Raw genomic sequence first — 72,089 nt, forward strand, 5'->3', positions numbered from 1 at the left:
CAAATCTTGACTCAACAATCTCCCCCTAGATTGGAACACCTCAGCTGTCCCAAAACACTTCTACAGTTACTTACACATAGTCAAAAATACACATCAAATCAAAATCAAATTTTACATATTCAAAAAGTAAACAATTACATATTCAGAATTTTGTCCGAAGACATTACATAGAAAAACCTATTCAAAGATCTTTTATCTTCTCCTTGCATCATAGGCTGCTTGTCTTCGATTGACCATCACAGTTCCTGCCCTTTGTCTGAAGATAGAAAGGATCTGGTAATAGATGTGACTTTCAGGAATATCCATATCCATTATATCTCTAAGATCTTCATCATGTAGATAGTTCAGGTCTTCATCCCTTTTGATTATCCCCAAGATAAGCCCATCTGAATTGCGAAGAACATAGTGGCCATCATTTTCTTTATATTCAATTTCAGCAATGATGTCATTCTTCTGAACTGTGTAATTTGGGCATGTCACTCTTCTTCCAATGCTTATACATGTATTCATATTAGACGGGATTTTTATCTCTCGCTGAAAGCTGATAGTTCAATTCAGCACTTCTTATCTTCTTCATTCTTGTTGCTCTTCTTGTACTATCTTGTTCTGTCAACTTCCAACTTTTCTTTTCTTTCAAAAATGGAAATCCCTTGTCAGCTTCGTTTTGCAGATACTTGGAGAGTTCATTTTGCTGTCTCCCGGCCAACTTGTTTCTATTATGATAATCATATAAGTTCAGTGTGGCTATTTTCTCCAATTGTTCTCTTGAATACTCAGCAAAATCATCTCTAAACACAATATCTCTCAATTGTCTACTTTGCATAATCATCTTCAAAGACTCAGAGACTGAGTCAAAGTAGAGAGTTCTTGGAAGATCCGCATTAGATTGTAGTCTTGCTTCTCTTTAGGATCCTGCTCTACTTGACTCTCCTCTTCCTGCTGATATGTGCTGCCTTGAGACAGGGAGCCTAAATGGGATAGATTTCATTGGTTTGATAGGCCTTACATTGATAGTTTTTATGAACATTGATTCTATCATTTCAGCAGGGAGGTTGATGAGTTCTGCAAATTTTTCTCCTGCTTCTTTACAAAGTCTCAAAATCATTTTCACTACCCCAGGATTGTTTGACAACCCTGCAGGCACAAATCTCCTTTCTATAAAACTTCTGGGGTTATCACCCTCTAACAAGACTTTCTCCCACTCAGACTTTTGCAAATAAAACAGTTCTTTCAAATCATCTCTACTCAATGCATTAAACGTATCCACATCCATTCCCCTTTGATTCACCATTATACCCTAGTATTTTGATCATTTCTTCATTTTCCCATGGAATAATATGTTCATCAACTGGTTCAGGTTTCACTTCCACTTGGATTGGGGTTTCATAAACAGTTGGCTCTTTTGATTTTTCCTTTTCAATTTGGGCCTTTTGTTTCTCCCTTAATGTCATGATTTTTCTTTTCTTCACTGGAGGTTCATGTTGATCTCCCGTTGGCTGCACACTGGATGGTCCAGGTTGCACTCTCTTCAATTTATCTTTCTTTTTAAACTTGTTGTAGAGTGACTCAACAGCAGCCTTAGTTAGGCTATTTACTGCTTCTGGTGCCACCCCCTTCTCAATTAAGTAACCGCATTTTCCAGCATATTTCCTTTTAAGAGCTTCAAGTTTCTTAGCAAGCTCATTTTCTCTAACAAATTTTTCTTTCAGTTCTTCTCTGGTGTTATTATAAGATTCTCTCAACTGTTCATGCTTGAAATGAGATAAGTCTTTCTCAGAATACCCATATATTCTCAAATAATCTTTGTACTTTGTCCATCTATGTTCTTTTGTTGTATTAGTTTCTCAATAATGTCCATTTCTTTGTTTAATCTTCTTTGTAGTTCATCATCATTTAAAGAAGATAAGATTTCAAAGCTTATTCCAAGACCCATCAGCTTGACAACTAGAGGATTTTTTCTTTTGGCTTCAATCAAGCTCTGCTCAATGCTTCTCCTTTGATCTACAGTTATTGTAACTTCAGGAGCCACAACATTAGCATTTTCAACATTTTCCTGATTCCCTTCATTGTCATCATCATTATCATTATCAGATTCATTAGATTCATCCTCCTCCTCTGTGGTTTCATTTACTACATCAATTTTTGGTTCATCTGGAGTTGGATTCTCAGGGACTGGAACACTTGGCACTCCTTGAACAAATTCTTCAGGCCTCAATGTTTGTAGTGGAATCGGCCTTAGAGGACTTGTTTCATCATCAGGTGTTTCAACATAATAATTATTCTTTTCATCCCATTTTCCTTTCTTCACATATTCATCTCTTCCATCTTGTTCACCAGCTTTTCTTTTTCTTGTGTAAAAATTTTCAAATCTACTTGCATTCTCATGATGAATTTTTGCAGCTTTAGCCATCATCTCCTCAAATGTATCTTCACTTTGTTTCTCAAGTTCCTTTTCAAGTTCCTGTTGAGGTTGGCTTGAGGATTTTGCAAACATACTTACTACAATAGCTAAAGAGTTATCAACTTCCTCAGCTCTTTTCAAATTAATCAAAGATTCAATTACAACTTGATCATCAGCCTCCTCTTCATCAATCATTTTGGTAATATTGGCTTGATTAATTAGAACCTCTGCTCTGCCAATTCTAATGGATCCATGGTTCGGGCAATGTGTTCCCTTTCCCATGTTTCATTTATGTCTTGTTGCAATCTTCTGGCAGCAGCAGTAGCTTTATCTTCTTCCTCCTCTTCTCTAACAACATTTGCCTTAACAGGCTCTTCTACCTCATCATTCTCATTTATTTTGCTTTTCCCTTATCCATCCTTCTTTTCTTATCGCTTTCAGTTTCGGATTCAAAGTCATCAATCTCTTTATCCAAAGCATCCATTTCCTCATCATGCTCTACCCTCTTGGAGCTTTCAGGTTGTTCAGTTTTAGGTTCAGTAAACTCCTCAGTAGCAGCATCATCATCATTGATCACATCAGTTTGAGCATCAGTTAAAATGTCAGTCAATACATCAGTCTGCATGTCAGTGGCTTCCTCAATGGTAGCCATATTTTCATCAATATTCATCCTTTCACCTTCAACCTCAATCTCATCTTCTTTCTCCTTTTCACCTCCAACAACATCATCATCTCTGTTCACAACATTTAACACTTCATTATTTACATCATAGTTCTGCTCACCTCCTTCTGACTCATCAGCCTCATATTCATCATCCGTTACCCTTCTCTCACTACTTTCCTCATCATCATATGCATTTATCAAACATGTCAAACCATCATAGATTGACATCACACCTGCATCATCATTACCAACAGCACCAGTTGGCTCGTTTACATTCTCCCCCTGTTTTGGGGCAGCTGAGGTCTTCTCAACCTCCTGCTCCAAAGTTTAAATTCTTGAAAGTGCATCAGCCAACTAAGCCTTCAGCTCCACATTCTCTTCCCTTAAATCTGCATTTTCATTTCTCAACTTCACAACTTCAATCATCAAGACAAAATTTCTTTGGTAAATATTAGAAATATGGGGAGGTGTAGTGGGTGGTGTTGTGGGAAATGGGTCAGATAAAGGATTTGAGGTTTGTGTCTGGTGTTGGGTTGAAGATTGGGGCAGGGTTTGAGATTGAGGTTGGATTTGAGGTTGTGAGGTTTGGCTGAAATCTGGTGATGGTGAGTGTGGTGGTGAGTCAAGGGGTGTGGTTTATGGTGTTGGAGTTATTTGAACCCCCCCTGATGTTGTTCTTAATCATCAAAATTGGCATCTTCTCCTTCTGCAAAACCAGCATCAACATCATCTCTCCTCACATTATTCCCATCATTACATCATCTCCATCATTATCTCCATCATTTCTATCATCATCATTACCATCATCATTCACATTCTCATCTCCTCCATCAGAGTCATCATCTTCATCATTCACATTCTATACAATTTGTTCCTCTTCAGCTAATAACTCATGTAGATGAGGAATTTGGATATTATCAACCATTAGCCATGATAGATCTTCATGTACAATATTTGGATCAAATCTGTTGGTACTACTTGACATGGAAAATCTCTTGAAAGTGTTTGGATTTTGTAATGAATGTGTGGTTCCTGTAACAGGTAGATCTTCCAACTCCTGGTTAAAAATGATCTGTAGAAATTTGGGATATTGCAGGAATCTATCATGTTCTACCTTCTTCAGGTTGCTCACAAGTCCTTCAAAATCATCTTTGAATAATTGAAAGGATATCTGAATAAGACAGCAACTGTGGCATTAGCCTAACCCCTACTCATGAATGTCTATGATCCCTTTCATGGGGCAAAACCCTGAATGATGTGATGAATCACAAATCGATATAACAAGGGGAACATTACTTTTTGGAATTGTCCTTCATGAACAGTCCCCTGATAACCCATCATTTGACTAAATATTCTGAAAAGTTGAGCAGTTGTCAAATGAATTGAATCTGGGTTATCATCATTTAACCGCAAGAATCTTCTAATAACTCCTTAATCAATCCGAATTTCTTGCTTTGAAACAGTGGCTTCAATTCGTTTACCATTGACGTCGTCATAAAACCTTGATGATCTCCAAAAATCAAGAGAATGATTTCGATAGATCATTGGATATTCAGTTAAAGCAAAGTTAATGTTGGATCGTTGCAACCATCTGATCATCACAGCGACCTCTTCATTATATGGAATCACTTGCAACAAGGCACACATGTTGTGCTTGTGTTCAAACTCATATCTTGGTTGGTTATCATCCGCCATATCTGAAAGACAAAATCAAACACATTCAAAGAAGAAATTAGTCCTAAAGTTCACGACTTTGACTAATTTCAGGTTATAATTTTGAAGAAGAAAGAAATAAATAAATATCATTAAGAACCTGTTCTTCGACAAGTTTATAACCTACACATAAAACAGAGATATTAGTAATCATGAATAATCAGAGCTCATTGTCACTTAATCGTGGTCAAAAAACACTTAATTAATGCTTACCGAGTCGGATTGTGTGGGCTGATAAATTAGGGTCAGGATTAATGATGAATGAGATAAGTCGGTTAGGTTTCTTTCAAGAGCAATCAGTGGAAGGAGAGAGAGAGAGAGAGAGAGAGAGAGAAAGAGGGAAAATAATGTTGAAAAACTTCTCTCACTTCATTCTCAGCATTATTATAACAACTTAGATAGGTCAACAACAGGTCTAGACTTAACATGAATTTCATTTCTTTGGTGATATGATTAAGTTTCAGTTAATATGTATAATTCTTAATGGATAACACACGTTATTTTCTGATGCTCCTTATCTATTCTCAAGGCTTATTTGGCTTTCTTCAGATCACCCCAATTTGACTTTGACCCCCTGGATTTGGTCAAAATTTTAATGACAGAACATATTTATAACAAAATTGTTGGATTTTTCTTTTCAAAATTTACAAACATATACGAGGTTGAACGTTGGACTTAAATGCCACGCGGGTCGGACTTACAGGCCTTTCATTCGGAATGTTTAAAGGACTTATATGATTGCCTCCACCCCTGTAGTTCTAGAATTAACCCTCATGTTTCATTTTCTTTGTAATTTGTGAACATTAATCAACTTTTGGTTGATAAAATATTTAAAAATTATGCTGTTCACAGTTGTTCTTAGTCATTCTTTAAATTAGACATTTCATTTTTGTGACCAAATACCAACAGGCTTGTGTATGACTGGATAATAACTTTTCTGCCTATCATTTCGAAATATTTATATAGGAACATGCATATGTAACTCCACATAAGAAATAGCAATGTCTTTATGTTTATATCACCTTAGATTTTACACATCATGAGAAAGCAACCATGCATGCTAATGACTGTATTAAGTGCCATTTTGGCCTAATAAATCCATATGATTGGCTAGTCAATTTACTATCATTTCCCATATTAAAACAGTTTTAAATTCAGACACCCCAATATCTCTTATTTGACATGTTAACGGCTATCCTGTCTGGCCACAAGTGGTCAACAGGACCAAACATATATGTGAGTATATGTCCTTTCAAAATCAGAGTTATTGACATAATTTTAAGTGAAAGAATAGAAAATAAGTTACCATTACCCCAAATGCTTTCAGTTTTCTAGGTTAATGGCTATCCTATCAATTCTGAGAACAGGTGACAGGACAAAACATATACAAGTATATGCCTTTCCAACTTGAGCTAATAACATAATTTTCAGCAAAAGTAACTTTTTGAGACTTTTCATTGAAAATTTTCCTTTTTAAGCTTCTTTAAAGCTTGAACTTAATAGTATTATCATATCTCTACACCATTAACAACTTGCTCTTGCATTTTCAAAATATGTTTTGATCAAACATGTTTCTTAAAAATTTCCAGTCATGCATATCATTTTAACTCAAAGACACATTCTGACACAATAACAAGCAGATCATATTCAAATCTTAACCATAAATGACATTATCAAAATAATCAGACTTCTCATAATGCATAGTCTAACAGATCCTAATAACATCATCAGATCAGATTATTCATATATTCAAACATTTAATCATGACATCAGATAAGCATATAATCAATTTTGACAGTTCAAACTACTTATCATGACATCTTATCTGTCAACTGATAAACAATTATAAGCATCAATGATACCTAATTTGCACAGATAATTAGTTAAGCACATATCAGTTAACATAAAAAATATCATATTCAAGCATATTCACACAACCATTCAATTTATGGGACATCTATCAATATAGTCAATTAGCACATAGAGGCAAACTTCAAGCACATATCCTCAATCAGACCTCATCAGAGTTGATCATCCCCAGGGCTTTCAAAAGAAAGTTAAACCTGGTTCTGTCAAGTGGTTTGGTAAATAAATCAGCCAAGTTATCACTTGTATAAACTCTTTTCATCTCAATAAAACCTTTTTCACTACAATCTCTTATAAAATTATGTCTGATTTCAATGTGCTTAGTCTTAGAATGCTGTACTGGATTCTTAACAGTGAAATATGCAGCAGTATTATCAATAAAATAGGGGTGTTTAGAAAATTCAAACCATAGTCCAGCATTTGGTTCTGAATCCAGAGAACTTGAGCACAGCAAGCAGATGCAGCAATGTATTCAACTTCTGCAGTTGATATTGATATAGTGATTTGCTTCTTGTAATGCCATGACACTAGCATGTCTCCTAAAAATTGACATCCACTTGAGGTTGACTTCCTGCTCAATTTGCAGCCATCATAATCACTATCTGTGTAGGCAATCAAATCAAAAGACTGGTTCTTTGGATACCAAATCCCCAAGTCTGGTCTTCCTTTCAAATACCTAAAGATTCTCTTTACTGCATTCATGTGAGAAACTTTTGGACTTGACTGGAATCTTGCACAGACACACATAGCATATATAATGTCAGGTCTTGTAGCAGTTAGGTACATCAGGGATCCAATTTTGGCTCTATATTCATGTTCATCTACAGGCTCCCCCTTTTCATCAGCTATCATCTTTTCTTTTGTGTCCATTGAAGTTGAAGCAGTTTTGAATTCATGACATTTGTACTTATTCAAGATGTCCTGCACATATTTAGTTTGGTAAATGAAAATCCCATCAGTTTTCTGTTGAACTTGCAATCCCAGAAAGAAGTTCATCTCTCCCATAGAGCTCATACTGTATTTGGATTTTATTACCCCTTCCAACTCCATACACATTTGTTCATTGGTTGACCCAAAGATTATATCATCAACATAGACTTGTAACAATAGCAAATCTGATCCCTTCCTTTTATAGAAGAGTGTCTTGTCAATGGCTCCCCTTTGGAAACCATTTTCAAGAAGATGATTTGACAACTCATCATACCATGCTCTAGAAGCCTGATATAATCCATATAGGGCTTTGTTTAGCTTATACACCCTGTTAGGATACACTGGATCCTCAAAACCTGGTGGTTGAGTAACATACACCTCTTCATCAATCTTTCCATTTAGGAATGCAGACTTGACATCAAGCTGGAATAACCTAATGTTCTTTGAGGCAGCATATGCAAGAAAAATCCTAATAGCTTCAAGTCTTGCAACTGGAGCAAAGACTTCCTCAAAGTCAATTTCTTCTTCTTGTAGGCATCCAAGTGCAACAAGTCTGGCTTTATTCTTAATCACAATACCCCTCTCATCCCTTTTATTTCTGAAAACCCATTTTGTTCCAATTGCAGGTCTGTTTCTTGTCCTATCCACAAGATCCCAAACATGTAGATCTCTTAACTGAGCCAACTCCACTTGCATTGTTTCTACCCAACTATTGTCCTTCAGTGCTTGAACAATGTTCTTCGGTTCTATCTGGGATAGAAAGCAAGAGTACAAACAGATGTTTGCAGATTCAGAATGGCTTCTTGTAACTCTTTCATATATATCTCCAATGATGTTTTCAGAAGGATGATTCTTTTCAACATAAGGGGTTTGAATTATCATATCAGCAGACACATTAGTGTCAAGATTTGATTCATTGAGATCTGGTTCCTCAATGATCAATTCAGTTTCAGCATCATGAAACTCTGGTGCTTCTTCATTATTCTGTCTTGAAGTGGATGCACCATTGTTTCCCATATTCAATCTTTCAAACAGATCTTGAAACCTTGTTGTTGATACAACTTCCTCTTCACATGCTTGGTTGCTTGGGTTTCCCTCATTCAGATTTTGATCATTTTGCATTTCTTGATTGTCTTGATTGATGTCTGCATGATCATGTTCTAGACTGTGATTGTTCTCATGATCATTGTCTTGAACTTGTTCAACAGTTTCACTTGAGGGATTCTTTATAAATGAATATTCCTTTTCTTTACTTGCAACCTTCTTCCATAACTTTTCAAAGTCCAATGTTTCCTTATTTTTCTCTTCAATCACACTAGTCTTGTAGAATGAATCATCAAAGTCTTCAGAATAAATCTTGAATGACTTGATTAATCTTTCATGATCAAACAGCCATGCTGCACCATCAACTGTGTTGAATTGATTTTCATTAAAGATAATTTCAGATGATTCAATTACACTCATATGATCTTTCACATACACCCTATAAGCTTTTGAGTGTGTAGAATAACCAAAAAAGAAGCAATCCAAGGATTTAGCTTGAAACTTGTTTAAATAGTCCTTGGTGTTCAGAAGTGAACATTTGCATCCAAAAGGCTTGAGAAACTTGATGTAAGGTTTTCTATTAAAGAAAATTTCATAAGGAGTTTTGTTGTGTCTTTTGTTGAGAAGTACCATGTTTTGAACATAGCAGGCAGTATTAATGGCTTCTGCCCAAAATGTAACTGGTAAGTTAGCATTTGCTAGCATGGTTCTTGCAACTTCAATGAGTGTTCTGTTTCTTCTTTCTGCAACACCATTTTGTTCAGGAGTTCTAGGAGCTGAGAATTGTTGTAGTATTCCTTTTTCTACACAAAAGTCTTCAATCACTCCATTTTTTAACTCAGTACCATTGTCACTTCTCATCACCTTAACCCTCTTATCAAGTTGATTCTCAATCCTTGTCACACAGCCCTTAATCAACTCTACAGTCTCATCTTTTGTACTTAGGAAATAAACCCAAGTATATCTTAAATAATCATCAATGATCACTAGACAATATCTTTTCTTTCCTATGCTTGGTACACTCACAGGACCAAAGAGATCCATGTGAAGTAATTCAAGCATTTGATCAATTGAATTGATGAGTTTTGTCTTATGAGATGACTTGTGTTGCTTGCCTTTTTGACATGATATGCAATTATCATCCAATTTGAACTCCCTTGTAGGCAAACCAATTACATGTTCACCCTTCACAAGTTTGTTCATGTTCTTCAAATTCACATGACATAATTTCCTATGCCACAATTTTGACTCATTCTCAGTGGCTTTGAAAACAAAACATGTACCACCTCTAAACAGCTTCTTTCGTGTTGAGCTCATACAATTTGCCATTTCTTGGGGCCATCATCATAATCATGTCTGGTGGGATTACAAACTCAGGTTTTAAAATGAAACAGTGTGAGTCATCAAACCAACTTTATAACCCTTATCACACATCTGTGATATGCTCAACAGGTTATATTGTAGTCCCTCAACATAAAACACATTGTTAAATGAAACTTTTCCATTTGTTAAAATTCCCTTTCCAACTATCTTTCCCCCATTCTCATCACTGCCAAATGCCACAGGACCTTCAAACTTCTCTTCATAATTAACAAGTGACCTTTTGTCACAAGTCATGTGCCTAGAACAGCCACTATCCATATACCACACTTCATTCAGTGGAGTGGACTGTTCCTGCACAAATCAAAGAAGTTGATTAGTTAAGTGATGAAGTGCAAGCTATTTCAACTTGAAAAACATCAGTTACAGTTTCAATAGCAACATTGGGTGTGAGTGTTATGGGTTCAGGATTTTCATGTGTCAACTCAAGATTGTCTGAATTGTCAGTTTCATAACCACACTCTCTTGGAGTTTTCGCAAATGAAGTTGGATTTTTGCAATCTCTTAGTGCACTTTCACAGTCTTGAACAACATAGTCTTTCTTTTCTGAGTAATCTCTTACATCATCAATCATTTTCACCTTAGTTTCAACCTTAGGTTTCCAAAGGAATCCTTGAGGTTCATAACCATGTTTTAATAGAAACTTTTCATCACCAATTAGTTCAGTTGGTTTCTTTCTAGGAAAGACAACCTTGTTTCTAGTCTTCTCACTGCTTGGTGATCCTTGAGAATCATCAGACTTAACTGATTTTGTGTCCTGTGTTGGGATAATTCTCAAAGGTTGAAAATTTTTCTTGCAACTTTCTCAGCCTTCTTAGGAGATGTGCTTCTTCTTACTGATTTAGTCACATGCGTCTTTGTCTTGACATCAGCTTTCTCCTTCTTCTTAGTTTCTTCTTCAGCTTTCAACACATCTTTACTCATGGTCTCTCTTCTACACACCTTTCCTTTTCCCAGGTAGGCATCATACTTTTGCTTGTACAAAACAAAGTCTTGTCCGTACTTTGTCTCATCTGGGACATGAAAAGGTTTGAAGTTGAATCTCTCATTACAGGAATCGGTGTGGTGGCCATATTCATCACATTTCTTGCACCAAACTTTTCCCTTGTATTTTTCATGATCACTTCCTTTCTTAAACCTTTCACTTGGTCTAGATGCTTTGACACCAAGTGTCTTTTAATTCTTCAGACCATCAAAATCAATTGAGAAAGGAACAGATTTCTCAATCTTGATGTCTTTTCTATCAACTTTACTCTTGACAAAGACAATTTTCTTCATAACCAAAGGTTCTTCATCTATGCTATCCTTATGTCTTGACTGCGTCTTCTCATATTCTTCCAAAGTTTCCACTTCCCCAATATCAAACACCTCATGACTAGAGAAAACTGGATAAACAGGAATAAAGTTTTCAACATCAACTGTATCAGTCACCTTTTTCTTGTTGTTGTTTTTTATCTTTTCCAATACAGCCTTGCTTGGTGGCCTTACTGCATTGTAGTTTATCCTTTTCTTCTCACATATGTCAAAAGACACATGCTCTCTCTTCATTCTTTCATTTTGTTTATTTATTCTTGGTGTGACAGGTGGATACAATGGAAGTTTGTCAACTGATTCTGGTTTCTTCAATTTTCTACCCTTATCAGCAGCCTTGATTTCTTAATCAGTGATCTGATCACTCAGATCACTTAAGTTATCAGCATTCAGATCATCAGAATCAAAATCTTCTTCAGAGACTTGTACTCCAGTTGACTTATCTTCTTTCAATTCTTCCTTAACCACAAATTCTCCTTCTTCACTCACCTCAACATTCTTGTAGAGATCAACAAATTCTTATTTGTCTTGAAAGGCATCTCTGAATTGTTGTAGATATGCATCTCTCTTCTCTTTGTCTACCTTGGGCATAAAATTGTTGTTAAATGGTGGTGGAACTGCTTTGTATTTGTCTTCCTCTTTCACTTGGTTCAGTATGCCACAAATGTTTCCTATGGAAACCAAGTTCTTGAGGAATTCATTATCAACTTGAAATTTTATATTCAACGCCTTCTCTTCTACAATCATCTTCTTCAACCCTTCAATCTCAGTGGTATATCTCTTTTGAGCTCTATAGCTGCTTATACAATCATCTTCTAGACATTTAATTTTCTCTTCATTGATCAACTCACTTGTCTCATACCCATTGATGATACTTTGTTTCCTAAAACACTCACCCTCCAGCTTGCCTACCTTTACAGTTAATTCATTGATAATTTCATTTAAATCAGCGGTAGGAGTAGAGTGTACCTGAGATGATGTTCCAGCATCTTTCTCAATCAAAGCCATAAGTGCAACATTTTCCCTCTTGATGTCATCTGCAATGTCTTCTTCACGATTGCTCCAGTCAAAATCACCCTCATGTTGTGCAGCCAAGGCTACATTTCCTTGATTTCTAGGTGTTGAGTTTTAACAAGATTATCAAAGTGATAAAATCCCTATTTTACCAAAAACGCAGCGGATATAAAAGTTTTAAATCTTGTTAATATGATATGTATAAAACCAATTTTAAACATGCAAAACCCAAACCCGGATCCAAATACGAATTACACGGTATCAAATACATGCATGTCACTATAAGTCCATGCATGTTACTACTACCTTTCAATATGACAAAACCGGGTGAAAGAGATGATGATTGAAAGGTAAGAACTTGAATATGGAAGCTCCTCAAGCTAGCATACCCCAAGCTTCAACAACACACCACTTCTAGCTAGGATTTGCACTTGAAAATTTTCTTCTTCTTTTCTTATGTTGGATGAAAATACCCAAGAGAGGAAGAGAGAAAAGTTTACTTGGAAATTATGTGTGTTATGAAAGAATGAAAGAGAAAGACTTGGTTTTATTTAAAGGCATCTTTCTCTCCACCAATAATAACCATTGCATGTCTCCACTCACCTTGCATGTCTCCACTCAAACATATAATAATATTACATTTGAAAGAGTTATTATCTTTTTCTTTTATAAAACTTTAAACATATATATATATATATATATCCATACATATATACTTTTATAAGTTTATAACTTATAACTTATAAAATCTATTATATGTTAAGAGACATGCTTGGTTATTATTATTCACATATTGTTATTTAACCAACTTAAATAACACTATGTAATGTTCTTTCATAAAACATAAATCATCCATATGATTTGTTTATTACACAAGTACATTTTATTTAGAAACCCCTTTCCAAATAACTCAAGTGTTAATATTCATTTGTTATGATCACATCATATATGAACAAATATTATCGGTGTTTGTCTAGCTTGTTATTGGGTATGACCCGACTTGGATCATAACGTACTAGCCACATCAATTTAATATGTCTCTTGGGCAGACCGAGTCCAACAATCTCCCACTTGCACAAGATACATAGAAGATTGATGCAAGTAGCAAATACCGCCTAACTACGGTTTACAACCCCTAATACGTATGACAAAGTGCCATTCATTAACGTCATCCCTTTCAAGTCCCATACTTGAAAATGATTTAGGTGAAACTATCATTTATCCTTTTGCCACAAATGTCATGTTAAATCCAGAGACACAGAGTGATCATTCTCTGTTGATTTAACTTGTCAGGCCTTAGACATTTAACTCTCAACGAATAAGAGGGACAAATCCCATATTGACTACATACGTCTCTCACTATCACCTTGTGCTATACTTGAGCTTAGCCTTATGTACTGACATATTTCAGAGCAGCGAAGAACTAAGTCAAAGCATAATAGTCGATGAATATCAAGACCCAATATGTATCTCAGGTCGGAGGATACTATGAAGTTCACCTTTACTCAAATTTACTTATGATCACAAATCCCAAGGATTCCATGCACTAAAATTGAGAGCGAGTCAGTCCAATATTTATCCCATAAATATCTATGAACCTTGGCAGCAACCCTTTGCTATATTCATACCTCATGAATATCTACCAATCCAAGTTCATAATAGTCTTACTTTCACATTTGTTCCCACAAATATGAACAACTACGGACGTTTAGAATAATTCAAATTATTCACGGATTTAAACATACTAAAATGGAACATAACTCAAGAACATGACCATAACCAAAACCATATGATTGAGTTAAAATAAAATTGTTCCAATATCCAAATACAAATTTTGATCAAATCCAATCACTAGAATATCGAAGTCCTAAGGCGCAAGTATGACTCTCATGCTTCGGCCTTTCAAGGAGTTTCGTGAGTGGGTTCGCAATGTTTTGATCAGTGTGAACTTTGCGAATACATATCTTTCACTTTTCAACTTCATCCCTTATGTAGTTGAATCTCCGCTCAATGTGCCTAGTCTTTTGATGTGCGCGGGGTTCCTTGATTTGAGCAATCGCACCCTCGTTGTCACAAAAGATCTCTAGAGGGTCCTGAATGGTACGAACCACTCCTAAATCGGCAATGAACTTTCTAATCCATGCAGCTTCTTGAGCTGCCAGGGAGGCGGCGATGTATTTAGATTCAGTGGTGGATAAAGCTACCACGTCTTGTTTTGCACTCTTCCATGAGACAGCACCACCATTGAGAACGAAAACGTATCCCGATTGTGATCGAGAATCATCTCGATCAGTTTGGAAACTCGCATGAGTGTAACCCTTTACAACGAGTTCCTCCTCACCAGAGCCATATATTAGAAACATATCCTTAGTCCTTCTAAGGTATTTCAATATGCTCTTAACAGCCATCCAATGGCTAGTTCCCGGATTTTGTTGGTATCGACTTGTCATGCTCAAGGCTCATGACACATCCGGTCTAGTGCAAATCATGGCATACATGATGGATCCTATAGCAGATGCATATGGGATACCACTCATTTTGTCTTGCTCATCCTTTGAGCTTGGACATTGAGAAGCACTCAACATCGTTCCTCTTTGAATAGGAACCAAACCTTTCTTAGAGTGTTCCATCTTGAACCTTTTCAAGATCTTGTCAATGTATGCACTTTGATTCAAACCTATCAACCGCCTTGATCTATCCCTATAGATTCTTATTCCCAGAATATAGGTGGCTTCACCAAGATCCTTTATGGAAAAACAGCTTCTAAGCCAGGCTTTTACACCTTCCAAGGTTGGAATGCCATTTCCAACAGTAATATGTCATCAACATATAATACCAGAAAGGTTATGATGCTCCCACTAGCTTTCTTATACACACAAGCTTCATCAGCGTTTTTGATGAATCCAAATTTCTTAACTTCATCGTCAAAACGGTGATTCCAACTTCTGGATGCTTGTTTCAATCCATAGATTGATTTCTTCAACTTGCATACTTTGTTAGGATGTTGTGGATCGACAAAACCTTCAGGCTGAACCATATAAACATCTTCATTAAGATGCCCATTTAGAAAAGCAGTTTTGACATCCATTTTCCATATCTCATAGTCATAATATGCGGCTATGGCAAACAATATCCTTATAGACTTTAGCATCGCCACGGGCGATAAAGTTTCATCATAATCTACCCCTTGAGTTTGAGTGAAACCCTTTTCTACAAGTCTAGCTTTATAAGTATCCAAGTTTCCATGCATATCGGTTTTCTTCTTGAAAACCCACTTACTTCCAACCAGCTTGGAATTTAGAGGTGGAGCAACCAAGTCCCATACTTGATTGTCATGCATGGATTGCATCTCAACATTCATGGCTTCTAGCCATTTTTCACAATCAGATTGCGACATTGCATCTCGGTATGTGGTGGGTTCATCCGAATCAACCACGTAGCATCCATCCATGAAAAATCCATATCTCTCAGGTGGGGTGCTAACTCTACCAGATTTGCTAATGTGTTTGTGTGTTTTGATCAACCATTTGATCATCCTCAACAACCTCTTGTTAATTGCTAGTGTCAACCAAACGTGTATCGGCTTGTAGTTCTCGATCCTCTTCGAGTTCTACAGTTCTATCAGTTCCTTCCATAAGGAACCTTCTTTCCAAGAACTTAGCCTTTCGAGCTATAAACACTTTATGCTCGCTTGGATTGTAGAAATAATATCCCATCGAATCCGTGGGATATCCTACAAATATACACTTAGTGGATCGACATTCAAGTTTTTCAGGGGTGTAGATCTTAACATAAGCCTCACAACCCCATACCTTTAAATATGAAAATTTTGGAGCATTTCCATGCCATATTTCAAAAGGTGTCTTATCCACTTTCTTGGTTGGTGCCATATTTAAAATACGGGCAGCAGAGATCACAGCGAAACCCCAAAATGATAAAGGTAATGAGCATCTAGCCATCATGGATCGAACCATGTCCAATAAAGTTTGATTCCTCCTTTCGGACACACCATTATGTTGTGGTGTTCCAGGTGGAGTAAGTTGTGAGACAATCCCACAACTCCTAAGATGTTCTAGAAACGCATCATTGAGGTATTCACCTCCTCTATCGGAACGTAGTACTTTGATTGTTTTGTTGAGTTGATTTTGTACTTCATTTTGGAAAACTTTGAACATTTCAAAGGCCTCATTTTTGTGTCTTAACAAGAACACATACCCATAGAGACTATAATCGTCGGTAAAGGTAATAAAGTATATTTCACCATTTCTTGTCATTGTCCTAAAAGGTCCACATACATCCGAATGTATGATACCTAATAAGTCTTTCGCCCTTTCATTTGTTCCATTAAAGGGTTCTTTGGTCATCTTTCCCAATAAACAAGATTCACATTCATCAAATGAATCAACATTTGATTTCAAAAGACCATTCTTTCGAAGTGTATGAATACGATTCTTGTTTATGTGACCAAGACGACAATGCCAAAGAAAAGTATTACTCAAATCCATTTTGAGTCTTTTGGTGTTAGCTTGGTACAACGAGTTACAATGTATGAGTCATCATGAATTAATTCATAAATGCCATAAAACGGCATCGCTTTAAAATAAAAGACATTATCCATGAAAACATAAATACCATTATCAACAAACTTAAAGTCATAACCAGATTGTCTTAATACAGAAACAGAGATAATATTCCTAGTTAAACTAGGGGGAATATAAAATGTTTTTCAAAACAATTTCCAAACCATTTGGAAGCTTTAAAACATAATCTCCTCTGGCTTGGACGTCAACCTTTGCTCGATTGCCCATGAAGAGACTTATATCTCCTTTCTTCACCTCATTTCTTCTTTTGAACCCCTGCAATGAATTGCATATGTGAGTTCCATATCCGGTATCCAATACCCATGTGTTAGAAGAAATAATATTAAGATCAATGTGAATCATGAAAGTTGTACCTGAGGTTTGCCCCGCATCCCTCTTAGCTTTCAACTCCTTGAGATAGGTCGGACAGTTTCTCATCCAATGACCTATCTCACCACAACCAAAGCACGGATCCTCAACGCTAACCTTTAGCTTCTTTGGCTTTGGCTCCGCCTTTGCCTTTCCCTTGAACCCCTTCTTGACTTGCCCCTTACCAACGGCAACCTTTGCTTTTGGTTCCGGGTGATGCCTTTTCTTTGAGCCACCCTCATTGATTGCAAGAACGGGTAAAACCTTTTTACCCATGCCGGCCTCGGCTGTCTTAAGCATTGCGTGAAGCTCACCAATGCTTTTGTCCCATCCATTCATGTTGTAGTTCATGACGAATGTCTCAAACCTTTTAGTTAAGCCATTTAGGATTAAATCCGTGGCTAACTCTTTTGAGACGGGACAGTTAAGCCGTTCAAGCCGATCAATGTGGCTCTTCATCTTAAGTACATAAGATGAAACAGATTGGGTTTCTTTCATATGACATGCATGAAGCGCTAGAACCGTTTCGAATCGCTCAACCCGAGCTTGAGTAAAGGAACATTTCCTTAAGTTGGGTTATCATGTCATACGCCCCATGATTCTCGAAATCCTTTTGGATCTCGGGAATCATTGTTCCCAACATGAGGCAAGAAACTTGCACCGAATCCTCGGTGTATTTTAACCAATCCGCATAGGCATCCAAGTTATTGACATCGGGTTCATCGGGAATAGGATCGTCTAAAATATAAGACTTCTTTTATTGCTTGAGAACAATTCTCAAGTTTCGATACCAATCCATGAAGTTGTTAAAGTTTAGACGATCCTTATCCAGAATGGATCTTAGTGATAGATTATGCACGTGTGGGATAATTGCGTTCGGTGCGTTGTTTGCGGCCATCTAAAAGAATTTTAACAAAGTTCAAATTAGTATTTTTGATATTAATAAAATTTTAATCTTTAATACCCTTTAAATGTCTCCAAGACAATTATTGATTAAAATCTAGAACCCAACGTTTCATTCAAATAGTAGCTAGGTGACCTTTATCCTAGTATTCGAATTAACAAGGTAGTCAACGTTTGACAATTGCAACCCTTTGCAACTTCTAGTTTTATGGGATCGGTTAAACATATATGTTTAGTTGGTATGTTAAATCCCATCAACACCTTTGAACGCCATGTTAAGGTGATCCTATAGTCATGGTTTCAAATCAAGTCGTCCTACTTATACACACGTGTGAGTTTACTCATACAAGTGGTTAGGTGATCCTAATGCCAAAAGTACTTGTAAAATCACCTTAAGATCGCAAGTTTTCTTAAAAGTGCTTAGGTGATCCTAACTCACTTTCAAGTCTACAAGTGACTTAAGTGTCGTATAAAAGGATGGTGTTTAACTTGTTTTTAAAAAGGGATTTTAGTTTTCTAAATTCTAGATTGGAAAACTATTTATTGTACCTTTCATTTGCATGCATTCAAATGTATGGTACTTAGTTGAAAAACCCATTTTCAAAGTTCCAATTAATAAAACCCATTTTTATTATGAAATCATTAGTTATTAATAAAACCAATTTTTATTACCTAACGATTTCTAAGGAACCAATTTTATGCTAGTTGATTTTAAGTTGTTAAGCAAACCATATTGCAAATAATAAGTAAATCAACCATGCAAGCATAAAATATACACAACCATAAGTTCATAACCATAGTCTCCTAATATTGACCACACTTGTTGACCGAAGACAAGTGTGTCAAAAAGTCTCTCCTAAGGGACCCAAAAGAACATGCACTTGTGTCGGTGAACTCCCACTTGATTCCGCATCCATATGCTCCAAGTGTTTACTCCCGGTGTTGTGGTCTTCATCATTTTATTTGGGCTTCCATCCATGCATCTTCTTTTACAAAATATATCCTAATACATTTTTCTAGTAAAAGAAATACATCTAATCTACTTATTATTACAAGCCATATGAATGAATAAATATATTACAAACCCAAATAAATATTACAACCAAATCGAATAACAAACAACCAACACAATCATTCAACCAAACACAAGGCCATGGCTAGGTTATGAACATCTATTACACATCCAAATATGCAATAATACAAAACCAAAATGGTTCCCCTTTTTGCCTCAAAACTTTCGGCCAAAGCTTAAGCAAACCGAAAGTTTCGGGTTTTGTCCAAACAAACTGAACAATCATCCAAATGACTTGGTTTTTCAAGATTACCACATGCATGTAAAGTATAACCTTGAAAAACCATGGGGTAACCAAAACCCCAAAAAGTTTCGGCCAAATGGTGAAACCCACCATAAACCCGAAAAATTTTGGGTCTAATGAAGCATGCATTCGTATAAGTGGCTCTTGATGCCATTGTTGAGTTTTAACAAGATTATCAAAGTGATAAAATCCCTATTTTACCAAAAACGCAACGGATATAAAAGTTTTAAATCTTGTTAATATGATATGTATAAAACCAATTTTAAACATGCAAAACCCAAACCCGGATCCAAATACGACTTACACAGTATCAAATACATGCATGTCACTATAAGTCCATGCATGTTACTACTACCTTTCAATATGACAAAACCGGGTGAAAGAAATGATGATTGAAAGGTAAGAACTTGAATATGGAAGCTCCTCAAGCTAGCATACCCCAAGCTTCAACAACACACCACTTCTAGCTAGGATTTGCACTTGAAAATTTTCTTCTTCTTTTCTTATGTTGGATGAAAATACCCAAGAGAGGAAGAGAGAAAAGTTTACTTGGAAATTATGTGTGTTATGAAAGAATGAAAGAGAAAGACTTGGTTTTATTTAAAGGCATCTTTCTCTCCACCAATAATAACCATTGCATGTCTTCACTCACCTTGCATGTCTCCACTCAAACATATAATAATATTACATTTGAAAGAGTTATTATCTTTTTCTTTTATAAAACTTTAAACATATATATATATATATATATATATATATATATCTCCATACATATATACTTTTATAAGTTTATAACTTATAACTTATAAAACCTATTATATGTTAAGAGACATGCTTGGTTATTATTATTCACATATTGTTATTTAACCAACTTAAATAACACTATGTAATGTTCTTTCATAAAACATAAATCATCCATATTATTTGTTTATTACACAAGTACATTTTATTTTGGAACCCCTTTCCAAATAACTCAAGTGTTAATATTCATTTGTTATGATCACATCATATATGAACGAATATTATCGGTGTTTGTCTAGCTTGTTATTGGGTATGACCCGACTTGGATCATAACGTACTAGCCACATCAATTTAATATGTCTCTTGGGCAGACCGAGTCCAACACTAGGTTGGCTTTGATTATATCTGTTTGAGCTGGTTGGAACAGTTTGAAGGTTGTTTTGGTTGTTGTTTCTTTGAAAACTTTGATTCTGAGGCACAGCTTGTTGATTGTTCATTTGAGGTTGTTGAAAGTTGTTGAAGTTTGGATTGTAGTTGTTGAAGTTGTTAGGATTGTTGTTGAAGTTGTTGTTTCTCTGCTGGTTTTGTTGGTACTGTTGCTGCTGGTTTCTTGATTGGTTCTGAAACTGGTTCATCTGAAAGTTTCTTGGCATGTTGTATTCTCTGACAAAATGACATGGCTGTTGGCAGTTATAGCAGATGGCTTTTGACTTGTCAAAACCAATTCTTTCATTTGGCCCTGATAGAAGTGATTTACCAATCCTGTTGAATAACCTCTTGCTTCTCAGAGCCAACATGGCAGTTTGCCATTTCAAATCCATGTCCTCCAAATCATCTGCATCTATTTGCTCCAAATCATCTTGAACAATGCTGGTATGAACCATATTTTTTGCTACAAAAGCATTATAAGATTCACTGAACATTGAGAACAATGCTTGGCAATCAGACCCATGACTTCCATTTCCATCAACAAAAGGTGCATGTCCATTTGCCATTGACGCTGAATCACTGTCTTCTAAGAGTTAAACATTGAACCTTGATTGGTTTTGTGGGTTGCTTGAACTACCACCAACAAAAGCTTTAGGTGTATCAACACCATGTTCAAATGGTTCCTCTATAATGGAAATCTGTTGTTGGTTTTTGGTTGACAAGTTTCCCAAAGGTGCAATGAGACCATTGGTCACCTAGAAGCATGGCTTCTCTTCTTTGATCATTTCGTTCTCAATCATTTCAATCTCAGCAGCCTGAAGGAAACAGACTACATCATCCACTTTCAAGTCATTAAAGTTGGGCTTTTGAAGAATGAACTTGCAGGCAGTGTACCATTCCTTTGGCATTGAATTTAGCAACTTGGTGTTCAAATCAAAATCAGTCATCACATAGTCAGTTGTTCTCAACTCATTGACAATTGCTAGAAATCTTTCTAGAATTGACTTCAATCTCTCTCCATCTTTGAACCTAAATCTCTCTAGCTGTTGTTTGAGTCTTTGTTTCTTTATATTCTTCAATTCAGTTTTTCCCTCAAACATTTCAAGGATTGCATCATACATTGCCTTAGCAGTTGTTTGATGTGCAACTTTGGTTAAAATCTCCCATGACAGTCCTAGCTTGATCATGGCTAAGGCCCTGTCATCCACCTTCCTCATTCTTCCACGCACAGCTGCAGTTGCATTTGCACCTTCAGTAGTATCTTGAGGACCATTCTTAATTGAATTCCACATGTCCACGTCGTTATAGCAAACAGCTGCTTCACATAAGACTTTCCATTTCGTGAAATTTTTCTGTCCATTAAGTCTAGGTATCTTATTAGTAGACACCTCTTGTTCTTCGTAACCAGACATTTTGAAAAGGTAAAATCAGTTTATTAGTAAAAACAGTGAAAATAATCAGATCTGGGAACCGGATCTTTAGATTTGATGTATCTGGTTCGTTTATAGCAAGATTTTATAATAAAGATTAGAACTTTGAACAAAATAAGTAAAAGAAAACACCGGTAATATGCAGATCTGGACGAAAACGAAGAACAGAGCAGCTGACGTCACTCTTCAATGAAACAGTGTTCAGCTTACGTCATTGTTCTTCAACAGATTTTCAATCAGCAACAAATTCTTTACCCAAATCAGCAACAAACAGGCTCTGATACCACTTGTCAGTCCCGAATATTCACTCACAATCACAATTAAGTCATAACTCACACATTAAATGTGTCGACAAGAGAGTTAATGACAGTTGCTATTTTTGGAAAGAAAACAATTTGTTAAAGGCAGAATCAATAACAAACAGTGTAGTTGCTAAAAGATTAATAACAGGTAACTAACACACAAGAATAACTCAAAATATTTCCATTCATATAATATAAGTCATATAAATGTTAATCGATTTAGGGTTTCTTGATGGAAAGTTATGTCCGTATCATTCTATGACAGCCGTCACGCTCAACAAATATTCTCTCAATAGTCTTTTCTCGTCTCTCTTTGAGGCGTGCCCTAAAATATTCCTTTTATAGGCCTGACACCTCCAGACAGCTGTCATTCCATCTAGAAACCCTAAATAAATAATACATATTCAAAACTATGCAAGTGTAAAAACAGATCTTCCGGGTAGACTTTGCATAAGATATCTTCACCGGGTAGACTTGTGCCTTTGTCTTCTTCGGGTAGACCTGGTAACCTTGAAGTGTGCTTGGACAGTTTTCCGGGTAGGCTTTACTTAGAGTATTTCCAAAGGAAAGTACTCACCTAGAAGACTTCAATCTTCTTGATCACATCAAACTTTGCCCGACATGACCTTACGAGCAACCTTGTTCTTCAATGGTCCCTTCAACTCCTTGCTAGGAATAGCTTATTAGCAAAGCCAAGTGTGCTTGGTAACACTGTAGCCTGCTAGAGTTGAACTCTGCCCGATGTTACTTGAGATATTTCATTACTCACATCAAGCTTACTCGGACCACTGTTATTGATGAATACCCTGCTCGATCTTCCAATCACTTGGCTTCATGAGCTTGGTTAGCCAAGAGCTTACCCGGAGGTAAACCTTACTCGGCTAAGAAGAACAATCCTTCTAGACATAGTGAACCCTACTCGGGTATACACTAAAGAAGAACTCTAGAAGATAACCTTGCCCGATGGACAAAATACCTTGCTAGATTAAGAAAACCTTGCCCAGGAATCCAAGTGTGCTCGGATTTCCATACTTAGCGATTTCAGAGGAGGTTGAGAAGATTCCAATCTTCATTATACTTCTTTTGGGTCAAATCTTGACTCAACACTTCAAAATTATTATAAAAACAACATTTTAAACGTAACTTTTCTACTATATTTATAAATATAGAAGAAAATTTACGTTTAAATTAAACCAAATTCACCTATCATCGTAGACAATTTTGGTTAGGTTCGATGACCAAATATTTTAAATATGTTGAATATTACTTATAATACTTTCAATTCAAAAAAATAAATGCAAAAGTGTATCACATGTTATCTGGAAGTCTCTCTTCCTTTGGGTCCCAATCTCTAAGAAATGTTTCTCTTGCATGTAACGACTCGGATTTTTAAATTATTATTTTATTAACTGTTACCCGACCCGTTTTTATGTTAGGGTTTATTTTATCAAATTAAAATATCGCATTTATTGAGTTAATTAATCGTTGTAATATTATTGTTTAATTATTTGCAATATATATATATAACTTTCAAAATGTTGAATTTTAACCCTTAATCAAACTTTTACTTATTTTTGTTTCCATCTTCATAATATAGGGACCAAAATGCAAATCTGTAAATAGATTATTACATTATATCAATTACCCACTAACCCATTTACCCAACCTGTTTATCACACCCAAACCCGCAACTCATTTTACCCGGATCGTATCTTGCACCGCAATTCTCGTCACTAAATTGAAAATTGAATCAATAGTTACGTTAATCGTTCCTATTTCGGCCTACCAACATCTCTAATTAGGAAATTATGATCAATGCGATACGAATTGCCTAATCTATTAACCCGCCATTAGGCATAAAGGACATTAGGCATCCAGAGACCAATATAATCAAATTATTCTGGCCTGCACGTTCCAAGACGCCTCGTGAATCAAAGCCCTATGACCTTTTATCTTGTCGCAGGCTGTTGGGACCAGTTTATAGCCTCGTTATTGCCGGCTCACGTTGATCAGATTAACCGTCGATAAATCATCATACTAGGTAATTAATTGTGTGTTTAGGATCGCCTTAATGACTCTGCAATCGCCCCAAGGTTAATTGGCCAATCGAGTAATGATTTGGCTGATTAATCTTGTTAGGGTTCGTCATATGGACTAGTGTGTTTGTCTATATGTTTATATTATTTTGTTTCTGATTCTAACCAACTGGCACACCCAGCTCAGTTTGCTGGGTGTGTGTGTTCGTTCCTCTTGAGCCGGCCATTGGCGCGGGTTCGAGTCCCGGTCATGACAGTTTTCGTTTTTAATTTGTGTTTTGTATTAAATCATTAATGTTAAAATATTCATATATCTAATCATTTAAATCACTAATTAATATTATAAAAAAATCAATCATAATCAATATTTTATGAAAAACCGACATACAAACTAGTCATTTTTTTCGAATCATTGCTAAAACCATATGTGTGTGTGTGTAGGGTTGACAATTTATACACGAGACACGAATACACGACACGTACATACATGACTTTAACAGGTAACAGGTAAGGCCTTAACATGTTTCGTGTACTTAACAGGCAGACTCGAATTTACTTGTTAATTTTCGTGTCTAAACAGGTATAATACATATTTACCTGTTAAGTATATGTTAAGTACCTGATAAATGTTTATAATTAAATATATATTTATAATTATAAGTTATCCTAAACTCTAAATTCCTAAAACATTTGCACTCCCTGTTTCTCAGCCTTCACCACTCACGAACATTCTCTCTCCGACTTTTGTTTCGCTAATCAGGTTGTTAAATATGTGTTTCTAACCAGCTCTTATCGTGTTTTATCGTGTATACCAGGTAGTAACATGTTCGTGTTCGAGTTTGGGATACGAGTACACGATAAGTTTTCGTGTCAGGTACATGTATACACATTTTATGTTCGTGTCTTATCGTGTACGAATATACACGTTATGCTAGCCCTCTCTGTGTGTGTGTGTGTGTGTGTGTATGTGAATGTATAATAATGTTTTAATCTAAAACATATATTTAATATAATCTTCTTAATTAACTTATTAAAAATATAGTTTAAGTATTTTATAAAAGATCATAGTTTATATAAATATTATTATTAATTATTTATCCTTTATTATTTACAATATTAATATAAAAGATATCTTTATTAATAATAAAAACATATGTATATACATTAAACGTATCTTTAGTTTAAAATAACCATTTAAAGCAAACCCCTTTATATAATGTTTCCAAAATTTATAAATATTTATTTAAGTATTTTACTTATAATTATAATTTTATATAATTAAAATATGTTATTTTTCTATAAACCTTTGATAAATAAAAGTGATAATAAAATTGATAATGAATTAATGTAATATTTAATTTTCGTAAGAACACACTCAACCATCAATTACCAAGTCTATATCTAGTTTTTAGATTCTTATTTATTTCCTCAATTATTGTAAATAGGATTTCTCGTTGGTATTTTCCCGAAGAGCGTGACTCTTGTTTGCTATCGTATTCATTTACCGTTACTTATTTACTAAGGTGAGTAATCACTCCCCTGTTTTACCTCGTTTAAATCTTTTAGGAACTTATGCGTACCTATAATCCAACTACATTTTATATATTTTTCTCAATAGCAAAATGTGATCTTTGTGTGTGTATCAATTAAATGCTTATATGCTACATGTTTATTTGCTTACTTGCTCATTGTTTATTTACCACATTCGAAGAGGTCCATCATAATAATATAATAGTATGATCATACGACCGTCGTAGTAGCCAACGTCCGCCGCATGACAATGGTTTTACCGACACTTATTACTTGCTCATTTGTTTTGATTGTTTATACTAACATAATAACAGTTTTGCATTTGATTATATGTTATTATACTCATTATTATAACTCATTATTTTTGTATTCTCAAAATGGTGATCTACTCACTCAACATGTGTTGTTGACAAACCTATATATTTTGTACGCATTTGCAGGTTACTATTGGATTGTTTATCAAGGTGAAGAACACATAACGAAGACTATTAGGATTAAAACTTATTCAATAATTATATGATCTTGTTTTGTAATTTCTTTATAATTGAGGTACTTAAATGTTGTTTGTTATTAGATAAATTAATTAGTTATTGTCATATTAGTTTCATGATAGTACCTTGAGAGCTGTGAGCAATCAGCTCACACCCCGGCATTTCCGCCTTAGATTGGGGTGTGACATTGCACGCTGGATAAGTATACATATTATGATATAATAAACAAATTTGTAACCGCAAAAGAAAATTAGGTGGTAGTTGTACCTGATTACCATCTTCTTGAAGGGCTTCAACTTCTTGTTGGGTAAACTTAGACATTGATACGAATTTAACACGGTAAGCAAACTGACAGCTGCAAATTGCATTAAGACAACTTAATTATGAATTATGATGTTATACAGTGACTAAATTATACATAATGCATTTTGCAAACCAAAGTATTACTTTATTAACAAACATATGCATAATGCAAGGCGAAAATTGAAAATTACAAAAAAAAAATGAATATCATCATGTTCAAAAATTAGGTATATAGACGATTATGAACGAAAAATGTTTAAAAATAGGACCATTACTTGAAAAATTCAAAAAATTTTAAAAACTCCCCGAGTTTACATGAATAAAAACTCCAAGTTTCAAGATATTTTAAAGGTACTTATAAGAAAGACCTTTACCAAATAAACAACTGGTTTTGTAGTGAGCAAATGAAAGGTATTCAAAATTTCAGGTTCTACAACTTTCATAAGTAATTTCATTATTAAAGATGTGTCATTTTTATTGAGTTACCTATGTTGGGGCCATTAGGTAGTGTTTATGATAAACATCTTCAGAGGCTTTAAAGGTAAACCAAGTAAAATTTCAAACCATAAATCAACTGAAACAAACAACACAATAGGTATTAGTACTAATCAAGAAGCACAATTGAAAAAGACATTGTTTGTGCTATTACTACACTAAGTTTCATGGAATTGTATTTTTTATGTATTATATCAAACTTGTGTGAACTCACCAACTATTCAAATAGTTGACTTTATTTTGTATGCATGTTACGAGTACACTTATTAAAGAATGAATTGGTGAAGACACTAGAATTAGGATATTCAAATAATAGACAAAGTTGATGTTTGTTTTATTTCCTCCCATTGTATTTGTTTACTAGAACACTTGTGTATTTGTGATTTAATTGAGTTAATGATAATAATGCCCACTTAATGGTGTCACATTTGTTTTGAGCAATTTGTACCTCACACTCAGGCGTTTCCGCTTTAGTCAGGATGTTATAAAAATGGTCTTTGTACTTTGGTTTGGGGTGGTTTCGAGCATAAAATAAATGAATTAAACACCGTTAAAGATATTAAAACAACACTAGAAGTATGGGACATGATTATGACATGAAGGACATTCTTTTAAAGGATCCGAAGTATAACAAAATTTAAAACGAGTCGGGTTTTTGCGTTTTGAAAATGACGAATGTCACATAGAAACTCAGTAAGTCATAGCAAAATTCAAATTGCTACAAAATGCAAGCATGGAAAAAAACTGAACAAACACGAATAGGAGAATGTTCACGTTCATTTATTTAACTTTAAAGAACTTGAACACTTAGTCAGAAATATATTTTTGTTCATTTTTGTTTGTTTAAAAAATGAACACATTCGTGTTTGTTTGTATTCGTTCATTTAAAATCTAAACGAACAGATCACATACATAAATGGACATAATTGAAGAAAGATAAATTATGAACAAATGTAAACTAATATAAACAAACATATGCGAACACACTTAAATGAACACAAAGGAACAAATATAAAACATTGAATAAAGTCAAAAAAATGACATAAGCAAACGAACATAAATGAATGAACTAAATATGTGTTTACGTTCGTTATTTTAGTTAAACGAGCACAATCTTTTTGTTCAAGTGCGTTCGTTTATTAAATGAATGAAATTCCCGTCAAAAAGTTTACAAACAATTAACTGAACGTTCGATTCGTTTACATGTTTAACAAAATTTGTTAAAAGTAGATCATGCATTTAATTTTAGTGACATGGGGCAGAGGTGCAAAAAAAACAGAACCCTTAACCGATTTTTTTATATATGGGTTTTTAATACCCGAACCCGTACCCGACCTACCCGTATCGTATGAATAGGGTATGCATTTAAATACCAAAACCCATACCCAAACCGGATCCGATTTGTACCCGGTAGTACACGAAAACCCGTATCGGTTCCATACCTGGAACCGGGTTTTTCAAATACTTGATCTTTACCCGAAAAATAGCTGGAAAATACCTGAAAAATACCCTAAAAAGTGCAACCCCTAAAAAATCTTATCTATACCCGAAAAACACCTTGAAAAATACCCGAAAAAACCCAAAAATATGGGTTTTTTTTCAATACCCGAAAATAGGGTATTCAAATACCCGGTTCTATACCTGACCCGAACCCGATACATAGAGTATGATTTTTAGAGACAATTCCCGAACCCAAACCTGACCCGGGTATTGCTAATACCTGATTTTCCAATACCTAAACCCAAGTTTTTCTAATACCCAGCTGTAACATGGTGTATTAAGTTGGGCCTAAAATAGCGAAATAAAGCAAAGCTAGGCCTAAATATACAATGGGCCAAAAACAACACACCTCGGAACCCTAATCGTAAAAGGCAGAATATATAATATATTCTTCTTCGATCATCGGCCTCACATAGAGCCATAGAGAAGCAAAGATGCAGATCTTCGTGAAAACCCTAACTGGGAAGACGATAACCCTCGAGGTTGAGAGCAGTGATACCATCGACAATGTCAAGGCCAAGATTCAAGACAAGGAAGGTATCAATCATATTTCAAAACAATTCTTTGTTTTTCATGGCATATAAAATGATTATAACATTTTGTATGTGTGAGTATGATATAGGTATCCCACCGGACCAGCAGCGGTTGATCTTTGCCGGAAAGCAGCTTGAAGACGGCCGAACTCTTGCTGATTACAACATCCAGAAAGGTCTGTGCTTTTAGTTTTATAAAAATAGCTGATTAGGAACTTATATGCTGTTTTTATTAATTGTGTTATAATTTTTTGACTTTGTAATTGATCTATAATATTGGACGTCTTGTTGATTAGAGTTATGAATTGAAATTTGTTGTTTATTATGTAGTTAATCGATGATTTGACAATTAGTTCAGGACTTTGGGATCATTTGATTCTATGTTAAGTTACCAATTGTTTGATTATGACTGGTGTTAGACTGTTATTAAGCTTACCATATTTCAGTTCATCATTTTATGTTATTAATAAAAAAACATTGAATATTGGTTTTACTTGAATTGCATGATAAGCTTTTAAGAAAGTTAGGTTGAATGATGTTTTGTTTTTGTGAATTAATTTTTATTTGGTTTATTATAATGCTTATTGTTAGTTGTTTTGTTTTTGTTTCAGAATCGACTCTTCATTTGGTTTTGAGGTTAAGGGGAGGAATCATTGAACCTTCTTTGATGGCTTTGGCTAGGAAGTACAACCAAGACAAGACCATTTGCCGCAAGTGAGTTATTTTAACCGATCTTTATGCTTTTGTGTTTATTTGATGCAGAATTGTATTTCATTTGATTTTTCTTTTATCAAATTTGATTCCGAATCTGTAAATTTTTAGCTTCACATGAACTTCGGTGTTGTTTGTGGCTGAATCTTGGTCAAATAGTTTTTGCATATTTGAATTTCATTTATTTTTATGTATTATGTGTTTGTTTTAAAATTATTATTTGTTTTGTGTGGTTAGGTGCTATGCTCGTTTGCACCCAAGGGCTGTAAACTGCAGGAAGAAGAAGTGTGGCCATAGCAACCAAGTAATCACTTCATTTTAATTAATGCGCACTTGTTTAAATCGGGAGTTTGAGGCGCTAATTTCATTATTATTGTTTGTTAATGTGTTGCAGCTAAGGCCAAAGAAGAAGATTAAGTGAAGACCTAGGAATGCAATTTTTCTGGTCCATTTTAGAAGTTCAGTATGCATCATTTTGTCATGTTTTGTTGTCGAAGTACCTATGGATAATTTGTTTTGATAATTTAATCAAAGTAGCAGCTGGGTTTGAGTTACTTTGTGATGTTTGTAGTGAAAGACTTAAGAGTTACTTTTCTAGCTCAAATGTTTCTAAATTATTCTTTGTCTCGGTTTTGAGCGGCCTTAGGGTAATTTAATGTATCATCTTAAGGTTTAATCGATAGTCAAATGACATTTATATTTATCAGAGATTGTGTCTCACTACATTGCAACCTGATGTTATCTCCATGGTAGTCAACCAGATAAGCGACTAAATTTAAAGTTGGCAAAAGAGGCGAATTTGCATTAGACTAAATTTAGATGTTTTGATGAAGTTGAGGATTCTAATTATAGTTGACATTTGTATTGTTGCGTAAATATTAACCTTGTTAATGGTTAACTTTAAGTTTCTTCTGAATCGCCTTTACCAAATAAAATCAGCCAAGATGAGATTATTCATATCCGATCCAGTTGAACTAAAACATTTTCGTGTTCTGACCCTAAGAAAGGTTCCTCAGTATAAACAATCATAGACCAACATATTGTAGGAAACAAAAGTTAAGGATCTTCCTGGATGCCTAGAAAACTTTACCACCTCACTTCCTTCCTGAAAATAGACCACTATTTCTTGAGTGGAAATGAGTCTTGCAATTTCTTCTCTCATGATCAAGCCCCAACGCTACAATAGTATGGGTCATTCCTTAATACACAGAGAAGAGGACAATGGTGGTGGGTGAGTTCTTACTATAAGGCCTTTCATTAAAAAAAATTATTGTAAATAAAATGTCTACTTTTTTAGATCAAACCTGTCATAAATGAATTGAAGGTGAGAACGTGAATGTAAATTTTGAATAGCACGCTTGATCATAGTCAAAAGGCAAATAAATGTATGTAAATTTTGAGTAGTAAGAATCAAAATCACAATCATAGTATCATACCTTATAATAAGGATCATTCGTGTAGTTTACTTTGATTTTCTCAGTTTTGAAATCTAACTTTATGGGGCACAAATTATAAATTGCTAACATGTGCTTTTTCGAATTAAAGTTGTGTATGATCATTGCTGAAAACATAACAAAACATATGTGAATTAGTGTATAATAGTTTCAAATAGTATGCTAAAACAGTGCATATGCCATAGCTACTATTAAATTCGTAGCTTATTAGGTTAAACTTTAAGTTGGAAGTACATAAATGTGTGTTTTACTATATCAATGTTGAAAATACATCAAATTGATCTTGAGTGTGTTAAAGGCGTACTTGAAATTTGAAAGCTTTAAAAGTTGTATAATAATGTGTTAAGAGTAGTAGTGCACATGCACAAATCTGTTAAAGTTGTGCATTCGAGTCATCAACCAATATAAGAGCAGTACGAAAGTGTGTCATGCATATGTAAAAATTTCGAATTAGAATAAGTGTTGTAAGTGCGCATTATCGTATCAAAAACCGTACATCAATTATCAATGTGATTATTAAAAATATTCGTTCCCAAATAATGTTTATGTTTAGTCTAAACTAAAATTGACTAGTTTCTTTATGGTGGTTGTTTAATTCTTGTTAAACATGTTTAGTGTTATTTTGAGAGATTTTTTGGATAGTTCAAGGGCTTGTATATATGAGGCTTGTATGAGCAACTGGATCGATTTAGCTTTAAGTTTGACATGTAAATAGGTTTGTCTCATTTTTTAACATGTAAATAATGTTTGTAATTAGGTACGTTCATATATGTTTGGATCTTAGGTTTTAGGATTTTCTATTATTGGTGGTAATAGTGGTGATTGTTTGTATAAGGTGAGGTCAGGTATTCACTGATCTTCACTTTTTGGTTGCTTTTGTAGATCTTACTATTTACATTATTGGGTTTATATATGGGACGATTTGGTTTTTGGGTTTATACATGGGACGATTTGGGGTTTTGAGACGATCAATTATTAGACCATGATCACCAATATAGTGGGTGGTTGTTACTTGTTAACCGGTAAACTTTGTTTCTAGTAGTAACATGCTATTAGAAAATTACATCAAACGAAAAGAGATACTTGTCATCTAAGATAATTATCGATAAAACAAAAGTAAAAACTTACTAACCCTCTGACAATTGCAATCGTAACTTTCTATGTTGACCGTATCTTAATATCTTACTTTATCATCGGACAAACTTGACACTATAGAATATCATGGAATGCCGTTATTTATTATTATTGCTAGTCGAAAGGAACTATAATATATGTATTACGATTATATACATGTGTAGGAGGTTTTGCAAACCAATGACGTGGATTTTGTGCTTGAAAATTAGTAACTCACTATATACAAAATAATGCCACGTCAGCTCCAGTAAATAACCTATCCGCATCCATAAACACTCTAACCCAAGCCATGCACACGCCATGTAAAACCTTGACAAATTCCCATCCTTTTCCCAATTTACCCTTCCAACAACCAGCAAGTCAGTAACAACGTTAACCCTTTGCTCCTTAAATATCTCAATCACTCAACAAATCCTACTATAAATCTTTACCATGTACCATAGAGTTTCGTACAATTAATATACAATATTACTATTAACAGTTTAACACAATATTATTACTTATGGCCAAACTCCATTTCTTCATCATCCTTTCACTTCTCCTCTTCTCCACCATCACACCGCGGTCTCTTGGCGCCGATCCCGCCCGACAACCACCCAACACCGTCCCGAACGAATGCCAGAAGTCCACCGGTGATCCATGTCACAACAAAACCCGATCCTTAAAGCTTAAACTCATTGCCATTGCCGCAATTCTTGTCACTAGTATGCTAGGCGTGTCTCTACCCATACTTTCGCAGTCTGTACCCACTTTACAACCCGATACGAAGCTCTTTGTGTTAATTAAAGCGTTCGCTTCAGGTGTGATCCTTGCAACGGGTTACATGCACGTGTTACCTGACTCGTTTAATTGTTTGACGTCCAAATGCTTACCTGAAACCCCATGGAAAAAGTTCCCGTTCACGACATTTATCGCGATGTTTTCGGCTGTTTTCACATTAATGGTGGATTCCTATGCCATGAGCTGGTACAAGAAATGTAAAACACCTAATCAGGGAAACAAAGGCCAGGATCCAGAAAAGAAAACCTCGGGTCATTGCCACGGTCATGGTTCGTCTGAGGTTGATAATCCACAAGCACAATTGAGGCGGTACCGGGTAGTTGCTCAGGTATATATACCTAAAATTAATATACATCTTATTAGAGGTTTTGGTTTCGAATCTTGTTTTCATATATGCACCGGTTTCTTATAACCATTATTGATCCCGTTAGTTAGCAGAGTATTGACAGTTGCTCATGGTTACCAATAAAAGTAAACTATTTGTGTAATAATAATTATAGGCTTCAAAATGCAGGTTTTGGAGCTGGGCATAGTTGTACATTCGGTTGTGATCGGATTATCGATGGGGGCATCGGACAATGTGTGCACCATTAGACCTCTTGTGGCTGCTCTATGCTTCCATCAGTTCTTTGAAGGAATGGGTCTTGGTGGATGCATTCTTCAAGTAGGGTTTTGTTTCTCCTATTATATTGTATTAATTTTGTAATAAGTTTTTGGACTTTTAGGTGGCTTGGAGATATGGCAAAAGTATTTTTAGGCATTGTTTGGAAGTTGCATAAATAGGCAGGTCGCTAATATAGCGAACTCAACGTAAATGTGACGATGTTTATTTAAGATTGCTGGTGACTGGTTGACATGGAAACACAACCAAGTTCGATTGCCACACCAGTCACCAACAAACTAAAAAAACGTTGTCTGATTTCTCTTGAGTTCGTTCATAAATGTAACGAACTCTCCATTTATAGAACCATCAAAAAGTGCATAAAAGTAATTAATTTCCATGTCTATAAACCACCTTAATATCCAATGATTCAACCATTTGAATTGAAACAAAATCATTATGTGATTCATTTATATAACTTGATGATTATAGGCAAACTACGAGAAGAAGATGAAGGCGATCATGGTGTTTTTCTTCTCGGTGACAACTCCATTTGGGATAGCACTTGGGATCGGCCTGTCGAATGTGTACCGGGAAAATAGTCCAACAGCATTGATAGTGGTCGGAGTGCTAAACGCAGTGTCTGCAGGGCTGCTGAACTACATGGCGCTGGTGGATTTGCTGGCATCGGATTTCATGGGGGAAAAGCTTCAAGATGATATGAAACTGCAAACAATTTCATATGTTGCAGTAATTCTAGGTGCAGGAGGCATGTCAGTGATGGCAATTTGGGCATAAATTAACAGTTTTGTACTCAAGGTTTGCAGTGTTTATCTGTAATTCTTTATTAGAGGATGTATGATGTTAGTTCTTTTAGTTAATTCAATTTATAGAGTAATTGGTGTCTACATACACAAGTTAACCATACATATAATATTGATGATATTTGACAAGCAACCAACTAAATTTAAATATAAGAACATTAAAAGGAGAAAAGAGTAAATATTATTTTTAACTAGTAAAGTTCAGAACAAATTACTAAGAATCTAATCAATCCCGAATAAAATAACACGCTGTGAAATAGTTAGTAATGAAGTTCTTCAGTAATTAAACTTGGTTTAATTCATGTAGCAAGGATTCTTCATCGACCAAGCATCGAGTCTCTCAACAGTTATCGTCTCAGTACCGTTGTTAAATAGATACAAATGCGCATGTTCGTCCACTGCTAGTGTTGGATAAACCCTCGAAGTTATAACTGTCTTTCCACCCTCTCCAAAGCTTTCTACAACCGAGTGATCGATCAAACTCTTAAGAGCTAGCTTCTTTTTCGATAGATCAACGTCCACAAAGCCTGCAAACGATGGTCTATACGTAGCCTTGTTCAATGATGAACTGTACAGCAAATGTGAAAGCCAGTTAAGGAAATAATTTATGATAACATTTTTAGCTATAGACGACAAAGAGAGTGTGAGAGAGAAGTATTACGGTTTAGCATCGGAGCACATAAGAATCTTATGCTTATTGTCTTGAGTCTTGAAAACTCTAAGGAATACGGGAGTGTACTCTTCGAGTTTGTTTGATGCCAAAGTTAAAAACCCGAAATGCCCTAAACCGCCTTGTTTAGTACCTATGATACCACATATCTCCAATGCAAGATTTTCCGAAGGTAATTTAGACCATTCTGGATCATATGTCTCAGCTTCATCCAAACTCGAAAATGTAAAGATTGCTTCCACATCAGCCTGCATTATATCACAAGGATCACATTAACATGACCAAATCAAATATACTATAAGCAATGCTTGTATTACAAACCTGCGCAGCGGTGATTCCTTTGACCTCAACAATATCACCTTTATTGAGCTTCACATTAGTTTTCTGCACCTTGTGACCTCTTAAGGTTTTCAGTTCATGAATTGGCCACTGCACCAATTGCTTCCCGCTAGGGTCCAACCACACCGTACGCGGAATCAACTAAAATACATGGTTATAAAACATATGTTAGTAGTCATTACAAAACTATTTTATACAACATGTAAAAATTGTTACCAATACATGTAATTAATTAATTACCTGAATTCCAGCCCAACCCTTTGCAACATCTTCAGCAGTGGTACTTGACTCGTTAGCCCAACCCCAAAGAATCCTCCTATTTTGGGCCGGGTCAAAGAACGTCTTTGACGCATAGAAATTACCATAATCGTATCTTAAACCAGCCCAAGCGTCAACAGAAGTGCTATCAGGGTAATATTTATCCTTGAACGTGTTATATGTCCCAATCGTGTAATATTCAAACCGAGTCAGATCAAGACTGACCTTAAGCACATGTTTAATGCCTCCCTCGAGTGCAGAAGTTTCCACACCGTTTGTTCCACTATTCGATACAGGGTAAAAGTCAGGGCATTCCCACATACCCGTATTCTTTTTGTCATGAAGTGTATGTTTAGCCTTAGTCCACTTAATAAAATCTCGGCTCCTGTACAAGTAAGCAATACCTCGCTGGTTATGCTTACTGCCCACGGTCATTTTCCAATGACCGTTATTGAACCAAGCAGTTGTCGGGTCACGGAAAGCCGACACATTCTCAGAAGTTGGTTTCACTATCGGATTGTTATCAGGCTTGATCCATTCCCTAAGTAACGGGTCTGAATAGTTTGCTGGTATTGCATAGTTTTGAACCTGGTAACCTGGTTCGGGCTTTTTGGCAATAATTCCCGTGTACAAAATAACAGGTTTGTTTCCTGGGAGTATTGTAGCCGAACCGGACCAACAACCGTACTTATCAAAAGGCTTCGACGGTTCAATTGCTGGTTTTAACGGAATCCAGTTGATCATGTCCTTTGAAACCGAATGTGCCCACACAATATTACCCCAAACTGCACCCTTTGGGTTATATTGATAGAATAAATGGTAATATCCTTTATAGTACATAGGAGCTGCCAAAAAACATAACATTTATAAGCTATTTTACTAAAACAAATAGCATTTATCAAAAAAATTAAAATTAATCAAGAAATGGTGATGAATTTTAGAGAAATGAACTTACCATTAGGGTCTACATTGGTTGGCCACATCATGCAAAAAAAAAAAGAATAATCATTTATCAGTAACATAATATAAAAATATATAATACAAAAAGAAATCGCAAATTAGATTTGATGAAAAGGAAATAGCTAGCATAAACTAATAGATGAAAATAACTTATAATGGTTTTCAAACGAACATGTAACTGTCATGAATTTGTTTTCATAACTTTTCAAATCATATCCAACTTGTCTATTCGATTAAATATTTAAAATAAAATCTAGTTTATGATTTTGATTGATACTTTAGTGATAAAATAAACTTATGTAAATATATCAAATAACTTAAAATTATAAGCTTAAATGTGTTTAAAGTTTGAGAGAATTCATATAAAATTTATTCTAGGCTAAAAACTAGATACAAATCAAAAAGCGTGTGGGGGTATGACATAAGAAGGGATAGGTCGCCCATTTTTCTCCTTTTTACGATTTGTTATTTTATTTTAAACTTATAATAAATTATTATATTGGTTTCAGTATCAAATATAAAACAGCTATTTCTTAAATAACTAAAAAAAATATTATTCATACAGCTAAACTATTGATATATTTAATTATTTATCTAGCTTTTATATAATAATTTACATAATTTTGAAAACGGAATGGTCAATAATGTCACGTAGGTACATGTTCCTGCGTTGTATAAGTTACGTGTATTGCAATCAGCCAAACATTTCAAAATTTTGACTTTGACTTTTTTTTGTTTCAGATCAAATCAGAAATTATATATTCAATATAACTTTTTTTTTAAATAATGTTACATATATATAGATTATAGATTCAATATAATTTTCTTAATAATTTTCTTAAAATTATGTTAGGTTGGTTGGTAGGCTTACAAGAATCAATCTTTACCCGAGTTCGAATTCTTTTACACCGGTGTTCTCCTCAATATAAATAGCAATAATATATACATACTACTTGTAATCTTAAATTCTTAATGTTTTAATTAAGTATGCAAAATAGTTACGAAACTAACTTAAGTTGCATTCAAAGTTTCAAACAGATCATGACTTTATATCATCCACTGTAAATGACTAAAATGGGTTGCCGTACCGAAACTTAAAAGTAGGTTTTAAAATTACTTCATATTATTATTCAAATTTAGTTAGCACATAATGACACAATTAAAAGACTGATTTGACTTATGGTGCTTCTAATTCATAACCTCTCTCACACACATATAAGCACAAAACATTAATTAAAAAAAACACTCGCAAGACGCGAAGTATGTAAGACCATCCACATACAAAGACATATATATATATATATATATACACACACATGCATTTATACATCTAAGATGGTCCATCGATGCATTCAACGAAATTCAATAACAAGAAAAATCAGAACTTGCAATAAACGACTTTTAATGCCTATAGTTAGGTTGTCTATTATAACTATATAGCAAAGTTTTTCAGCGCCATGTCACGGCCACATAGGGTGTTGAGGGTTAACTAAATTTTATATATAAAAAATTGATTGGTTGTTAGTGGGGAAGGACCCTTCCTTTTAAGCCCTTTGGGGCACCATCAAGATAACGAAAGAGAGGAAGAGGGCCATGGCGTGGTTTAACAAGCCAGTACGATGTGGTGAGGTGACCATGGCGCCTCCCACAACATACACACCGTCTTACTGGATTGATTTTACTTGCATATACACATTGGTTTAACTTAAATAAGAAAAAAAAATTTAGATAAAAGATTTATAAACATTAGCATTATATCATAAGAGAAAGAATAAACCATATTTATTATTTTGATCCTTTTTATTGACAAAATGATTTTTCATGATAAATAGGTGTTGTCTATACTTTTGCCTCCAATGGTAACAAGTAACAACATGTCTACATGACACTCTGTAGCGACGAGAATTGGGGTCTATAGTGAGTAGTCGCATAGCCTAGAATTAGGGTTTTTTTTACGTAGTTTAATGTATAAGTAATATGAAGATAAACAGAAAAAGAAATCTTACCATTAACCCAGTTTTGTTTAGGTTGAAAGTGATATCCAGTTCTGTAAACTTGCTTCACATTCTTTGTACTGATGAGTTCATGATTGACTATATAAGTCTTATGAAAAGCCATAACTCCTCCTCTGCCATTGATATTATTCAACAAAGGAAACAAACACACCACAACTGCAACCACCCAAAACAGTTTACTAAAAACCCTCATCATTTAAACAGACGATGAAACACACACCAAAACGTGTGTTTTCTATGAGAGATCCGTGAATGGAAGTTTGAGAGGGGTTGTGAATTTATAGCCTTGTTGGGCCAGGTTGTATTTCAAATAATGGATAATTTATTTTGGTTTTTATATATATATATTAGTTTTCTACCGTATCGAACCAATCAAAACTAACTGAATTTGAGTCAACTCGCCGTCTCAGCGTCCAGAACCAATAACACTCGAGTTTTACCCACTGACCTCCGCAACGCCCGCGACCGAAAACGCTCATCTTTCACCAACGCTCAGGTTTCACCAACGCCCATGTTTTCCGAACAAACAATTAAAAGTGTTGGTGCCGCAAAGGCACCGATTGGACCACATGGGGCAACCATTGGTTCGTATTAAATTTTTTGCTTTTTTTATTTATTTGTATATTTAAGTTTTTGTACCATATCGAACGCAACCGAAACTAACTGAATTTTCCAGAATCGATAACGCTCGAGTTTTACCACTGACCTATGCAATGCCCGTGATCGACAACGCTCGGGTTTCACTAACGCCCGTGTTTTTAGATCGAATAAATGTTGTTTTAAATATTTATATTTTTTTATGCTAATCTTTCTATATGTTAATTCGAGAGTTTCACTAACGCCCGTGTTTATGGGTATTAACGCTTAGGTTTACCAACATTGTTTATACAATACCGTAATGAATGTGACCGAAACCAAAGGAATTTGTGTCAACTAACCGCTGCAACGACCGAGACTGACAATGCTCGGATGATATCGGCTCACCGCCGCAACGCTCGGGACCAATAACGTTTGGGTTTTATCAATTGAATAAACATTGTTTTATATATTTTTTTTGTTTATATTTAAATCTTTTTAAATATTTATTTGGCGAATTTATTTTTTAGGTTTCAAAGATTGGATTTTACCAGCGTTGATTATACCATAAGATTTCTGACCAAATTATCATCGGCTCGCTATCGTAACTCTCGAATTTACTCGCCTCCCGAGTTTCAACACTCGGGTTTTACCAACACCCAAGTTTAAAGATCGGATAAACATCGTTTTAAGTATATCTTTTTTGCTACTCTTTTATATGTTAATTATATGAATTCACTTTTTAGGTTCAATTATGGTACCGTTAAGAATGTAACCGGTATCGATCAAATACGAGTCGACTGGCCGTTGCAATGCTCAACATTTACTAACGCCGGGGTTTTATCGACCAAATAAACATTGTTTTAAATATGTTCATTTTTTAATACGTTATATGAGTACCGCTACTTTTTGGATTTTTTATTTTAAATATGTAAATTTGACATATTGTTTTTCAGTTTAGTCCAGTACTGTAATAAATGTAACAAAGACCGACCGAATTTGCGTTAACTCGCCGCTACAGCGTCCTGGTTTTACTGATCGAATTCTCCACGCAACACGTGTGGTATTATCAATGATGTTACCGTTGCAACATGTTTTAATATGTTAATTCTTGTTAGAATTTATACAAGTTTCGTTACTATTTACATCATTGACATGTGAATTATTTTTTTCTATGACCCGCTCGGCGCGTTGCGCCGGATAATATACTAGTTTAGTACACGGAAATGGTTCCAACACGGTTCCTAACATGATCAAAAACTGAATGCCTGTGAATGCTAAACTAAATTATGTTTTGGATAGATTTTAAAAAATGAAAACCCATAGAAAACAACTTTAGCTATATGGTATTTTAATTATGATATTTCTAATTAAGTTTCACATATTTTTTTGGTTATATGCTATTTTTTATTGGCTTTTTTCAATATGACTTGACTCTGACGGCCGAACCAGATCAGGAAAAAATTTATATGGCGATAGTCAACTGAATACCGATCCAAAAGTTTTCCGACTCGTGTAACAAAATTTTCTGGGTTCGCCCCATATTATTGTAGTAATATTAACAAAATTTTCTGGGTTCGCCCCATATTATTGTAGTAATATTAGTAATATGGTAGATGTAATTTTTGTGAGAGCTCTGCTTAATGAAATTGTTATAAAAAAACTCATGGTTGTTAATCAATTGATGTAGTAAACATTTGGTTGTTAATGAAATTTCATTTGACTATTTTGTTGCTTGACTTGTATCAAACATATGTTATACAATTTAGTGACATAACATGCTCCATGTTTCCTTCTATTCATCCAAAGATCAAGCGTTTTCAACATTTTACTGGTGACAACCGTTTACCAATTTAGTATGCTAGTTTGCTTGTGTATAGATTTCCAAATGGCAAGATGTTATGTTAAAGTTTAAAGCATGACATTTTGTGTGTAGTATGGAAAAGAAAAATAGATGATTTAGACAACTCAAGGGCATTCATAGTAGATTATTGTTAGATTTTGATGGTGTCCCATAGATATATGTTTGCTAAGAGCAAGAGAACAGGGGGGAGGGGTTGCAAATTAAATATTTTTAACAAGGTGTAGGTTTTAATGATTTGAAGTCATAAAAGGGTGTTTTAATTGTTCGAAAAAGAATGATCAATATGATATTTTTTAATGTTTTTATATGCAAATAAAATACATTAAAAATATGGAGGAATCGTTATAATAAATTGATAAACAAACGTGTATTACTTAATAATTATAACATCAATCAAGTTATCATCCTATTTTATTTTGATTTGAAATGCGATAGTAAGTTTGATGGGGCCCAAACACCCCATAAAATATAAATGGTAGTGTCATCTTTCATGTGCAAAATTTTATTTTTTGAGGCTACCGGAATTGAGAACTGATTCATTTACAATTTACATGTAAATAAAGTCAAGTGGACAAGTTGAAAACTCCACCCCCATTTTGTTAGTTGCCATAAATAGATATTGATCGAATGAGGTTTTTGTTGTTCGTATGCTCTCATCCTCATTTTTGTAGTTGAAAACTCCATCCTCATTTTTGTAGTTGAAAACTCCATCCTCATTTCTTCTAATAATAAAAGAATCAAAATAAAATACCAAACTATTTTATTTTGATATGATTTACAGTATTTGCTAGATATGTGGTCTACAATAAACAATATATAAGGCATGAATTAATGAAAATGATTTTTTTTTTAAAGAAGGTCCGATTTGGTTCTCAACTGTAGTGGCGTAGTCTCAATAATCGACATGTTCAAAAGGTGGATGATTCACTTAGACTCAACCACGCCAGTTGTGTAGCCGATTTCCGGTCCAACGGATTTATCCGATCCAATTAGCAGAACAATGTATTTATGTTTAATAGTTTATCATGAATGAGATCTTCGAAATTTTCCTAAAGTTTATATTTGTATAATGTTGAAAAAAAATAAAACAAAGAACCCTCACCGCTCTGCACACCATATAAGACTTTGCCATCATTTTTTGTATTCAAAGTGAGTCAAATTTTTGATGACGCAAGAATGTAAGTTTTGTGTTTTATAATAAGTTTAAATACAATCAGATTTAAATATTTTAAGCTTATGAAAAGTTTATAATTAGATATACAAAAAAAATTCTTCAAACAACAAGAATTATTTTTCTAAAAAACTAAATTCTAGTTTCGTGTCTTTCAATAGACCAAAGATTTTCTATTTATTAGTAGGTAACTGTCATAATTAACGATTATGTTGAATTGTTCCAACTCTCCATAAAAGAATACAATAGTTGGTGATTATTATAGATTTATAGTTCATTTATAACACGGAAAATCTCATTAAAAAGTTATTGTTGCTCTTAGTGTATTCCTTAGTTACTATCGCACGTAGCTACCACTAAGCATAGTTAATATTGATTCGTAGTAACTTACCACTGCTGACGATTAGTTTGAAATTAATGATACTTGCCACCATTGAACCAAGTTTTAATTAATCTCAGTCATCACTAATGATCAATAGCAACTTACTACCAACATTTAGTTTCTACTAAGAAAACATTTTTATGTAAATTTTACCATCCGTTCAAAAACCAAACAACTTCCAATGGTGATTCAGTACGGCAAAATATTTTATTTTTCCATGATGATCGGGCAGCATGACCTTCGTTAGCGGCGTAGCACTCAAGCCCCTTGACGTTCTATGATACCTCAAAATCCTAACTCGTATCAATATTTATTTCAATTTCTTATGGGCGTAGCACTCAAGCCCCTTGAGGTTCTTTGAAAATTGAAACTATGAATAATTAGAGTTTAATAGTTAGGGTTAAAAAGGGTCATGGAATCAGTTGGATCATACAGTTTGAGAAAATGACCCAAGACGTATTATAGCAGATCGATACTCATGTGCAAGGTGCAAAATTGAAAAAATAAAAATCAATAAAAAAATAAAAACAAGAAAAGTATAAAACACTTTATAAGCAAAATTGAAAATTTAAAAAAAGTTTTAGTGTAATGTAACTCGTGGTCTTTAGGTTTTGGTGCGTGCTGCATATAATATGTAACAGTTTGTATGAAAGCTGGAATAATGCGGTAGGAAATTAGGATCGTTTTCCACAGTTTTTATACGAGAAAGTGCTTTGATGACGACGCATCATGTTGTTACAAAGTATCCGAATTTGCTTTTTTATAACAAAAGTCTACATTGAAATTTTATTATTATTTCCAACAAAAGTCAATTGATTATATTTTCTTAAATTATATAATTTGGGAAGGGATTAACTGAGCACACCCTGACCCTGTTATTCAAAAACCAAAAACTCATTTATAGTCTTTTAACTAATAATTAGGCGTTCATAATTTCATTTGAAGCGACTGTGCTTTATTCTTATATAGCGAAGTTGCTCTTAAATCATTAAAAGGAATATGTTTAACCTTACTTTTGTCACCGGTTGACATAATAGCCGTCTCTCAGAATTGTTAAAGTTCTTTGGCAGTAGGCGAGAAAAAAGTTGGGTATTATCTAAGCGTGTTCTTTTATTGGATTTAAATAATTAAATTTTTAAATTGGTTTATTAGGTTATGCCCGTTATGATTCAGGTCATGCAAAAAATGTATTTATAAAAAAAAGTTAAAATGAATTGGGTAATTAGGTTTTAACATTAAGAATACAAATTAAAAAAAACATATATATAAAATAATTTTTTTTGAAAAATTTCACGATCAAGCCGGAAACCGTCGCACTCCCTGCCCACCTCAAAGTCGACACTGATTTGTCATAGAAATGGACTTGAAAGGGTTTTAAGTTTAAACTCACTTGATAGTTTTGAAGATTTATATCAAGTTATATTAGTTATGCCTACACGATGACCACTCTTAGATTTATAAGTCGAATATCCTGTTAAATTTAAATCATGGGAATTAGGATATCCAATTAACTAAGCTTGGCTTCCTTCACATATCCTCTTGTATCGACTTTAGTCTCATTCGATAGCTTGATCTCTCATCAACCCTTGATTGACTAGATTCAAATATTATCATTGACATTGTCAAGTTAGCTAAGATAAATTGCAATCGAGATCAGTTATTAGGATGTGTTCTTAACTCTCAAGTTAATCTTGCATTTTTTGTAAAGCTCTGTTACCGGTGCCATACTTTGGACGTTGGATTTACTCATAAACACAGTTCATAATATCAGAGTTAATAAAAACATTTGCGGAATATTAAAACATTCAAACCATTATGCTACATAACCATCTTTTCTTGTCTTAACAAACATTCAAATTATTTGAACATAAAACATTGTCTTTAAATAACATAACATTTCTTGAGATGCCAGCTTCTTCAAGTTCATGCCATATGCTTCCTCTTATGCAAGCTGCCTCAATCTACTCACCTGCGTGCATACTAAAAGTCAGCTACGCTGAGTGAGTTCTAGTTAATCATACAACATACAATCTGTTCTCATACTTGCACACGTGCCCGAAGGGGTGTACATTAATCATACTTACTCTTCATATATAACTATCCATCCTAATTAAAGAGCCTTTCGCCCTATAACCTCACAGATATTATAAGGGTCTGGTCCCTAACATCACAGATATTATAAGGGTCTGGTCCCTACGGTCACAGATATTATTAGGGTCTGGTCCCTACCATCACAGATATTATTAGGGTCTGGTCCCTACCATCACATATATTATTAGGGTCTTGTCCCTTTGTTTCATGCAACTGTACCATACCTGTTCTTACATACTTTCCTTGACAATACGTGCAATCTCCGAAGAGCGTTCATGTACCATCAACATATCATACATATATTATACACACATCATATATATATATATATATATATATTCATACATACATCATATCTTACATCATACATATCAATCATATCTTTAACTACCACCTGACGGTACATGCAATATCCGAAGATCGTTCACGCACCGTCAAGCAATCATCATAAATCATACAAGGCATACACTTACCACTTAAGGTAAGTGTATTAACTATCACATCGAGTATGCACACAGCCCCGACAACATAACAAGGAAGTGGGGCTAGAAACTCACCTCAATGCGGTTGCGTTCACCGTTTACGGTTATTCCCCTCTTTAGTTGTGCACGACTAACTGTATAACAATTACGCGCATTAATTACTATCACTATCCATATCGCATTTCTAGTCTAATTATAACCCTAAACGAACGGGGGTCCGGGGGGCAGCGCCCCTGGCAGCAGGGTCTAGGGGCGGCAGTCCTAGCAGGGTCCAAGGGGCAGAGCCCCTGGCTGGGGTCGAGCTGCCTTTCCAAATTGGTTCGTTATAATTAAATTTGCCAAGGGGCAGAGCTCCTAGAATTTTGAATTATCATTAAATTTGCTAACTTAAAAAGTCCAAGGGCTTCTTTGTAATTTAACCATTCTTTTATAAGTCTAGGGACTGTTCTTGTCATTTCATAAAACTTCTAGTTCGTTACTTGGTTCTTTAACGAATTGGTTCGTTATAACGAACTGGTCCCCGTAACGAATTGAACCCTCTAACAAACTGGTCCTTTGACGAATCAGTCCATATAACGAACCAGTCCATACAACGAATTGGACCTTCTAATTCGTTATCTCTGTTAACGAATGACTATAACGAATCAAGGGTAATTCGTTATCTTTTTCCCTTAACGAATTGGATACAAACTAAAGCTAGTTCGTTAATCTTTCCTTAGCGAATCAGCTGACGAATTGCCTCTAGTTCGTTAATCCTCCGTTAACGAACTAGGGTTAGGTCAGAGAATGTCAGAACATTCTCTGACATTCCCTTAACCTCGTATCTTTTTCGGCGCCGTCTTTCCGGCCCCGTCGCCGGAAAAACGGGTTTTGACTCGTTTTTCACCGTTTTTCGCCCCGTTCGATCCAGATCTGAGCTAGGGTGATCCCTAAGCTCATCTTAGGTTCGGTTTATACCCGATTCCATCCGGATCTCGTGACTTAAATGGTTTAACGGTGTCGGCTCGTCGTTTCGTGACTATATCTAACGGGTTTGGGTTTATACAATATCATACTATGATTACCTTGGGTCGGTGCTTGGTTTCCTTCTTGGTTTCGGCTTAGGTAAGGAGAGGGCTAGAGAGAAAGCTTAAGTGTGTGTTTTGGGTGGTGTAAGAGATATGTGTAAATGAGGAATTAAATGGGTGATTATGGTTTATCTATTGTGTGACACTCGTCAATTTCAGGTTAACTCCGTTAACTCAAACTCCGTCAATTCAAACTTAAGATCACTTGATCTATAACGCACATCTCATTTCATTTAAAATAGAGTTTTAAATGACGCTTGACAATCACTACATATGTAGTCTTTCGGGATTGCACCGAATCGCAAACGAGTTGACGCAAATCATTGGTGAATAAACGAAAAACATCCAAACAATAATTATGTGATAATTATGTGTTAGGCTTATGTGTTATTTGATAATATTGTATAAAACGTTAACTCAAGATGCAAACAAGTTACTTTGGGCAAGAAAAGTAATAATTAGAAGTTGAGGGGCCTTGATGTAACATGTTATTATTTAATAATAATAATAACAAAACCCTAACTCCTCTCTCCCTCTCTCTAATCCCGATCGGCAGCCCCCCCCCCCATCCCCTCTCTCTTGCGACGGCAACCACACCCACACCCATATCACCTTGGTTTTGGCTTGGTTTTTCATAATCGGAGTATCCCGCACTCGTTTCTACGCATCTCTCACCTTTCTCTTGGTTGTTTCTGCGTTTTTAAGGTATAAACATGAAACCCTAACTTTGTAAATCATGTATTAAGTGCTCTTATGCTTTGTATGGATTTGATGATGTTAGTTTATGCTTTGGTTATTGATTTGGATGATCATATGTGATTTTGAACGGTGAAAGATTGTTAAATCATTGATTGTTTGTAAACCCTAGTGGGTTACTACTGATTTTTATGTTTAATGATGTTTATTGCATGTTGGAGATATGTCGTATGCTTAGGATGCATGTTAGACGATTGTTTGTGCTTGCTGAGTTTTGACAGCAGAGATAGTTAAATTTGAACGACATGTAACTTGTTAAATATAAAAGCAAACTGAGCTAATTATGAGTCTAAAAGGTAGTACTCTGAGTCTAGTTTCCAGAAAACCCAACCACGCCTAATTTGGAGGTGTTTTGGTTGCTCAAACGATTTAAATGTGATTAAAGGTCAAAACTGGTACTGGACAGATTGTAAGTTATGTTTAGACAACTGTAAATAAATGTTAATGTGGTAATTGGTTGAGGTTGTTAACACTAAAGGGTACTATATTGAGTCTAGTTTTTATAAAGTCCAAAATTGTAATTTTTGGACGAGTAAGAGTTAACTTTTATTATTTTACAAAACTGAAGTGCAAATCTGAATTGTGAGACCTGCTGTTAGGTTGTTTTGTAATTATCATATCTCATGAACTACAAGACCAAATGGGTTGGTTCTACTTTTGGAAGCTAACTTGTTCCGTTAAGAACCTAACCCAATTAGTCTTGCATTAATTGGATTTTTCATTTAACGGGAATAACAAATAACATTCTGTTGCGCATGATTTTGATTTTTGTGAGTTTACTGTCATGTTTTGATCATTGTGAGTAAATTATGTGGAATAAAAATACAATAAAAATAGTTGTGGAAACCTAACTCATGTATGTCTTTGTGACGATTTTTGGTGAATTATTTGATATGTTGTGATCTATTGAATATAGTAATATTTCAAGTAGGATTCTGTCTTGATGAAACTAGCTGCTGAACTATATGAAAATACACGAAACGTGCTTGTTGCTAGATAATCGCTATGTTATGACTAAATTGCCCTTATGGGGAATAATTGCTAGTAATGTACAATATTAATACATGATATGTAAGTAGTTGTTCACACATGTAACGTATCACGAATGTGTTTGTTGAGACACACACAATTCACAAACGAAACACGAAACGAATTTTATGCATAGGTATTATGTGCCGAGTCTAGGGACTCGATAATAGTTCCAACACTTAGAAAATCTCATTTGTTGTTTTAGAACGCTAGTGAGGATTTTTCTGTGACGCGCATCCTTTGGTTTACTCGTTTTTGGATTCTTCGCAAACAGTGAGTTTCACGTTCCCCTTTTTAACTCTATTAAACGCTTTTTCACTTGGGAGAGTTCATACTCCGAAACGCTTTTAGATTTTGTTATTTAGTTATATATCACTTGTAAAGGCTAAGTGGCAAACGAAACAACAAAAGTCCTTCATACACATCGAACCGTTTAGTATTGGATAATAGCGAGTCACTGTTGAGTAGTACTACTGGGTTTGACAAACCCCACCCAACGCTAAACTCGACTGGAGGTCGAGTGGGTGTAATCTTGGCTAACGCATTACAATGTTGGAATAGACCTGGTGGTAAGGCAAATAATAAACAGTCAGCTTCGGTGTCGAACACTTAGTAATACTTGCTTTATAGGCTAGCTACCTATAGATATATAATTGATTTAACACTATCTGGTAACTCAAACGCAAAAACGCAAAACGCAAAACGCAAACGCTTTATTTTATATAAACTTGTGAACTCACCAACCCCGTGTTGACACTTTTAGTATGTTATTCTCAGGTAGCCAAGGCGGGCGCGCGGTATAGGATCATGCATTACTTTGAACACTATTGTTTATGCAAACTCGTTTTTAAACTGTTATTATTAATTGGGTTTTAAGTCGTCCTGCATGACGCAACTCTCGGTTTATGGTTTGATGCTTCCGCACTTATTTACACTTAAAAGTTTTCATGGTTTGAAAACTTTACTTATGGTTTGATTATAACTAATGATTCCGATCCTGTTAGTTCACACCCTCTGAGGATAAAACTCCGTTAGTGGATTTTGAGGGTGTGACATATTGGATCATGGGCTTAAGCCCATGGTCCTTCCTTCTTTTTTTCATAACCCAAGTCCATAACCCATATCCATTTACCCAACACTAGCCCGACTCATAATAACTCACATTTCATTTATTAACCGAAACTCGAAAAACGGGATGTTACATTTTTTTACCCAAGATCCCAATTTGTACCTAGTTTAATTTGTTGTTTTTCAATTGACGCAAAACTCATTTCAAGGCATCTTAAGTATTTTTTTGGGATGATCTACTAGATAGGGTTGGATTCCCACGCCGAGAGAAGTATTGTTGTTAATCCGTCAGCAAATTTTCCCTATGTTAATGTCCCTTTGTGGTTCCACGACAACCAAATTATTCAAACAAATGTTATTGATATCATCGAAGGATACTCGTCGGTAACCACTTTCACCAAAAGATTTATAAGCCCAGCCTATTTTTTTCGTGTTATTTTATTTTACCTTTTATCCCTTCGTAATATATAAATTTACAACTTTCACAATTAAATAAATTTTGTTATATTGATTACTTTTCACATACACATTCTTTTCAAAACCATTTACATATTGAAAACTGCGAGAATCGCATAAAACATTTGTACGTTGCCATTAATGATTTAACCAGACAGTTGGGTAAGCATCTGGTTTGTTACGTACCGCCGTCTTAATACACTTAAAGTAAGAGTTACAAGCTTATTATGTGATTCTTACATGTTTTCGACATACATGTACTTATGAAATAAACAATCTCATGCATAAATAATGTGAAGCTACATAACATGTTTTCTGCATGTGATAACAGTGAAGTTGTTACAATGTTACTAGTTCAACTATTGGTTGTTTAAATTGATAATCTTTATACACTAATCAAAAAAATCTATAGATGATATTAATTGATTTGTCAATATATTTAAAGTTGATATTTTTGATAAAAGTTGTGTGTTGCATGAGTCTGTTGGTTATTCTTGAAGATGTTCGACATTGGTTAGAAGGATGTCGAAAAAAGGTTATTGTTGACGGTGCAAGGGGTAACCGATTATACTTTTGATTAGAATGATGACAACACCGACAAAAACATGACTAACGTTAACATTAATAATAATAATAATAATAAGAGAAAATTCCAATTTGCCTCCCTGTGATATATCGGCGGGAGATGGATTAGCCTCTGAAAACGAAATTGCGCATTTTGGACGTCTGTGATATTTGGGCGGGGCAGTCTATGCCCTTCCCGTCAGTTGACCGGCGTTGACTAACCAAAAAAAGTTGAAATGACCATTTTACCCCTATATCTTCATCTTCATCATCTAACCCAGAATCTTCTTCATCTTCATCATCTTGTTCATCTCAAGAACCCTATTTTTTAAATTTGGGGCTTTTTCAAATCTTTCCGTCAAGAACCCTATTTTTTTTTAGTAATCTGAGAACCAAAACTTCATCCATGGCTGCCCCAATTCTTAAGTTTGGTATAATAATAATAATAATAATAATAATAATAATAATAATAATAATAATCATCATCATCTTATGTCACGCACCACTCACCGGAAAACCAATCTTCTCCACCACCACCGTGGTCGTCCTGGACAACGGCGGCGGCCAAATAAAATCCGGGCTCGGCGCAGCCAAATAAGAGACACATGACCGGAAAAACGAGATGACCGGAATCCATGGCGGCGGTGACTGCCGTGGCGGCGATGTGGTGCCGGAGGTTAGGGGTTTTGATCGGAATGATTTATGGGTGCGGTGGTTGAATTATTGAAACGATTGGTGGTGGGATTTGAGAGATTTGAGGGTTTGAGTGATGAAATCTAGGGTTTGAGTAATGAAATCTAGGGTTTGAGGATCAATTATGTTTGAGGTTGATGATGATGAAGATGAGTTGTTGATGATGATGATCTGTTGTTGCTCCTTTGTTGTTGTTATTATGAAGATGAGTTGATGATGATAATGAAGATGATCTGCTATGCTGCTGCTTCTTTGTTGTTGTTATTATTATTATTGTATTATTACTATTATTATTATATTTATTTTTTATTAGAAGAAGTTACTAAAATACCCTTAATATGTTGGTATTATTACTATAATACCAACAGTCAACTGACGGAAAGACACAAATTGCCCCGCCCAAATATCACAGACGTCCAAAATGCGCAATTTCGTTTTCAGGGGCTAATTCATCTCCCACCGATATATCAGAGGGAGGCAAATTGGAATTTTCTCTAATAATAATACAGTAGTAAGTTAAAAAGCTAAATAAACAATAATCCACGTAAACGTGTTTGATAAAAAATAACGCTTTCGTTATCCTATTTTGATCGATTAACCACAAACAGATAAATATTTACAAACGAAGTTAGAACCCGTATGATACACGGGCTTGTAAAAAATATATAATAAAAAAACAAACAAAAATACATGTAGTACACAAGGTAATAATAAAACAAAAACGATAAAAAAAATGATAATATATACAGTTACAAACATTTTGTTAATATCATAAAATTACCAATAACATAAACGTAATAGACATTAGTGTTTTGTAGTAGTTAACAAACGTCACACACCTTTAAAATTTTTTATTGGTAAACTTTCATGGAGACTAAATATATATAGGCCATGTTGTACAAAGTTATATAGAAATCTGAATATAACTCTTTAATTTCAAACTAAAGTTATAAAATTTGAGAAGTCTCATTTCATAAATTGGATTTAATCAAAGAACCAATAGGATAAAATTAATTTATCGAAACCCATGTTTTTACCAACGAATCTCCTATAAATGTTTTAATTTTGTGTTGCATTCGATAAATCGATACCCATGTTGATGAATATCGATTGAAACACATGTAAAAAGAAGAAATCAAACAAACCTTATAATTCTAATGTAGAAGACTAATGCAAAAGCAAACACCGTTCGTTAACTGAATATGTATAGTGTAATCGCATTTATACTTTCAATTAAGGTATAATCTTTATAGAATTAAGGCTGAGAATTACATACAATTGTTAAGTTTAAGCCTGAAGGATGAAAACAGAACTGCCTTTGACATAGTCTGGTTGTTTACAGAACCCGCTATATGTGAATTCAATTTTAATTTTAATAAAAATTAAAAAATAAAAAAAATGTCAAAATGCCATGTAACAATTTAAGAAATTTGATGAAAAGTATTTTAGTGAAAAGAAAAAAATAAAAAAATGTCAAAATGTCTTGTGATAATTTAAAGAGATTTGATGTCAAGTATTTTAATAAAAAGAAAAAAAAATAAAAAAAATGCCAAAATGTCCTTTGACAATTTAAAAGGATTTGATAAAAAAAATATTTTAATGAAAGGAAAAAACAAAAAAAAATGTCAAAATGTCATGTGGCAATTTAAAAAGATTTGATGAAAAGTATGAGGAAATGGTTGTATGAATATTCACTCTTTTATTATATAGGTAGATGTTATATGTTCGCATAATTTATCGATGTGTGGCCTTCTCCGAGAATATAGATACTTCGGTCAATCCGAAATAAAATGGCTTGTGGACCCTAACGAGTAGTTAAATATATAAGCTAGTTTTTTAAACGATTAATATTATTTTTTATATAGTTTTTAAATTTAGTTTAGTCTAATAACTTAAATGGATTATGAATACAAAAAGTTTTGGGTCCAATATATTTAAGATGATTATAACCCATACTTATTTTATAAAGAAAAAAAGGAAAATAATATATATATATATATATATATATATATATGGGATGGTTCAGGAGAGAAATAAAAATAGAGAGAGAAAAGTGCGAGAAATTAATTACAGCCCTTGATTGAGTTTGGTCTATGGTCTACATGATAGATGGCAAACTTGTAATAGTTGAGATGCTTCATTTATTGATTTAAGAGCAAAAGGTTATTTTGGTATTTTACAATAAAACTGAATCATGCATCTTTTAATAACATTCCTAAATCATCACATATGTCATAATTCACTTTTAAAATTTTCAAACATCACACACCTTCGATATAAAATTACTACACATGTGTTATATAAAGAAATAAATTGCTACACGACTAGGTGTTATCCTACACAAAGTTTAAACCACAAAAGTATTTTAACCCTACACAAACCATATATTAGTTATGCGATAACTATACAAAGTTTACTAAACTTTTATACTACAGTAATCGTACACAATTGGATTAAGCCTACAGTAAGTTGTCAAATCCTAGACTAATGTTGCAAGCCTACACAAAACAATATTACTGTGTGAACCCTGTATATATGCCGTCCCTACACAGTACCTTAAGTATTGTGTAGGGTTATTTTTTTAGTTTAGCGTTTATTGTGATCGAACTTGTTTAGTTATGTGATAGATACACAAGGTGTACTTAATAATAATACTACAGTAATCATATATGAATAGATTAAACCTACACTAAGTTGTCAGATCCTATACTAATGTTGGAAGCCTACACAAAACCAACATTATTGTGTAAACCGTGCATATATGTGTCAGCCATCACGATTAAGTATTGTGTAGAGTATTTTTTTTGGTTTAGTGTTTTTGGTGATCGCACTTCTTTATCTCACGATAATAACATGAAAATTGTGAATTATAGAATGGTTAGTAACGTACAATAACATGAATATAAAGATGGTACAAAGAAAAAAAAAGTACAAGTTAAAACTTCCTAAACAAGTTAAATATGAAATTGTGTATGAAATAAAATTCGTGATCTGATCATTTGAACAATTTATTTATTTTGTTGTAATGTTTTTTAGTTTAAATAAAAGCTAAATATATTAATAAAAAATTTAGTTGAAACTTCCAAACAAATTACTCCCTCCGTCCCATTATAATTGTCCTATTTTGACTTTTCAAATCTTTCTTTTGCAACTTTGACCGTAAATATTTTTGTTCGTGTCATATAATACTTGATGAAAATTATATCAATGTAAAATACATTTAAAACCCAATTCATTCATATATTTTACATCAAATAACACAAACAAAAATATTGCCGGTCAAAGTTAAACAAAAAAGACTTGAAAAATTAAACTATGACACTTATAATGGGACGGAGGGAGTAATACACACCAAAATAACATAATTCAATATTTACCATCATGCCCTTTAATTTATTTAAAAGAAAGAAAAGAAAAGAAAATTTATGATTGGTTGAAAGTATTTCTCGCATTTCACACAATAAAATGACTTCTCTCCTAAACTTAACCATATATATATAAGAGAAATTTAACGTACAAATGAAATTAACGTGCTAACTGTGTGAATCAAGTAGAGTAATTATATATACAAGTAGAGTAATTATGTAATTACTCTATGATCTAATTACATAATTACTCTACTTGTATATATAAACTCTACTTGATTCTCACAGTTAACACGTTAATTTCATTTGTATTTAATTTTAACCCTATATAGTTATAGGGGAAAGTTAACATACAAATAAAATTAGCATGTTAATTGTGAAAATCAAATTGAGTAATTATGTAATTATATCATAGGGTAATTACATAACTACTCTACGATGTAATTACATAAAAACTCTATTTGTATATATAATTACTCTACTTGATTCTCAAAATTAACACGTTAATTTCATTTGTATTTGATCCAAACACTATATATATGATTAAGTTTAGGTGAGAAATGATCTTAGTGCGATAAATGCGAGAAATCAATTCAACTAATTAAAATTTTCCTTTTTAAATTTTCTTTTAATTAATTGCATGGGTACAACGGTAAAGATTAAAATTTTATATTTGGTAAGTATTTAAAGCTTTGGAAGTTTCAAAACTAAATTTACTTTTTATTCTTTAATTTATTTATTTATATGTTAATAAAATTTAATAAAACATCATGATTCATTTTTTATTCGTTATCAATTCTTGTTATTTTAATACGTTGCATGTCCTACACAAAGTCAACTACATCATCTTACACATATCAACTAAACATATCCCTTTTGACATGTAGATCGTTTCCTACCCACAATCATATCTTGTTTTAATCTTTGGCTAACTGAGAATAAATGCCCATTACTAGTGCAATTGAATAAATAGTTAAATACACAATGAATATACATTATGATCTTGTAGTCCTTTTCAAAGGTAGAAAAACAAGTTCTATAAAGTTGTAAATGAGCTCACATTTTTTTTCAATATCCTCATAACTAGCCTACACATAACCAATATAACTTTTTTAGATAAACCCTACACAATTTTATATAAAATTTCTACACATACCATAATATATACTTAAATTAACACCTACACAATTTGCAAAAATATTTACAAAAAAAAAATAACGCTACACAATTTTTAGTTAATCCCTACATAGTTTTCATATAAACCCTACACAATTTTGTTATAAAAACCAATTACCGATATGCAGTGAACAATTTTAGATAAAACCATACACAACTTACACATAACATAATATATACTTAAATTTACGCCTACACAGGCCTACATAATTTGCATACGAAGCCTACGTGTAAGGCCTCGATCCCTATGCCCTACTTTAGCGTTAGATTTACTCATAAACATAGTTTATATATCAGAGTGAATTATAACTTTTCGCGTAGTATACAAACATCAAACATTCATTGCAACATATCAAAATCTTGTTTTTAAACTTTCAAATTATCTTAACATAAAACATAGTAACTTTTCTTCACTAGATGCCAGTCAGCTTAGTCCGTGCCATGTGTCACCCTCAAGCCAGCTCCTTCATCATATTTGCACGCGTGCATACTAAAAGTCAGCTACACTCAGTGAGTTCTAGTTAATCAGGCAGCATACATTAAATTCACATACTTGCATATACATATCCGAAGATACATATTACATACTAAACCCGTTTTCTTTCTCTCATGTATACATACATACATTCATTCTTTCATACTTTCTTACTTTCACACTTCCTTACTTTAATAATTTCATACTTTCTGGTTTAACTCATTTAACACATACATAACTATCTCTACGTTTTAAAGAGAATTTCGCTTTATAACATCGCATATTATTAGGGTCCGGTCCCTACCATCAAATATATTTAAAGATATGGTCCCTATCTTCACATGTCACACCCCGACTTAGGGCATAGGCGTGTGATCAATAGTTGGTACATGTTTTGTAAATATATCAAAGTTGTAGTTATTTAGTGGAAGTCTCTTAATGTATTTTGAAATATTAATTTATTTGTAAATAATATTTTATTTATTTGGAAAACTTTTAGGATAATAAATATCCGAGTGTTAAATTTATAAACCTTTGTTTAAATATTGTTTGCAATATTTTAATAATAAAAAACTGAGTCATCTCTACCTTGCGAGCGTTTATCTTCATGAATGGCTCTAATTCCTTGCTACTTGTACTATTATGTTTCCTTGAAATATGTGGGGGGGGATACGTCAGCGATATGATGGTGAATCGTTGACTCTAAAACATTTCATAAATCTTTCTTTGACTGACAAGATAGTTTTCTTGAACAATCTCAGCAAAAACGTCTCTTATTTCTGGGATTTGCCACTGCCATAAACACACAATTACGGTTCTTCAGGAACCGATTCCCATTGGAGAACTTTTATTATGATCTCTAGTCTGTGGCCACGTAGCCTTGATTGAAAGACTAGATTAATTATGTTTGGATTCGAACACATGTGTACTCGGTCTGAGTAGCTTTTATTTTCTATCATGTAAAATTAGGGATCACGTAATCCCTTAAATCTTTTTTGTTAGAGATCACGTATTCACCTGTGATTGTCTGTTCTGAATGATGTGGTGATTTCGTTTGAAAACCTTTATGAATGAATGGTGATTAACCTATAATAAAATAGGTTTATATAAATACTCGGATCGTCTCTTAATCCGGCTACAGACCTTTAGTCTGGTTTGATAGCTTTAAACCTTGATTGATCATCATAAATAAAATCTTTTGTTTCTTAATTATGAAGAAACACTATTTTTGACTATACCCTTTGTAGGTAAAAAGCTTATCTTTCTTACTCTTAAAGAAATATTATTTTAACAATACCTCATGTATGTGAATGCTTATGCTTCTTAACCATGAAGAAACTATATTTTAGCTATAAACTTTTGTAACATCTCGAAATTTCTAAAATAATATTAATTATATTGTTTAATATTGGAGGGAAAGTTTACTCGGGTTAGTGGAGAAATAATAAAATAAAGTAGGAGTTATTAGGAGTCGGGCTTGTGTTGGGTTAAGTAATTTGGGTAATGGACTTGTATTAGGATGGAAGGAAGATGGACCATGGGCTCAAGCCCATGACCCATAATATATAAACCATAATCACCACTAATCCTTTCATTTACACATATTCCATACACCACCCAAAACACACACTTAATCTCTCTCTCTAGCCGAAACCAAGAAGAAGAATCAATCCCCGACCCGAGGTAATGATAATATGATGTTGTAGAGATCCAAACTCGTTAGATCTAGTCACAAAAAGACGAGTCGACACCGTTAAACCGTTAAAGTCACAAGATCCGGGTGGAATCAGGTATAAACCGAACCTAAGATGAGCTTAGGGATCACCCTAGCTCAGATCTGGATCAAACGGGACGAAAAACGATGAAAACGGTGGTGAAACAAGCGAGATCTCGCTTTTCCAGCGAGGTCCCGTTTTTCCGGCAATGGCGGCGCCGGAAAGGCGGCTCCGGAAGGTGTGTACGAGGATATCAAAAGATTCTGATATTCTGACCTAACCCTAGTTCGTTAGCGGATACTTAACGAACTAGAAGGCAATTCGTTACTCCATTCGCTAAGGGATGAATAACGAACTAACCCAGTTCGCTATGTCAATTCGTTAATGGAGAATAACGAACTATCACCAGTTCGTTAAACAATTCGTTACTGCAATTCGCTAAGAAGAAGTAACGAACTAGCTTTGATTCGTTAAGTTCGTTCGTTAAGTGAAGGACATATGAATGATGTATATAAAAATATACATCTTTTTAGCATCAAATAATCTCTAAAAACTGCAAATTCTATCATATAATATAGTTAAAATAACTACTTATCATGTTAAAATGTATTTTCAGGTGAATCCAAGCCTCAAACGAAGAAACAAATGAAAAGATGAAGAAAAACCAAAGAAAACCCAAGAAAACAGCAAAACATGGGGCTATGCTTCAGAAAGCATGGGGCTGTGCTTCAGAAAGCATGGGGATGTGCTTCTGAAAGCATGGGGTTGTACTTCTGGAAACACGGGGTTGTGCTTCTGGAAACACGGGGTCGTGCTTACCTATCAGAAAAGACAAAAATCCACAAGAAAAGACAAAATAGTAGACAACTAGACACAGGGCCGTACTTCATTGGACACGGGGCCGTGGTCACCTTTCAGAAACGACAAAAAGAATTAGCACATGTCACTAAAAAGCACGGGGCCGTGCCTCAGGAAGCATGGGGCCGTGGTCACCTTTCAGAAACGACAAAAAGAATTAGCACATGTCACTAAAAAGCACGGGGTCGTGCCTCAGGAAGCACGGGGCCGTGGTGAGTTATCATGTACGATCTGACAACATGCAACTGGGACACGTAGACACAAGGCCGTGCTTAATAAAGCACGGGGCCGTGTTTCTATCTCCAGACAGCCTATAAATAGAGGCTCTTGTGTCATTTGAGAAGTGTGCCTTGAAGAGAGTTCTATCCGGTTTCACTTATAAAAACACACACTAACACTCACATTGAAGATCTAGTGAAGAGTTTGAAGGCTTGGAGATCACCATCATCAACCATCATCATCATCATTAAGAAGGAAGATTCATCCACATTTGGTTAGATTGTTCTAGTTTAATCATGTGTTTGTTATTATCATCCATTCTAATGTTCATAATAATGCTCATTATGAGCTAAACTCCATTTACCATCTAAAACTATGAAGAAGCTTTGTTTTACTTGATGATTATTTAAAACGTGTGGTGTAGTCTAGTAAAGTACATGGTTATCTTACAATTATCTTTTGATGAGAAATGTTTTACCATCTTAAAATACTAATTCAAAGTTGGTGATTGTCAATTATATTGGCAATCGTTCATGATCGATTCATGATCTTAAAAGATAGAAATACTTTGATACATTATCGAAACATGGATCCTTATATTGTATTTTGAGATATATGTTATGATCTATTTTTCTAAGTCTTGGTAATCCGAAAATGGCTTTGCTTAGGATATCATGCTAGTTAAAGAAATCATATATTAATGGAATGTGTAAGTATACCCTACTTAAATCAACCAAGGGGAGGTTGTGTGAGTTAACTACAACCACCCGAAGTTGTTAGAATTGGTATTTGAGAAATCGAAGTCAATCCTAATCTTTCTACTTTACGAAACCACTTGCCAACTTAAATTGACATTCTTGAGGTAGCTTGACATTAGGAAAGAATGGACTTTAAAATGCGCATGATACCTCCTTCGTGCCAAAGATGCTCACTTAAGGCTTAAGGAGCTATCTATCATATATTGCTACGAAAAGTTTACCACATGTTTGAATATTAAATATCAATGCCAAAATCGAGTGGATTCTTGATCTTAGATGGTAACCCTCGCATAATTGAACAACTCGTTTAGAATCTCTCGTCTTGGTCACCTATATATATATTATATATAAGCATTTATATTTTATAAAAAATTCAAAAATTAACCCCAAAATGATTAAAACCTCCGATTAAAGTAAAAAAACGATTTATCATTAGAAACATTTGTGTCACGATCGATACTTGGTTCTTACCAACACTATTCTACATATACGATAGGTACACTTCCCTATTTTGTGTGTGTTTAGTCTTTGTTGAAATCACTTTTATAAATTTAAAACACGATCATGTGCAAAAAGCTAAACATCCCATCTATCATATTTTAAACAAGCTACGCAGCACACATCAAGTTTTTGGTGCCGTTGCCGGGGACACGGTACGTTTCTAAGAACGATCCAAGTTTTAATTTAATCATTGTTTATAATTGTAAAAAATTTTAATTTTTATCTTATTTTTTTTATTAATTACTAATTATATAATTTTACGGCTAGCCTAATTTTAACCTTTATTTACCTAACCTTTACTTTAGCTTAACTAATTTAGACCTTAGTATAGTTTAAAATAGCTTAGACTAACTCATAGTTTAACTTAGACTAGTCTTAGCTAACTTTTACTTTAGTTTTCATTTTGATTTAACCCCATGTATGTCCTCTACTTTTGAAACCGAGCTTGTTTCTCCAATTTCTGAACCGGAACGACTCTTTCGTTGACGAGCACGTAAATGAACAGTAGAAACCGCTGAAGCAATCAAAGACAAATCAGTAGACGCCACCACATCAGGAGAAAAACAAACCGAAAAAATGGTGGCGGCCCAGAACAATGAGCCGAACATGAGTCAATATGCCAAGCCAACTCTCGAAGGCTACGGCAATGGAATGGCTCCACCCGATATCACCGAACATTTCAAAATCAAATCAAGCACCATTCACATGGTGGAAAATTCAGTTCAATTTCACGGTCTCCTCGATGAAGACCCTCTTTCTCATATATCTCGATTCTCACGAATCTGTGGAACCTTTAATATTCAAAACTGTTCAGAAGATCAAATCAAACTCAAACTCTTTCCTTTCTCTCTAAGGGGTCAAGCCTTAGGATGGATATAATCTCTTTCCTCTGGTTCCATCACTACCTGGGACCAGATGGATGAACATTTTCTCCTCAAATATTTTCCGCCTGATAAAACTGCCAAATACCGAGCCAGCATTACCGGATTCCAGACCGATGATGATGAATCGTGACACGCAACATGGGAGAGATACAAAAGTATTCTGAGAAGATGCCCACACCATGGACTGAGCGTATGGTTACAAGTACAAACTTTCTTTGATGCACAATCCAGTCAAAACAAACAGGCCATCGACCAAATAGCTGGTGGAGACCTGGGATCCAAATCACCTAACGAAGCATTTGAAGTCCTGGAGAAGGCTGCAAAGAAGAGTTTCGCTTACAACCCACCAAGATCTATACTTACCTATAAAGGAATACAACACGTCGATTCCAAAACTCTTGTCACAGCACAGCTTGAAGCCCTTTCTAAAAAATTCGAACAACTTCAAGCCGAGCTATCAAAAACCAAACTCATCTGTGACACTTGTGGAGGAAATCATAAGACGAGTGACTGTAAACAAGTTATCATGGCCATGGAAGAAGTCGATTTCATCGCTCGACAGAACAACGCTTTCAGCAACAACTACAATCCAGGATGGAGAAACCACCCGAATTTTAGCTGGAAAGACGGAGGTAACACTCAACCCTTTCCAGGATTCGAAAAATGACCGATGAATCAATCCTTCCAGCCTAAACCCCGATTTCAAGATCAAAGTTCTAGTAGCTATCAAAACCCAAGCTACTCAAAAACCGAAGAAATGTTAATCCAACTCATGACGAAAACAATTGAAGCAGAGAAGAAGGCCGACTCAAGAGCTGTTGATATCAGCGGAGTATTATTAAAACATGAAGCCGATCTCAAAAGTCAACAAGCATCATTACAGAATCTAGAAACTCAAATCGGACAAATTGCCCGACAATTATCCGAAAGACCACCTGGCACTCTTCCAAGAAACACAATCACCAACCCGAATGCAACAGCTAACGCTGTTACACTCTGAAGCGGTACGACCACTGTTGCCTCACCAACTTCAGAACCAATTACGGAATAGGAGCCTCCTGATGAAACGCAGGAAAGACTGACCCCGACGGACACCGTACAACCCAAGGAACCAGTCCGAACTTATGTTCCACCTATACCATACCCTGGAAGACTGAAGCAGGAACGATTGGAAGCTCAGTGCATGAAGTTTTTAGAGCTCTTCAAACAACTCCATATCAACATCCCTTTTGTCGAAGCCATCGCTCAAATGCCAAAATATGCCAAGTTTCTCAAAGAAGTGCTGACAAACAAAAGGAAGCTGGAGGAACTCTCACATGTCACCTTAAGTGAAGAATGTTCAGCAGTCCTCCAAAGCAAGCTGCCAACAAAAATGACCGATCCAGGGAGCTTTACTATCCCTTGTCTCATAGGAAATTTGTTTGTTAGCAATTCCCTGGCTGACCTATGAGCTAGTATTAATTTAATGCCTTATGCGGTTTTTGAAAAACTATGGATAGGAGAACCAAAGCCCACCCGCATGAGCATTCAGTTAGCTGACCGATCCGTTAAATATCCTCGGGGCATTGTTAAAAACATGCTTGTCAAGATTGACAAATTTGTTTTCCCAGTAGATGTTGTGATTTTAGACATAGAGGAAGAAAAAAGTGTACCTCTGATTTTAGGAAGACCCTTTTTAGCCACCGCAAAGGCTATTATTGATGTTTGCACCGGCAAGCTCATTCTCAAGGTCAATGACGAGGCAATCACTTTTGACATGGGAAAATCTATGCAATATCCACAACAGCACGATGACATATTATACTGTGTTGACATCATAGATTCCATCGTAAGTTGCTATATACGAGATTCCTCCATTAATACACCGCTAGAAACACAAGTATTAGACAAAACACTCAACATACCCATGTTAGAAAACGAAAATATCAAAGATGATTATCAGGAAGCATCAGTAGTAGTATATGAGATCACTGAATGCAATGAAAAATCAAAACCATCAATCGAAGTACCACCAGCCTTAGAATTGAAAGAACTACTAAAACATCTCGAATACGCCTTTCTAGAAAAAGACTCTCAACTTCCAGTAATTATTTCATCTCACCTTTCTAAAGAAGAGAAAGACGAACTTTTTAAGGTTATCAAGAACCATAAGAAGGCCATCGCATGGAAAATCATGGATATCAAGGGCATCAGTCCCTCCTTTTGTACTCACAAAATTCTCATGGAAGAAGAATACAAACCCGTGGTCCAACATCAAAGACGTCTCAATCCCAACATGCAAGATGTGGTGAAGAAGGAAGTAATCAAACTGCTTGATGCCGGATTAATCTACCCGATCTCGGATTCACCTTGGGTAAGTCCCGTTCAAGTAGTACCCAAAAAGGGAGGAATGACGGTCGTAATGAACGAGAAGGACGAGTTGATACCAATGAGAACCATAACAGGCTGGCGAGTTTGCATCGACTACCGGAAGCTTAATGACGCCACAAGAAAAGATCATTTTCCACTTCCTTTCATCGATCAAATGCTTAAGCGATTATCCGGAAAAATATTCTACTATTTTCTTGACGGATTTTCCGGATATTTCCAAATTCCCATTGCTCCTGAAGATCAGGAGAAAACCACCTTTACATGTCCGTATGGAACCTTCGCCTACCGAAGAATACCATTTGGACTATGTAATGCTCCAACCACCTTCCAACGTTGCATGGTGGCCATCTTTCATGAAATGATCGAAAACTCTATGGAAGTATTCATGGAAGACTTCTCAGTCTTTGGAGATTCCTTCAATCATTGTTTAAACAACCTCGACAAAATGTTAACCAGATGTGAAGAAGTAAATCTAGTGCTCAACTGGGAAAAATGTCACTTTATGGTAAAGGAAGGCATTGTTCTCGGTCACAAGATTTCTCAATACGGACTAGAAGTTCATAGAGCCAAAATAGAAACCATATCCAAACTTCCACCGCCAACTTCAGTCAAAGCCATTAGAAGTATTCTAAGTCACGCAGGTTTCTACCGCTGCTTCATAAAAGACTTCTCTAAAATTGCTAGACCTATGACCAAACTTCTGGAGAAAGACGCACCATTCGTCTTCTCTGAAGAATGTGTTGAATCATTCAACATATTAAAAGACAAACTTGTCAACGCACCAATCATGACTACACCCGATTGGACCCTTTCATTCGAAATCATGTGCGATGCAAGTGATTACCTAGACTTTCGGCATCATTTCCGTACTTGCACGAATATCGAGGTATTCTTAATCTACTTTTCTATGCACGCAAATAGAGGCGACGTTCGGGGGTCATCGGGTCGTGAACGCACTTCGAGGCAGAATGCCGAGTTACTTTTGGGTGACCCGCACTTCGAGGAAACATCGGGTATTTGGCACGGATTACGTTCGGCACGCCAAACGATGCTCGGCACACAAAACAAGGTATAGAGAAAGTAATTTAGATAGAGAAGGTGGTGTGATGTTGGAGAAATGTCGTGACCCCCTTCTATTTATAGCTGAAATCCCATCCCATCGTGATACGCAATGGATTTCTCAAATGGCTCATCACGTATCGTGATGACTCATTATATATAGTGATTGACACGTGGACTGCCTCGTCTGCCACGTGTCGCCACATGGGGACACGCGTCGTGAGCTGTCAGACCACGTCATCGCGATACGCGATGACATAGTGGATGTTGGTGATCACGACACCGCCCTTTTTAGGTTCTGTGACGTTCCCAATGCGTATCATGATGGCTCATTGGTTAAGCCCGTCGCGTATAGTGATGGGTTAATAAATCAGAATTTTCATTTTTAATCCCTTTACTTTACTAACTTGTCATATCTTGTCCTAGCTTCCACTTTCCAAAAATAATAAGGCGGCTCTCAAGCTGCTCGCAGCGATGTAAGCGTGTGAAGTGCAAAGTGCGCCATCAAAGCACAACATTGAGCCCATCGCCGTCGTCCTCTCCCGTGCGCGTCGGGTGTTCCGCACCATCCGCTAGGACCACTAGCTGCATGCTTGACATAAAAGAATATTACTATGGAAACTTTCTTTCTTATAAAGAGCTTCCATATCTTTCTTACTTTCCATGTGGGATGAGTTTTATCTTCCTTATTTATACCAATATGAAATGCTTCCACTTTCTTACATCCTTCCATGTGGGATGGATTTTCCTTTTTCATAGCCTTAACATGGGTTGAACTTATTCATGGAGTATTTTTATTTTTATTTTTATTTCCTTATTTAAATTTTCTCATTTCTTATTTTGGATAACAATTTTGATCCTTCAACTTTACTAAGTTGTCAAATTTGGATCGAAATTTTGGGGATGTTACATCACTGATATTATAAGGGTCTGATCCCTATCATGTAACACCCCAACTATCATCGCACCATAATATTGTCCGCTTTGGTCGGGACGTACCACCATCGCCTCACAGATTTGCTTTTGGTTACCCAGGTGGTCACCCATTCTTATACTACTCCCACCTGAGCACGCTTAACTATGGAATTTTCCTCTCATCTACTACCATTAAGCGCCCAAAACGCGTTATGATGGGGAAGGTATCCACCTCCTTATAAAGAAGGCTTAGTTCTCCTTCCCAATCGATGTGGGATGTCACAATCCCCCCTAGGGGTCCAGCGTCCTCATGAAACCTGGCACTACCGGTCCGGTCCTGGCTCCGATACCATCTGTAACAGTCCAGCTACCACCGCACCATAATATTGTCCGCTTTGGCCAGGAGGTATCACCATCGCCTCACGGATTTGCTTTTGGTTGCCCAGGTGGTCACCCATTCTCGTACTACTCCCACCTGAGAACACTTAACTGTGGAATTCTCCTCTCATCCACTACCATTAAGAGCCCAAAACACGTTATGACGGGGAAGGTATCCACCTCCTTATAAAGAATGCTTAGTTCTCCTTCCCTTCTAAGGCCCCGTCACTAGTGCCCTACTTTAGTGTTGGATTTACTCATAAACACAGTTCTAAGTATCAGAGTTAATTAAAACATTCGCGGAATATTAAAACTTCAACCAAAATATATTACATAGCTTTCAAATCTCATCGTAATAAAAATTCAAAGTAGTTTAAAAACATTGTCTTTAAAATAACATAACACTTCCTTGTGTTGGCAGTATCTTCAATTCCATGCCATGTGTCCCCCTGAAGCGAGCTGCCTCATCCTACTCACCTGCGTGCATACTAAAAGTTAGCTACGCAGAGTAAGTTCTAGTTAATCATACAACATACAACACATTCATGATTCCATACTTTCGTACATACTTCTTACTTTCATACTTTCGGTTATAACATACTTACTTACCTTTATACTTTCTTCCTTTCATATTTATACAGTACGGGTAAAGATTATTACGCCCTATAACCTTCGCATATATTATTAGGGTATGCAACAGTTTAACCTTCGCATATATTATTAGGGTATGCAACCCTTTAACCTTCGCAGTATTTAGAAGAGTCTGCAACCCTTTAACATTCGCATATATTATTAGGGTATGCAACCCTTTAACCTTTCCTTACCTTTCATTATCACATTCATACATGCCTTTCGTAATATCGTACATACCATATTCATACACACTTCCTAATGCACATACTTATATCATGCATGCTACATTATACTTTCCTTAACAATACGTGCAATATTCGAAGATCGTTCACATACTGTCAAGCTTGCATTCATAATATAAACATAACTATCACATTCATCATTAGGGAATACACTTTCCATTTAAGGTAAGTGTATTAACATTCACATTGAGTATGCACACAGCCCCGAAAACATAACAAGGAAGTGGGGCTAGAAACTCACCTAAACTCTGTTCCTTTCTCCGTTAATTGTTAATCCCTTCTTTAATTGAGCTCGGCTAACTGTATATAAGTTATACGTATCAATACTCATCTAATCTAATCCAAAGGCATAGTATTAGCTTAGCATTTTTATGGTTTTCCTTTATTTTAACATTCTAGCGTTTTATCTCTTAGGTCCTTACATTGCATACCTTCACGCGTATGCACATATATGTGTACATATACAGGTCTCCAAGCATTCAGGTCTCAATTTAAGCAAACTTAGGTATAAGCGAACTTAGATATCAGGCGAACTTACATATAAACGAACTTAGATATAAGCGAACTTAGATATCAGGCGAACTTATATATAAGCGAACTTAGATATAATCGAACTTAGATATCAGGCGAACTTATATATAAACGAACTTAGATATAGGCAAACTTAGATATCAGGCGAACTTATAAGCGGCGAAGTTTACAGTAAGCGAACTTGTATACATGCGAACTTATACGTGAGCGGACTTGCTCAGCGAACTTGTAGCGGAAGCTACGGGTTCGTTCTTAACCCCCATAATCATCTCCGTTTCAACGTGTAACCCTTTGATATGATACTAACCAATCCCATGAACATTCCCATGATCATTTTCGGTTAAAATTTGGCCCGGAAAAGCATAAAGTTTGGACCTTTAGGCTTAAAATGTTTAAAACTAGATCTAGGGTTTTTTTTTCTTTCTTTAACAAGCCGTTCATAACCGCAGGTTCCTTAAGTTCATTTTAACATCAAGTTTGCTACTTTAATACTCTATTATACCCGATCTACTCTAGGTTTAAGTTTCGAGACTAACCGTTTATAAAAATGTAAACTTTAAGATCAAGAACATACCTTTACGTGTTCGTTTGGTCTTGGTTAGCTTGTTTATGAACTCTAAATCTTGTATAAAGCTTGTATAATAAAGATCTAACACAAACTAACGTTCACTTCATCTTGGATCTCGCTCGTTTCTCTCGGTCGTATATATATGTGGTGGTATGTGTGTGTTTTGAGTGTGTAGAGATTATGGAAAGGTGGAATGAGGAGTTAAGGTTTTAGGGTGGTTTAAGGGGGGTATTTATATCCCTTAAAGCCTATGGACCTAAGGCCCATTACCCTTTAATCCACCTTAATTAATCCAAGTCCATGATCTTTTCTTTATTAAATGCTAGTTAATATTATCACACGATAACTCAACACAACTTTATTTATTTATTATTATAATATTTAGGATGTTACATATCATCACAGATATTATAAGAGTTTGGTCCCTATCCTCACAGATATTATAAGGGTCTGGTCCCTCTCATCAAATATATTATAAGGGTCTAATCCCTATCATCACAGATATTATAAGGGTCAGGTCCCTATCATCGCAGATATTATAAGTGTCTGGTCCCTATCATCACAAATATTATAAGGGTGTGGTCCCTTCATTCCATACCGCCATACAACCATACAATTATACGACCATACATACATTTCTGTATATATATATTTTTATATATACTTTCATACATACTCTTAGCCTTTTTTTTCTAATTCATTCATAAAACATTCATGTACCATACACTTACCACTTAAGGTAAGTGTATTAAATAATCGCATCAAGTATGCACACAGCCCCAAAAATATAAAAAAGGAAATGAGGCTTGAAACTCACATGTGTTTGTGCATCTTAGAGTTAATTGTAATACCCCTCCTTAGCTGTACACGGCTGGCTAACTTTGAGGTTTATGTTCGAGATCACTCGAATAGAGCAAAACCATATCAAACGAACTCGGAATTGAGTGATTCAAGCGGCCACGGAACCGTCTCACCCCGATCTACAAACCCATCAGCTTGCCTTCATCGGAAATCGCTGCTACAGTTTCCGAAAAAACCAAAACACATGTCGGAATCTTCTATTCTAGTTGTTACGGTTTTTCTGTTAAAAACCGGGCTTCCCGATCTCTGATCGAAGATCTAATTAGTGAAAATCTTCATTTATATTCCATGAACACTCAGGTAAGGTTTGAGACCGATCCAACGGTTAGATCTACGGGTATCATTGTGTCTTTGTGGGTGATTTTCTTAAAAACGAGAATTTTGATAAAGAAGGAGTTTGGATACTATGATGGTTATGAATGAGATGGTCGCTACATTTATAGGAAAATGGTAGGGTTTCATGTTTAACTTTTCATCTAATGACATTTATTCCCCTCATACTTTAGATAATTACATTTATCTTCTATAATTTAATTAAACTCATATTACATAAATACCGACGAAACTTGGGATGTTACAAGTCTACCCTCCTTATAAGAGGTTTCGTCCTCGAAAGCTGCATAGTCCTTGTAAAAGGAATACTTCCTGTATTCACATCCTTTATTAAGCTTCCTAAGTTACCAGTTTATCCTTTGTATTACAATTTGAGTGATTTTAATTAGTTTTAGCCGTCCACAGTAGCTTGTCCATGAAGTCCTCGATAATACTCTTCGTTATCTAGACTTAGCAAGTCCCATCATTTCCTAAAGCATGCTTTTCTTTCTTGTTCATCAAATATAAACATTGCAATTATTATTATAACACTTAGCACTGAATGACTCTTCTGTCCAATTATAACCTTTAGCAATATACTGATTTGCAATACGTTCAAAACATAAGGAGACATTTCCAGTTTCTCCTTAAGGGTTATTTCTTGAAATCCCTTTGTCAATTCCTTAAGTGAGAACACTTCTTGCAATTCTTGAGCACATCCATTGCATAACTTGTTGGAGAACTCCTTAAGTCACCCATTAAATCTTCTTTCATTCTCAGCTCTGCATCAACACATAGGGTTCATGAGTTAAAGCTGTCTTAGGTAGCTTGATCATGAGGTCCATGATGATACATCTTCCTTTTCTTAACTAATCAAGTCTCAACTTGACCTATGAATCCATTGTTGTCTATCGCTGCATATCAGACTGCCTAATATAACTATATATATTAACTGACTTCATTTCCGGACATGTTTTGACATTCATATGGACATTTATAATACCATTTTGTCTTTATCGTTCTAGATGACTTCCCTTTCATTATCACATGATTATCCGTCACAACACTAATCATTCGTGTTAAAACTCAATTCAAATAAACGTAAGTCCAAACCATATTTACGCTTTCCTTTCATGCCTTTCCATATTTGGTCCTTGGTTTCTTACATCCTCTTGCGGTGTGACTTTCGGCTCCACATTCGTAACACTTGTGGTTGTTCTTATCCGCATAGGAAAAGTATTATGTCCTCCCACAGTTGTCACATACCATGAACTCATCTTCACTTAACTTCTATTTAAGGGTTTTACTTTCATCAGTATCTGCCTTTATTGTAATAGACTTCTTTCCTTTTGAAACCTCGATATAAACCGAGTATCTAGACTTATGAGCATCATCTAGGATTTGGTCTCGAAGATCTCCATGAAGTGGAATTCTCAGGCGATCAAATCTGATTTTTACATCATAAGTACTATCTTCCAAAACCTCGGTGTAATAAGAAAATTCATTTCTTTTTTTATCTTTCTCTCATCCTTTATAACTTCTATTGCGTTTCGTAGATCTCGCTCATGAAATCTGAAGTGCTAATTAATTTATACAACTTAATTGTTGCGACAACTTCTTCACATTCACGGTTGATAGTGCCAGCAACCATATTAGCCTCACCGAGATAATACTTGTTTTTCACACTCATAATCCTTTATCAGCTCTAACCATCTTCCTTGCCTCACGTTCCATTCCTTCTACTTGAAGAAATACTTCACACTTTTACGATATGTATAGATGGTATACTTCAAAAACTTAGAATACATCATATCTTTCTTCAACGTTTCCAACACTTCTCTCAAGTGTTTGGCATGGTCGAACTTATTCCTTGAGTAAATCAAAACTATCGCCAATAAGGCAATGATAGATTTGTCCAGCATCAGACGACATACCATATTTATCATAACCATAAATGCTTCTGACGCATTCGTCAATCCAAACGACATCACGAGTAACTCGTAGTATCCATGTCGCGTCCCAGATGTTGTCTTAGGGATTTTTGCCTCCTTCACCTTCAACTGACGATCACCAGATATGAGATCTGTTCGGGAGAACCAACTAGCACCTTGTAACTAATCAAACAGATAGCCAATCCGTAAGCTTGTCCAACTCGCGGTAATCTGTACACATTCTCATTCTTCCGTCTTTCTTCTTGATAGACATCGCCAGTACACCCCACAAGGAACACTCGGCAATAAAACACCTTTTTCAAGGAGTTCCTGCAGTTGAGACATTATATCCTTCATCTTGGACGGCTGACGGGTGGTCCACGGGACAACCCTTAAGTGGTTTAAGTCCGTTAATATTCATCTGTTTAATTGGTTTATTTTGTTGAATTGGATAACTACGTTTACTCGTGTAATGAAAGGTATGAAAAGCTAGATGAGGGAATTACGAGAACGTGGGCGAAAACGGTGATGAAAACGGACTTAGAACGAGAATGTTATGACGAAAACAAGAAATTGGTGGTGAAGACCACTGTAGCTTACGGTACCCACCGTAAGCTACGGTGGAGCTGAAGAATATTAGCTGCCGTAAGGCAGTTTGTTGACACCGTAGGCTTTTTAAAGCCACCGTAAGCTACGGTGGACGCGTGCTGCAAATTGTAACTGTCGTTTTTAATTTTTTCTTATGGACGCCTTTTGGATCCCAAATGATATCTTTTGACCTTGGAGCAACCAAGAGGCGATTTTGGAGTGAAATAACAATATTTTGAGTGTGGTAATCATTAAATACTCGTTTTTGATAAATATGATATTTATAATTGAAAGGATGACAACCCGAAACATGTGTGGCTAAATTCCTTTGTGTTTTCCCTCGGATTGTAAGGTTTCTTATGTTTGTTTGGTTGAATGTTTAGACGATTTCTGAGATAATATTTGATCTTATTGATTTCAATATTATGGTGTTTATGTATTGATTGATAGTTTGTTAGTTTATCGATTTTGTGTTCTAAACCGTCAATTCTTGGTTTTGTATGTAATCGAGATTAATCGGGAGG

General features: G+C 35.1%; 3 protein-coding genes across 3 annotated transcripts; 2 read left to right on the top strand and 1 right to left on the bottom strand.

Annotated features, from left to right (window-relative positions):
• The first annotated feature begins 29,171 nt into the window (after positions 1-29,171).
• LOC143614652 (ubiquitin-ribosomal protein eL40 fusion protein) lies at positions 29,172-30,542 on the top strand. Its single transcript, XM_077088027.1, has 5 exons — positions 29,172-29,285; positions 29,371-29,457; positions 29,893-29,995; positions 30,230-30,296; positions 30,387-30,542. The coding sequence occupies exons 1-5, from the start codon at positions 29,183-29,185 to the stop codon at positions 30,411-30,413; spliced, it is 387 nt and encodes a 128-aa protein (XP_076944142.1). The 5' UTR covers positions 29,172-29,182; the 3' UTR covers positions 30,414-30,542.
• A 2,539-nt stretch (positions 30,543-33,081) lies between these two features.
• LOC143614656 (fe(2+) transport protein 1-like) lies at positions 33,082-34,797 on the top strand. The gene is made up of 3 exons (XM_077088030.1): positions 33,082-33,688; positions 33,875-34,024; positions 34,454-34,797. Exons 1-3 carry the CDS (start codon positions 33,083-33,085, stop codon positions 34,757-34,759), a joined length of 1,062 nt encoding a protein of 353 aa, XP_076944145.1. The 5' UTR covers position 33,082; the 3' UTR covers positions 34,760-34,797.
• A 191-nt stretch (positions 34,798-34,988) lies between these two features.
• On the bottom strand, positions 34,989-39,233 carry LOC143614651 (beta-fructofuranosidase, insoluble isoenzyme 1-like). The gene is made up of 6 exons (XM_077088026.1): positions 39,019-39,233; positions 37,008-37,016; positions 36,035-36,897; positions 35,777-35,935; positions 35,447-35,703; positions 34,989-35,353 (listed from the first exon to the last, which is right to left on the bottom strand). The coding sequence occupies exons 1-6, from the start codon at positions 39,221-39,223 to the stop codon at positions 35,080-35,082; spliced, it is 1,767 nt and encodes a 588-aa protein (XP_076944141.1). The 5' UTR covers positions 39,224-39,233; the 3' UTR covers positions 34,989-35,079.
• Between the last annotated feature and the right edge of the window lie 32,856 nt (positions 39,234-72,089).

The sequence above is a fragment of the Bidens hawaiensis genome, unplaced genomic scaffold (assembly GCF_021521415.1).
Source record: "Bidens hawaiensis isolate Kalapana, Puna unplaced genomic scaffold, B.hawaiensis_p1.1 tig00040655_1, whole genome shotgun sequence".
NCBI classification, from domain to species: Eukaryota; Viridiplantae; Streptophyta; class Magnoliopsida; order Asterales; family Asteraceae; genus Bidens; species Bidens hawaiensis.

Bases quoted from the DNA above. Each gene is read 5' to 3' on its own strand.
- LOC143614652 (XM_077088027.1), top strand. From the start codon at position 29,183: ATGCAGATCTTCGTGAAAACCCTAACTGGGAAGACGATAACCCTCGAG. The intron at 29,286-29,370 runs GTATCAATCATA...AGTATGATATAG, and splicing joins CAAGATTCAAGACAAGGAAG to GTATCCCACCGGACCAGCAG. The intron at 30,297-30,386 runs GTAATCACTTCA...AATGTGTTGCAG, and splicing joins AGTGTGGCCATAGCAACCAA to CTAAGGCCAAAGAAGAAGAT.
- LOC143614656 (XM_077088030.1), top strand. From the start codon at position 33,083: ATGGCCAAACTCCATTTCTTCATCATCCTTTCACTTCTCCTCTTCTCC. The intron at 33,689-33,874 runs GTATATATACCT...TTCAAAATGCAG, and splicing joins GGTACCGGGTAGTTGCTCAG to GTTTTGGAGCTGGGCATAGT. The intron at 34,025-34,453 runs GTAGGGTTTTGT...TGATGATTATAG, and splicing joins TTGGTGGATGCATTCTTCAA to GCAAACTACGAGAAGAAGAT.
- LOC143614651 (XM_077088026.1), bottom strand. From the start codon at position 39,223: ATGATGAGGGTTTTTAGTAAACTGTTTTGGGTGGTTGCAGTTGTGGTG. The intron at 35,936-36,034 runs GTAATTAATTAA...CATGTATTTTAG, and splicing joins AGGGTTGGGCTGGAATTCAG to TTGATTCCGCGTACGGTGTG. The intron at 35,354-35,446 runs GTAATACTTCTC...TTTGCTGTACAG, and splicing joins ATGTGCTCCGATGCTAAACC to TTCATCATTGAACAAGGCTA.